Genomic DNA, 72,089 nt, shown 5'->3' with positions numbered 1-72,089 from the left:
TAATTTAACTTAATGGTTATTATTTGAACTTAGAAAATAATATTTAGTATGGAAAATAAAAAAGTTGATGTTGGAAAAACACGTAAGACAAGTGGGTCAAGAATTTTCAGAAAACGACGTTTTCATGGGAAAAGTTTATAGTCTCTTTCGTAAGAATCCAAAATTGTCTCTGTAAATAGTCTTGTAAATAACACAACTTTGACAAGTAATTTTAATGCTTCAACTTAATCAAATAAACTTACCTTAGAAAATTAGCATCAACTTCAACAAAACTAACTTCATTACCTAATCTTATCTAATTTTCCACAGTGTTACATCATGTTTAATAGTTTTTCTTTTTAAAGATATCTTATACAAAACTTCTATGTGTCCTCAATATAAATCAAGAGATAATAAATTTTTTATAGATTTGTTAAGGAAGTAAGTACTGTCTGTTTTATTTGAGTTGACATGTACAGCCTCTATCTGCTCATGGAGTAAAAAAGGTTTACTCCAGCAAAGAAATTAGTAATAGATCTGGTGGCAATATCAATTGGATGTAATATAAGATCCATTATTACCATGAGAGAAATAGGAAAGAGACATGCTGCTGCAACAAACTTTTGTGGATTTATAAATTTACCTCCACCAATTCATAAAAAAACATTTCATGATATTCAAAGAAACATTAATTGTTTACAAGCAAGTTACTCTAAAATATTTGAATAAAGAAGCTAATGAGATTAAACAAGGTCTCGGTGAGAACAAGGCAAATGTTACAGTTTCATGTGATAGTACCTGGCAAAAGTGAAAATTTTCTTCTTTGAATGGTGTCATAACTATAATTTCTAGTCGCACTGGAAAATATATTGACTAGCGCATTCCATTTAATGATTCATTAAATGGAATTATTTTGAAAAGAAAAAAAAGAATAAATTTGTTGGAGAAGACACTTTAGAAATTGGTGTCTCAACTGCAATCATAAATTTTAATGAGGGATTAAATAGAGTGTTAAATGTATTTGATATGTTATATATGTATAATGGAAAATTTACCAAAGAATTTTGGACAAACAAAGATTGTGCGAAAGTCGTTCGTGAATCACAAGTCTACTCCAAAAGTCGAGCTAAAACAAAAAAATGATAAAAGACCCCAGCATAAAGGTTTTGCGGATGTCATTGAAGAAACCAAAAGAGTAGTATATGAAACTGTTTTTTTTTTAATTTTTTTTGTACATTTTTGTTAAATCTAGCATTTGACAGTTACTTATTAATTGGTTTGTGTATTTTTTTTTAAGTGGTTTATATAATTTTAATTCCTTAAAAAAAAATATTTCTAAAGCCAATATAAATTTGAAACAGTCTGTTTTGCAAAAATAATGCTTTGTTAATGCGATTTGTGAATAATTGGCATAAATTAGATTGAAGCAATTGGTTTTTATTTTTATTTTCTGTTTTTTTTCGAAATGTGATTTTTGGAAACGGTGCATTAAATGAATTTTTTCAAATAAATGCCATAGACCTGAAATTTAGGTCACTGGTTCTATTATATATAATCTATTGGCTGAATTAACACTTTCATTTTTACTTTTTCGGTTCTTTAGTAAATTGGGCTCAAAATCTGTGTTTTGGGTCAAAATTTTGCTGCCATTTTGAATTATCATTTAAACAATAACTTTTTTATAATTTTTTTCTTTTAATTCAGCAAATTCAAACTTCTTTTTAGATGATGTACAAAAAAATCAAGCTCTATATCTCTAACCCTTCTTGAGTTATTTATAGCAGCGTAGATGCCCCTTTTTAGCTCTGCGGACCAAAACCATTGTTATAAAACCAAATTTGAAAATTTAAATGAAAATTCTTTAATTTTATAAGGTTTTTTATATTGTGGCCAAATACTGAGTTTTTTAATAAAGGATTTAGTCTGCAAGGGGCACCACGACGAGCTTCTACAAATTTTTTGCAATTACTAAATTACTGCAACTGCATGAGCGACCTAAGCAACGGGTTGTTTATGTCAAAAAATTGGTGATTTAGAGTTTTGCGCCATATACACTAAATCATTTTTTGATAACGGTTTCATGTTTATTAAAATTAATAAACCATAATTTCTAAGAACAATTATTATATTTAGATTTGTAACTTGTAGAAAAACTATAATCCTTGTGTTTTACTTTATTTGCTAGCCTCGTTCATCAGTGCATTTTTTATTATGAGTAAAAGAAAATATGATTCAAATCTAAGAAGGAAATCATGTGGTTGCAGGATATTAAAAAAATATATTTTAGAGGAAATCAGTTTTCTCCAGTACCATCATTATGAAATACAAATAGTTTGGCTTCTCAATTGAAAATCGCTAATTTTACTAACACAAAATCTTAAATCTTGATGTCAATATCTTCAAAAAAAGTAACACAATGCAGTATTAATAGTAATGTACAAATTAATAATTCAAATGAATTACCTTCCTATATGTTTTTTTTTCCACTCCTTCATGTTTTATTTTTATTGACACAGACATTACATTTTAAAATCAATTACTATTTTAATTGGACATTGCCCACAATGCCATAATAATTCACTTGAAATCTCAATTGATTTATCAAAAAAGAAAAGATTGGCTATTTTTTTAAAACTTTTTTGTATAACACCTTCTTGAAATTGGATGCAGTCTTTTTATTCCAGCAAAAGAATTTGGAAAGCAAGGTTCAGGAAAGTCACAATTTAAAATAAATTATAGAACTATCGTTACATGAATTTACCTCCTCCAATGAACTTAACATCATTTAATGGTATTCAAGATAAAATTCATAGCATATACCAAAGAGTAGCTGATGTGAAAATGAAAAACGCAGCAGATGAATTTTGATATCTTAACATACCGATACAACAAAATGGTTATGAAATTAATGCAGTAGTTAATGTTAATGTTTCCGATGATAAATTTTTGTTTTGAAGTTGTTATTTGGAAGCGTTGCCCTTCATCTTATGTAGCAGGAGTGTTTTAGATTAAACATTTTTTTGTTATTTTTTTATAAAATTTAAATTTTATGTTATTGTAATTATACTGAATCATATATTAAATACTTTTTAATATTGAATAATTCTGAATAACTTGAATAATTAGAATAATTCTGTTTTGGTTAAATACTTTTCAAATTATCTTTGAGTTTTTAAATTGTTATTTTTTCTGTATTTTCAACAATATTCAAGTTTTATTGTTTTGCTATAATTTTCTGTATATATATTTTATTTTTCTCATGTAAATTTTTTATTTGTGTTTTTCTCAAAATATGAGTTTTTTGCACGCTGCGATAAATATCTTGTGATTGATTTGCCTGATTGTATTGAAATTTTCAGGTGTTGTTTATTACATATATGTAACTTTACCCTACTAAAATAATTCATGTTAGTTATCCGGTTCCAAAAATTCAGCGTCCATTCGAAACCTTTTTGGGGGTTTTATTTTAGCCCTTAAACCGATTTCCTTCTAAAATCATAAATAATTTGTTATATTTTTTTATTTTGGTAGGGTGAGTGCAACCATCTGTTATTAAAAAGCTGTAAAAATTTCATGATCATACCATTATTATTTTACAAGCTGTTTATCGCAGCTCATTGTTCATATTTAGAGCTCATGGACCCAAAATCTTGACCAAAAAAATTTTTTTTAATTTTTTTTTCTTTACTGTATTTTAAATATGAAATATGCTATATTCTATCATAAAATCATAAAATATGAATGCATTTTGAAAATTTTGTGTTTATTAGTATAGGACTATCCTAAAATGTAAGTGTTATCTCAATTTTTCCAAATTGTAACCAAGTTATCTTAAAATTAAAATAAGTTCAAAATAAATAATGAAGCATCAACAATTAAGTGGGGCACAGAAACGAAAATAAGCACAAGAAATTAAACATAAGACTGAAGCTGTTGTGCAAAAAATGCCAAAACTGACTTCATTCTTTCAAGGAAATTTGAAATCTACAATTGTCGCCAAATACGGACAATAATGCTGCACATTCTGATAATTTTGTAACAGTAGGCGCAGCAGGCAATGACTCTGTTACTGCTGATGCAATAACAATAACAGGTCAAAGTGAAGTTAATAAGTCAACGTCTGCAGAACTTATGTGAAGAAGTTTGTAAATGTGTGAGGAGGTGATGACAATTACATGATCTGGCGACTACTTGCACATTAGTGACATCACAGAAATTCAGTAGTAACTGCAATAGAGGTTATGATTCTGGTACATGGCAGGATTTTGACAACGATGATGTGACATATTGGATAGGTAAAGGATCATCAGACTGTTAACATCATTGAGGACCATTTCATAAATCAGTTCGTGCATTCCCTAATGAACGCTAGAAGACAAGATTTTGCTTAAAATCTATGTTTTATTACACGATGTCTAATGGTAAGACAAACATTCATGAATGACTTATTTACTCTCCGTCAACATCTCTGATACTTATCTCTGTACTGTTTTGCTGCACAAGGGTTCGATGACTGAAGAAATCCTGTTATCATAAAACAACATAGGAAAAGTCTTGTTTATACAGAAGCAATGCTTACGTATTTGATCATCAAGAAAGCATACAGATTTGACTCAAAGTTTTGATGAACAGGAGCAAAGAGAACAAGATTACTGGCGTAATGTTTTAAATTTCTTAAAGTGTAGAGGACAGTTGTACGACAATGCTGCAAATATGTTTGGTTGCTACAAAGGCATGCAGCAGAAACTTTTAGAAAAGAACAAGTTTGCAGTTTTCTTTTCGTGTGCAGCTCATTCCTTTAATCTTGTCGCTGTGCTGTTGATTGCTGCCTGAATGCTGTGAATTTTTTTATCTACATCTACGTACAGGTGGGATGTCTTGAAATTTCATGTACAAGGTAAGAAGGTTTTTTAAAACCCGTTTCATATACTCAATGGGAAGCACGGTCCGCTGCAACTAGTGCTATTCTGACATCGTTTTCAGAAATAGTTGAGGCACTGGAGAGCATTGCTGATGATCTGTCACAGAAAGGTGACACTGTGCGAGAATGTTCTTCTATTAGCTCCCTACTTATTGATTTAGCAAATAAAAATAATGTTACTCTTCTACGCACTCCTGCTCATCATACCCATTTTCTTCTACCTTTAGATACATCTATTTTTCGACCCGTAAAGGGTGAATGGCAAAGTTTACTTTTAAAATATGAAAGAACACATAATGGACCAGGCTCAAAGAAACATTTTCCAGAACTGCTATGCACCTTTTTCAGATTTCCATTACTGTGGAGCAAATCAAAAATGGTTTTAAAGGAACTGACATTTTCCCTCTAAACAAGGATGCTATTGACACACGTTTGTTTAATCGATGTTTTCAGTTACCAGTAAAGACACCTACATTCACCACTAATCACCTCACATAATCTTGTTCAATGCCTAACCTTCAAAGCATTTCTGTTAATGATGTTTGCCTTTCAACATCAATATTATCTGCTTCATCGTTACCCATTTCTACACCATCTTCAGAAGGCTCATCTATTAAAGGTTTTTTTCTAAAAAAAATTTAAGCCAAAATGTGCAGATACCTCTTATCCTAGAAGATCTGCTCGGGTTATAAGGTTTCGCTATGGTGAAAGTTTAACATCAGAAGCATGTTTAAAACGAACAAGAGAAGAGCTTCAAAAAAACAAGAAATAAAAAACATACATAAAAAAAAATTCCTACAGATAAAAATGAGAGTGTTTATGATGACAACGATGACACTGTATGTCCTAATTGTGGTGCCCATGGAGATAGAGGTGATCATTGGGTGTGCTGCAATGCTTGTGACATTTGGTATTATGTAAAATTTACTGTAATAACTGAATTGAACGATGTTGAAGTTATGGAATGGAAGTGAGGTAATTGCTCTAAGCCTATGTAAAAAATCAAGCTTAAAAGTTTTTATTGTTAATTTATTTTTTTTATTTTTTTGATGCAACTTCTACTGCTACTACTAGTTACTTGATGTAACTAGTAGTAGCAGTAGAATCTATTGGTGTCAGCATGATTTTCTGAAGTTTCAGATATGACACTTTAAGGCTACTCTAAGGCTCCAAACTTAAGTATGTTCATACTTATGTAAAAAAAGAATATTTTTGCAAAATATTGCACTGACTAGAGCCTGGGAACGAAAATACCCCATCATGTTTGGCCCTTACCCCTTATTGTAAGGGTAATTTGCCAATAAAATATTTTTGTACTACTTTATAATATATTTAGATTGACATGGTTACTGACAGGTTTTTAATTTCATTTTCAAACTGACAGGTTTTTAATTTCATATAATAATCATTTAGTGTTTGTAAGTTATGATCAAATAAAATATACAACCCCCTCATTTTGTGGAGGGTGAAAATCTCGCATCATCATAACTAAAAGTTTATTTGATCAAATTTAAAACCAGTTGAAAAATTTAAATATATTATAAGATAAAAAAAATATTTTTATTAGCTCATTGCCCCCACCCATTGGGGCAATGGCGTCAATATTTTAGGGTATTTTAGTTCCCAGGCTCAAGTCACCACAATGTTTTGAAACACATTCTCATTTAACATTTGGATAAGTATACTAAAGTTCAAAATTATTACACAATGCCTAAAAGTGTACTATCTGAAACATTAAAAAAATCCTGTTTCCCCTACTTGCCAGTGTTTGCTACTATATAGCTGTTAATTCTGTATAAAAAGTTGTTCACCTTTATACAAAAATGTTTTTTTTTTTTTATTTAAAGGATTTTTGTTTGAGATTTTCTAATATTAGTTTATTTCTTAGAAAGTAACTGAAACAAAATAAGAAATTTCTATTAATAGGTAGTGATCATAATGATAGTAGTAATAGTAGTGATAGCAGTGATCATTTAAGTAGAGATAAAAGGAATAATTGAAACTTATTGCATATTTGAAATTTTATACAATGATAAAGGCACTTTAAGGTGGTCACCCTAGAAAAAATTTATTTTTTGAGTTTAAGCTATTTATTGATATTTTGTAGTAAAACTTGATTCTATATCAAAAAATGTAAAAAAAAATCATTCAAAATTTTTTTTTGCCTTGATTATCCAAAAATAAATTAGTTAAACCTCAAACAATGGGGTATATTTGAAAACATAATATCTCACTATATAATAACTCTACAGCTTTGACATTTCGCAGAAATGCTTGTTACATATAATATTTTCATATGTCATAGAATTTTTTTATTTGTCTCGATAACTCCAAAGTTATGCAAAATGTTTCAGAGTTTATTTATTTAGTCACTCAAATAAATACTAAATTTCTTATAAATCTGAAATTTGCTCCTAATATTACAAAATCCTATGAGAAATGATTTATCAATGTCTTATAAAAATGTTTTGAAAAATTCAGTTCATAAATCCATACCATTTTTAAATAACCATGTTTTAAAATGTGTAATGTCTCGAAAATTAATAAACCTGGGAAACAAGACTTTTAATAAAGTATTTCAAAAATAATGTTTAAAAAACACCAGGTATATATAAAGTTTGTTTTTCATTTGAAACCTCAACATCCACTATGCCTTTTTTAATTTTTCTTAGTTTTGCATCGTTTGCATTTTGCGTTTGTCCATGGAGGCATTTGGTCAACAATTTATCATCAGATAAATCTTGAAAAATTGGTTTCAGCTTTAAATAGATCCATATTGGTAAATTAATTTTATGTTATGAAACTTAGTACCATTTAGTTGGTCAAGTTGCCACTTACACCAAGAATTTTTATCTGTGGGACACATAGCATGGCAACCTGCAGGATCATTAAGTGCAGTGCAATGGTAGAGAATGGCTCCTATAGCTTTCTTCAATGCGTATACATTATCAGAGTTTCTACAAATAGCCAGACCATAGTAGTTTTGCATGGAACTAATAATAATAGTATCAGTAAGTTTCCCTTTATCATGTATTGGAAATTTTGTCCCTTTAAAATTTTTCACTAAATTTTGAACTCTAGTACCAAGCCGCTTTTGTACATGGCCAATACACTCTAACTTCTCAATGTTAATTCCGTTCTCCTTGTAAGGATTAGGTTCAACATCTTCTTTAAAAGAAGAAGTATCTCCATCTCCTAAATATTGGGAATAAATTATATTGTTTTTCTGGATGGAACGTGCAAAAATTTGAATAGCACCAGCAGCTTCCATGGTACCAGAGGATTTAGTATGGTTTGTATGACAATTATGATTTACTTTCCATCTATCATCTTCAGGTGTACCTTTCTTGGATCTCCACATTGTACAACCTTTACAGTGTTTTGGAAAAGCCTGATAATCTAAAACTTTATCACCAACAACAGCTGTAACTACACCATTCAATGATGCATGACCTCTCTTCTGCCTAGAACCATCTATTGTAACGCGTTTGCAGACTGGCTGATTACTCGCTTGAAAAAATTCACTGGCAGCTTATTTCATTGTTACTTCAGCTAATTTAGCATATGCAGTTGAAATACAATGTCATTCAAGTTGTCAAAAGCTGATTCACCAATACCATACATGTTAAAACAGTTAGTAAACATTTTCAATGCTGCCTTCCCCCGACCAATCTCACGAAAACTAATGACTGCTCGAACATTTGACTCATACAATTTGTGACCACGTTTAGTTTTTCGATGAGAATCATCGCACTCTTTACTTGTGAAACAGGAACTAATCTAACCACAGGTCATACATTTCAATTCTAATAAATAAGCAAATCCCATTCTTCTTTTCAGGTTATCAATAAATTCTATCGGTTGTTTGTTATCACATTTAGGACAGTACATAATTGGTAAAATTAACTTTTTCATTTGCTCAATATCCATAAACATAAAATATTTACTATCATCACTATTATTAGATTCAGTAACAAAACTTGCAGTTTTAAGTTTCCTGGAGCTTGCACATTCAGTTTCTAAATCTGCTTTAGTTTTGTTGTTGTTAAAGTTTTTTCTTTGGTTTTAACCATGTGGCGATTCTTTGGTGGTATTTTTTTTTATTTTTCTTTGCAAATTTTGTTTTGTTGAAATCATTTTTACTAACTAAAATCTAAAAAACAAAAAATTCAAATAACTTGACTTCAAAACAAAAAAGAAATTTGCCTTTGATAGATTTGCCTTCATGCTAATCCTTTTAACTTTAACTTTAAGTGTTTTAGTTTTTAAAGTATAGCTTATAATCACTATATAGTTTTAAAGTATAGCCATAAAAATGTTCCAAAAATAGTATTCTGCAGCATTTTTTAGGGCATTTGCATGTTGCTAGGGCGTTGCTAGGGAAAAGTAACAGGAACCAATTCACAATTATATCAATATATTGACAATAATATTAAAAAAACCTATTCATGTCATACATTTTTGAAAAGGAATTAAAATTCTTAATTAAATATAATAGAAGCATTTTTTTTTATAATTTCATTAAAAATCAACTTTTATTTCTAGGGTTACCACCACAATATAAAGATATTTAAGTTATCAAATGGAAGTTTAGCATTCGCGCTAAGGGTTGAATGCAAAAAGCGAGCTTGTGTGAAGTTCGACTTGAACTTTGAAGTCTGATTTGTCAAGTTACACATCAAAAAAAAAAAAAAAAAAACTTGAGCAAATGCGTAAACGAAACTTGAAAATTTTAAGATCTTGAGAAAGTCAAACTTGAAAAAACTTAAAAGGCGTTGATATGAAGGCGCAATCGGAAAAAAACACTTTGCAACCATTAGCGGCAGAGTTTTTGAGAAGGAAAAGCCTTTTAAATAAAGCAAATTAACTGTATATTTTTAAATTATATTTCTCACTTTTACTTTCAATTATTAACTTACAAAAATAAATTAAAAAATAATAAAATTATTTTTGTATCAGCTTGTCTTACCACCGAGCCCCAACCGTATGTAATTAAAATAACAGTTTAATATAATTTTACTTTACAAATTATTTATTGAAAGTTATAAATGAAAAAATAAATAACAATTAGTTTAAGAAATACTTCAAGAACATTATTCAACAATATTCATGTTAAAAGTAATAATCAAGTAAACTAGAAAAATTGAAAGAAAAGAAGAAAAGAAAAACAAAAAATAAATAAAATAAATGAATTAAAGCACGTATTTACTAGAGTCATATAATATACGTATGCTATTCAAAGCATTTATTGAAAAATATAAAAATAAAATATATAACAGTTTGTAATAAAGGAATATTTAAATAATAATATTTAAAAATTAAAATAAAAAATAAAAGAGAACTTAATTTACAAAAACTGTAATATTTATGAATATTTTAAAACCGATTTGAATAAAAGTAAAATAAATAGTTGATTTTATAAACGTTTAATGCGCCTAGTATACGCAGAAGAGGCTCGCATGGTACAATTTTATCAGCTCCAAATAATATACCGCTTTTGTTTACTGTACAATTTTTTAAATTTTGTATGATTTTTACTTGCCGATGCAATATTAGAATCAAATAACAATGTATGGAAAGAAAAAAATAAACTTTTTAAAGATTTATTATTTAGAAATGATTTAGCCCTATATATTATGGCAATATTTTTTGATATTTTTTTCTCAATGCTTTTTATATGATTACAACGTAAATGTTCATCTAATATTATGCCCAAAAAGTTTACTGAAGTTTCTCTTTTAATGTTAGCTTTATAGGTTGTTAGATTTGGCAGTTTAATGGGAATATTTTCTAATTTATTTACTTTATGGAACAAAATAAATTTGGTTTTATCCACATTTATTACGTATAAACAAACTCAACCTTAACCAACTGTTCGTTAGCTGTTTAAAAAAGTGTTTTAATACCTCTGTAGGAATAAAAAAGGTTGGAGTCATCTGCAAAAAGAACACAATTTAAGAAGTGTGTTGCTAAATTTAAATCATTTATATATACTAAGAATAATAAGGTTCCTAAAATAGAGCCTTGGGGGACACCACAAGTTACAGCATAAGGACACCACAAGTTACAGCACATGGAATTGTTTGTTTTTGCTCATGTTGTATAAATTGTTTTTTATTGGTCAAATAACTTTTGAACTAAGTAAGTTATTATTATTTACTCCATAATATTCAAGTTTTTTTTATTAGTATATCATGGTTTAAAGCATCAAAAGCCTTTGACAGATTAATGAAAACTCCTATTATAAAGTAGTTAGCACATAATGCGTTTGTTTTTTGATTGACTATTTCAACCACTGCAAGTTCTGAGAAACATTTTTTGAAACCAAACTGTTTTGAATACAGCGATTTAAAGGTCAGTAAACAATTATACACAGCCGCATCAGCTTTCAACCGTATGGTTGGCATGCTAAAGAGTGCTTTTTGAGGCCGTAGTCTTCTATGGCGAGCATTGTATATTTCATGCGTTCGCCCACGCTTGTTATTTGCAGTACAACTTTGGTAACTTTCTCTAGCTCAAGATATATTCAAACTCGAGCAAGTTCAACACCAAGCCACAAAACACATTTTAACCATAAAGCACTTAAATCTTACACTCAGAGATTATCAATATTAAACTGACAATGCTAGCCGATCAACGAGCAAGAGTATATCTTATTGAACTATGCAAATTCAACGGAAAAATTAACATAGTTAATTTCGCAGTCCCTCAGCGTCAACCAAACACAACGTCATTAAAGTACAATTTTTGAGCTCGCAGACACATCAAACAACTCAAAGCGCAACATTTTAAAACTGTGAGGAAAGAAACAACTTCTTTAGCGACCGTGTGGTCAAATCATAGAACACATTAGTTCAAAGCGCCGTTAAAGCATTAAGTATAAGTAAATTCAAAAATATAAGGTGGACACGGAAAAATCTATATATACATATAACTTTAAATTGAGATTTCTCTAAAAGCATAAGTGCTTTTTATTTCAATTTTTTTAAATATTAAATGTGTTTATATCAATTAGGGCTTCGACTCAGTTTGAAGGGGTTTGATGGGCATTTTAGCAAGAGATCGAATTGTATAGCGGGTTGATTTTTTCATTTCCACTTTACTCGTAGCATTTCCCATTTCCCATAATCCCATTTTTTTGGAACTCCTTTATTTTTTGTTGCTCCATCTGTTTTATTAAGAATTCCTTTAACTATTGAAAAATCTTCAATCTTGCTCTCTTCAGGGCGATTTGGAGGATTCGCATCTTTAGGAACAATTTTCACATTATCATCTTTACACCACTGTAGAAATTTTTGAGAAAAGTGAGAAGCAGCAAGACCTGGCCAAAAGAGACATCGGTATTTGTGTTTTTTCATAAATGGCAAAAATCTTTTATAGAGGCATTCTTTGATATAGATATCCGCAGTCAAGGTCTGCATAATGACAAAACAAGAGAATTGTTATCACAGCTACAAGTTGTTTGTTACTCAAGCAAATTTGATGCAAGTTATTTTTGTCGAATATATTTAAACTGATCATTGACAGGTTTATCTTTGTTCTCATAGTAAAATTGTTTACAAGGAAGTTGTGGAAAATCCGCCTTGCAATATGCTTCGTCGTATTCGATTATAGGCATACTTTTATCCGCCATTATTTTAACCAGCTTCTTTGCATGTCGATTTCTTTTAATTTCAGCATTTAAGCTTTTCTAAAGTGTATTTTTCTGATGAAATGCTTTAACTTCAGCATATAAGAACTCAAAGACTTGAATTTTCTTTCTAGATCTTGCTGTGAATGGTTCGGATTTTCTGCTATTGAACTAAGAATCGACTTTACCTTTTTGAATTTATAGAAAGTTTTCTTTTTTTTACTTTTTGGTTTTCTTTTAAAGCTTTGAATAGTCTTAAACTTGTTTATAATATCTATGACTGTAGATTAGAGGACATTTGTACGTTTAGCAATCAAGCGATATAAGGTGATGCATTTTTGCAAAAGTTTGTTTCCGAAACATTTTTCAAATCAATAGTTAGTAAACAAAATTTTATCAACACAATTAAAGATAAGGAAGTAATATTTAAGAGGTAGCCCAAGAAATATTTAAAACTATAGTAAAAGTTAATTTTTTAAACCTGAATATATCATTAAATTGTTTTCTAAAATATTTTCTTACTTGAAATTTTTTTTTTGCCTCGATCACCCAATTAAAACAAGCAAATTTTTGTGAAATGATTACTCAAAAATTACCAGCCATTTTAACATGATATTTGTAACATATTATAAACATAATACCAAGCGATGTTACGGAAAGAAAACTGATTTGGTCAACATAATGCCAAATTATTAATACTTTGTTTTAAAACTTTAATTTGTAAACAAAAAAATAATAATCCAAATTTATTCATTTTTTCAAAGTTTTGAAAATAAAAATTTAATAAATTTGGTTTTTGGTTATTTTTTGTGTCTTGATTATTTAAAATAAAAAAATAAAAGAAATAAAAAGCCTTTTTGGTTTTAGAGAAATCTCAACTTAAAGTTGATTTTTCCGTGCCCACCCAATAAACTATTATTATTAAAGCACTTAGCTAAACTTGAAATCTAAGGACTATTTTCATTTGAAAACCAGACTGAATTTTCATCACATAATGGCCTGACGTGTCACTCTTTCTCAACAATTTGTAAACTTTATTGATTGTGAATTAAATTAAGTTAAAACGCAAACACTTTTATAAAAGACTGCTCCGATCTTAACCATCCTTGGATTGTATTAGCCATTTGCGTATAGTTATTTTTTTTGTTAGAATCCAAGATGTTAATGTTTGGATTAAAGAAATGCTTCAAATTGCACTGCCATAAAAAGTTCATCGTTTTAGATAAAAAATCGTAAACAGTTTTGCCAATACTTCTTTCGTCTGGCCACGATCCTTTATTTAAATGGAACGCAACTGTTTTAATGTGATAAGAAGTAAACTGTTTAAACAATCCATTTGTTTCCAACTTAAACAAAGTTTTAACGATTCTAATACACATTTTTGCATTAGCATGAAGTTTATTAGCCTCCGGAGTCTCATTTTGAGAGTAAGATATCCTCCATTGATCTTTGTTTTCGTCAATTGGTTTTGGCACGCACCAAACTATTTTGTCTCTATTTCCTAAACAAAACAATATACTATAGAATGAATAAGTTTTTTTTTTATTAAAATTAAAATTTAATTTTTTTTATAAAAAAAGTTGATATAATTTTGGTAATAGTATATTAAGAGACTTATATTAAAAATAACATCACAAAAAATACATGCGAGTGAACGTGGAAACCTAAAACGACATGGCAAGTTAATAACACTTTGTATTTTAATTTTGGTTTGGAAATGATCTTTATAAAATTAGTAATTCAAAAATTTGCGTAAAAATGACGTAGATGTGCAGACTTCTATTGTTGTCGGGAGCTGAGCAACGTAGTACCGACTTAACGAAATCTAAACGCCAATTGCAGCCACAGCTTTTAGGTACAAAATGTTGATAATGCGCATGCGTGAGCTCAGGGTAATACCCTAGTCGCGTTTTAAAGTTCTGGGTGCGGATTCACAACACTTTCGTAAGTCCAAAATTTGCGTAAAGTTTGCATAAGTTTTGCTTAAATTCAAAGTCACGCTAAGTGGTATTCACAAACCTTGCGTAAACAAAAACTTACGAAATTCCTAAGTTTTTACGTAAGTTATTACTAACCATGTGCGAGATCTCGTCTCGTTCTCGTTTCTCGTGAGAAATGGGACTTCTCGTGAGAAATGAGAAATAGAAAATTCTCGCGAGAAGTAGAACGAGACTTAAATATTATATTATTTTCCATATTAAAAATTATTATAATTTACAAAATGCTTAATAATTTGTTTTTTTAATTAATTAATATTTTGACTCCGTGATTTTAATAAATCTAATTACAAATTTAATTTGTTTTTGACAAAAACAAATTAAATTTTTAATTAGACTTTTAATTAGATTTTAAATATTTTTAATTAGATTTTAAATACAAAAACTTTTCGTATAAAATGGTGCACTTTCGACTTAATTTCATTAGTTTACCAGTGGAATTCAACTTGACACATATTGTTCATATTGAAAAGAAATATTCTTGCCTCATTTCAACGATCAAAAATGTCACCAAGAAAAAACGAAATCTGGAGATATTTTCAAAAAGCAAGTGACGGTGCTGAATGCAAGGCGTGCAAAAAGTCTTTGAAAACAAAAGATGGAAACACAAGCGGACTTCATCGTTGCCTCGAAAAAAACACAGCCAAGATTACGTTGAGTATTCTGAAAAAACTGACGACTCTCATCTTCCTCCTCCTAAGAAGAAACAACGAATCATGGTCGAAATGCTTGAAACAAAATCCAAATATGACAAAGACAATTCCATTCAAAAACAGTTTGACTAGTAGAAGTAGAACAAATCATCTTAATCAGAGAAAACATTGTCTTGTTGGAAAATTTTGGCAAAAAAATTCTAAATTAATACTTGAAAAAGTTGTTTACATTTGATAAATGTCATTTGTGTCTATTTGTCAAAACAATGTTTACATTTTTTTTTTTTTACTTGGATTTTAATAAATTAGTTTTCAAAAATTATTAAATTTCTTGTCTCGTCTCGTTCTCGGTCTCACGAGAAGTACTATCTCGGTTTGAAAAAACCTAGTCTCGCTCATGGTTAGTTATTACTTACGCAAAAAGTCTAAAAAATGGTATTGACAACATTTTCCTAAAAAGAAAAGTTACGTCTCCTATTTTCTGACTTAAGTTTGGCGTAACTTTAAATCATCTAATAATATTTAAAAATGGCGTTTTTATTGTTATGAAAGATTTCAGATTTTGTTTGTTATTGCCAATAAAATATAACTTTATCTTAATTTTATACTGCTATACGTAAAGTTATTTATTTAAATAATACAACTATAGTTTTTTTAACAACAACAACAATAACAGTATATTTAACAAAAATTTAGATGTACTAAATATAAATTTTATAAAACTTGTTTTTACTCTATATAATGGTTTTAACAGCTCAAGATGGTTCACTCTCTCATAGCCTAGCTATAACAAGGAGAGCGACCATAGTACGGATATATCATATAGTCTTGTAGTATGCCAATAACTTATTAAATAAGTTAAGTTAATAACTAGTCATTGTCATACATCAAAACTATATGATGCATCCATATTATATTAACTTATGGTTGTATCTATACTATACTATCTATACTATATTATACAAAAATATATACAATAGTATTAGAGAAGTATATACTTTAACTTGCAGAACTAGCATAAAGAGAGAGAGCCAGCCTCTCTTTCTCACTTTGTCTGTGTGTGAGCAGAGGCGTAGAAAGAATTTTTTGGTGTTCGAGATAGGTAACTTCCAGACATGGAGCAAACTCCAAACATATATACGTTTATACTTATGTCAAATAATGAGGGTTTGCAAAAAATTGCGATGATTGGAGGCTGGGAACAAAAAAGCCCCAAAATTTTCGCCCCCCTGCCCCAAACGTGAGAGCAACAAGTTGATGAAATATTTTTTGTACTATTCTTAACTAGACTTATATTCATCGATAAATTTTAAGTTTCATAGTATTATCTATTAGCGTTTAAAAATTATTAACATATAAAATTTGCAACCCCCTCAAATTGAGGGGGGTTTAAACTTTATATGGTCATAATTTTTAAACGCTAAAATATTTTAAAATGAAATCTAAAATTTATCAGGAATATAAGCCTAGTTAAGAATAGTACAAAAAATATTTTATCAACTTGTTGCTCTTACGTTTGGGCCAGGGGGGACAAAATTTTGGGGCTTTTTTGTTCCCAGCCTCCAATCATCGCAATTTTTTGTAAATCCTCATTATTTGATATAGGTATAAACATATAAATGTTTGAAGTTTGCTCCATGTCTGGAAGTTACCTATCTTGAACATCAAAAAATTCTTTCTACGCCTCTGTGTGTGAGAGAAAATATTTGTGCTAATATAGATACAATATTCGCTAAAATATGTAATCAATTCATTAGTTTTTCAAATATCTATTTTATTTTATTTATGAATGAGAAAAAGACTATTTCAAAATACAATATGCTAAAATTATCTCTGAGTAATCAGGCTATTGAAGTAAAAAAGTATTATAACCAAAATATCAAACTTAATTTGAATAATGATTCTATGTTTTTCGATGATTTCAATTATTCAAAGGTATTAATAATATATTAAAATTATTTTGAATAATAATGCTATGTTTTTAGTTATTTCAATTATCAGGAGATATTATTAATATCTATGGATAATTTAAATTATTAAAAAAAAGAGCATTGTTTTTAAAGCCTAATTTCTTGGTAAATAATATTGTTGTTTGTAAATAATAAACATATTCTGTAATAGTTTAAATTGTTTTGGTAGATCTTTGTTTTTTGTATTTCTATATGAAATCTCATTGTTGTAGTTTGTTATTGCAAAGAGCAGAAAGTCCATAAAAAGTTCCTTGATCCACCAGTTAGCACCAATAGCTATTAGATTGTACTGTATTTGGTGTCTTGAAAACCTACTACAATACTTGTTGTTGTGATTTAATCAATACTTGCTCTGTTAAAGAGTCAAACTTTTTTATACTGTACGTACCTGATTCACAGAATTAACTTTACGCTATTCATCAAATATAAAAATCATGTTTTTAATCGTGCAAATATGGTGCCATAAATTCTCAATCTGAAATATCACTGAAAAAAAACTTACAAAAAACAAGTGGGTTTTAATTCAAACTCAACTTTTATTAGTTAATACAATTGAAACATTTTCCATAACATATTATGAAAAATACAATGTATTTTTCATATATGTTATGGAAAAGTTGTTAAACTTTTGCTTATGTTTTTAAAATGTTCCTTATATTTCTGACAATAGAAATTTTGTTTATAAATAGTTTTAAATATACTAGAATGCAATCAAATGTATTTCTTGAGTTTATTGAAGCAATTTCTTTATTTAATGAAACTGTCATTCCCTATTGCAAATAAAAGTGTTTTTGATTCAAGTCAATTATATGATAAAACAAGACCACTGAGAAGAAAATTTAACTATTATCATGATGTTTTCTTATACCCTAGGGTATGAGAAGTAAGAATGAAAACAAGAAGTTAAAAAAAACACTTTGGTTTAGCACTTCCATTATTTTATGAACGTGAAATTTTATGCTAAACTAAAGTATTTTGTTTTAACTTCCTGATGCAATGCAAGATAAGTTGCATGATCTGATCAGGGGTGAACCCAGATTTTTTGGTACTTTAGGACCGATATGGGCGCCAAAAAAATGCCTTAAAATATTAATTTCATGTTGTTTTTCTTTTTATATTAAAAATAGAAAAACAATTTTGTTCGAATGCTAGTTTTCTGTATATTTTGGCTAGTTTATTTAGCCAGTAATGTTTACTAATAAGGTTCGCGGCAGGTTTAGAGTTATAGTTAAATAAAACCAATGGGCATTCACTGATGGCATCTTACAGGAAGCCGAATAGTTATTTTATATAAACCCAGGATAATACAATTTATATTACCCATTTAGAATTGAACAAGTATGCCCGAATTATTTCTTAATGAGTGCTTGTAATGTTTATATTTAAAATAATAGATGTGTAGCATTTTGTTAATAATTGATATCTCATTTAAAAACCAACCGACTTTCTTTTCTTTGTATAGGGTGGGGTGGGGTAATATGGATAGAATTTTATATATATATATTTTTAATATAATTTTTTTTTTGTAGTTAATTACCACTATAAAACTTTTGTTATTTTTCTTTACATTCAGGGTGTATACAATAACTTCACAATGAGTAGAACATAAATATATTTGCAATAACTAACTTACTAATCCTTTTTAACAACACCTTTCATATATCCATATTGCCCCACTGGTGGGGTAATACGGATACTCATAATATATTTGATAGATATATCACACTTATTGCTTTTCATGAATTTAAAAGTTCAAACTGTATTGGTTATGACTAGCAGTTTTCTTTTTCTGACTGATACAGTCTTCTTTTTAGTTTTGTTCTTCTCTTTTTCTTGCAACATTGCGACAACATCTTGAGCTGTTAAAACTCTGCCCTTTTTGGCCAGAAAACTTTGATACATTGTATACTTACTCTTCTTCCTTAACAAGCTGAATGGCAGACATTAATTTGCTGTGATTGTATGTACCAATAGTCTTGCACTGATATTTTATTTCAGACATGATAGTTTATGTAAAATATAAAATCAATTATAAAGCAAAATATGGTAATAAAATAAAATGAGGAATACAAAAATAAAATATGAAATGTTTATATGGGAGCTAAAGTTTTACCCTAGCCATTCAAAGAAAACAAATTTGAACTATGATCTTAATGTAAATAGTTCAGTAACATTATATAAAACTATTATATGTTACTATATAAGTATGTATAATACTATATTTAAAAGCAAAAGTGAGCTTAAGTATATAAATAAATGTCATGCAGCTTATGATTTTGTAACAAAATTCTATAATGTTAATAGGATTTATTATATTTTATATATATCCATTTTACTCCATTATCATTTTACCTGTATATCCATTTTAACCCATTTTAGATTTCTGTTTATTTTTCAATATGGGTTAGAGAACTTATTAATTAAATTTTACATGTTGTTACATGATGGTCCAACTAATAAATTTACATCATTATTCTTGGATAAATAATATTACTGAAGTCTGCAGACAAAAGTTATGAAATGTAATGTTTTTTTTATTTTTTTCAAAACAAAATGTTTTACATTTTAACTATTTATGTAAATCAAATATAAACATTGTTAATGCTAAAAAAAGAAGCTAGTTATGTGTATAAACTGTTGGTAATTTTCAGGTTTCAACATTATGTATAGATAACTTACTCCATGCATACTTATTGAATATATCCATATTATCCCAACAATCCATATTACCCCACCCTATCCTATGTAACATTTTAAACAATTTCTCCTCGCTCTATTTGTAATGTGACATTATTTTTAAACAAATATATCTTTGAGTTTGTACTTTTATGCTAAAGGTTTACTATTCCGCTGTGATTAAAATTTAAAATTTAAAAATTTTGTCATGTCACACTGTGGCTAACCACCCCCTATCCCATGTGATATTTGGTGACACTTTCAAACACCTCGACCTTATATAAGAATGTCACGTATTATTTGAATAGACCCTATATGGTTTTGCTAAATTTTTAAACATAGCAACAACAACAACAACAAAATAATTGTAAGTAAATTTAAGCCCTGTCTTTAAAAAATAAACATTCACTGTTTGGTCACATTGCCCTGTGTGTCTTAAAAATAAAAAAAGAATTAGTAATACTAACTACTTCCTTTAAACAAATAGTTATAAAATATTTGCCTTAAATTTTGGGTAAGTTTTTGCGTAAGTTTTTGCCAAGTTTTGCGTAACTCATGCGCAACCTTAACTTTACGCAAATGCTGCGAAAAAGTTGTGAATACCAAATAGTTACGCAAAAAATATTTTGCGTAAGTTTTTCGTAACTTTTGCTCAGCTACGCAAAAGTTACGCAAAAGTTATGAATCTGCACCCTAGGCCGTACGTAAAAATTAAAGTTTTAGCGTTGTGTTGAAAGTGTGAAATAGTTATGAAAACGTCACAAAGTTTTTTATATGTGTGTGAGGTTTTTAAATTTATATCGTTAAATCGGATAATTGCTTTTATTTTAAATCTGAATTACTAATTTTATATTATATTTATACATAAAAAATTATAAAAAGACTTTTATAAATAATGTATGTATATGAATATAACATATACGAATTGATAAAGCAAAGTTAAGTTATTAGATTTATAAACGTCGTAAAGTAATAAAATATGTTATCAGAATGAGAAATTACGATCTGATTACGAACATGGGATAGTTTTATCATATTTATTTAAAAAATTTTTTACTTCAAAACAATAAGGATTTTTATACAAAAAAAAAATCATACAGAAAAATATACAGAAGTATACAAAATTACATGAAGTGACGTTTTCGTAGTAATTTTCGTAATCTATTTCGTGTCAAGTAGTAAGACCTACAAAAAGTTTGACCTACAAAGATGTTCTGCAAAAAGAACATTTACTAAAGAGTAGAACTAATTTTCAGATAACCTTCTGAGGCCTAAACTGTTTTTAACCAATTCTAGACCCTTTTTTTTTCAACCGATTTATTTTTCGACCTATCTTATAGATTTTCATTTTCAACCGATTTGAGATAAATTAATCTTCAACCGGCTATTTGGTCTGTATTTTTAACGTCGTTTCTTTTTTAACTATGAAGAATCTTTTTTTTAAATTAACAATCAATAAGTTTTCTAAGCATTCATCGAACTTTATACCTCCCGTTTCTAAAGACAGCTATATTTTCAATTTTATAACTACGCTGGAAAGGCGTAGTTATATATCTTATACTGCTGATTTAGGTGAGCAATGTGACGTCATGCTGAAATAGCCTGCTGCCGGGGGCTTCAGTACATACATCGACTGACAAATAGCCTGACTCACAGTGGAGTGCTGCTACATTGACTGGGGGTTTGGGATGGGACAGCAACCTTTTCGATCATTATTCTTCGTTTTCTTCTTTTTCTAAAAAAGCCGTATCGATTTAGATAAGCAAAAAAAATCAGCAAATGCTCACATAAATGCTATAGTAGATATATATAAAATTGAAAATACATTAGGTTGAATATTTAGTAGGTTGAAAATTCAGTAGGTCAAAAATACAGTAGGTCAAAGATTTAGTAGATCAAAGATTTAATAGGTTGGAAAATTAGTAGTACATGTTTTAATTGGGTGTAAATATAAAAATCAAATGTTTTTAATTGAAAATCAAAAACATCATAATCTACAACTTACGAAGTTTAACTTAAAACGGCTACGACAACGACGATTTATAAAATTATAGTTTCTACGTTCTCGATGCAGTAGACGTTTTGATTTCATAAAGTCGCTAATATTAAAACACGACTTCTTTAACGCCTAAACAATTACCCAAGTTACTGTTACTAAACTATTACCTAGATAACAGTTACTAAACTGTTTCCTTAATAGAAGTTGACACAGTTTTTAAGTAATTCTTGCCTAAAGAAAAAGTTTTTCAGCAGGAAGTAACAGGTTTTTTTTGAGATTACCCTAAGAGCATTTTTTTTAAAAATTACGTTCTAAATGTCTTAAAATGTTTTTGAATGTTTAAACTACGTTTAAAAGACGTTTAAAAGATATTTAGAACGTAACTTTTAAAAACTTATGTCTGTAAGGTCCAAGCGGGCATTTGTTTTCAAAAGTTACGTTTTAAATGTATTTTAAATGTCTTTTAAACTTCTGCTAAACATTCTTCTGTAAAGAACGTTTAAAAGACATATAGAATTTAATTTTTAAAAACAAATGCCCGTAGGGATATTGAATAAAAAGTTTCAAAATTTTTAACTTCAAAATTGAAAAAAAAAAATTTTATATATTATTTTAGAATTAACTTTTAATTCTAAATTAATATACAAAAAAAAAGAAATTATTTTTTAGTTATTTTTTATTCATATATATACTAATAACACAAGTTATTAGTATATATATATGAGTGTATATATATATATACATGTTAAAACACATAAACACAAAAAAGAAACTTGCCTAAACTGTTAACTTCAAAACATGGAACTAAATCAACATGATACCACAAGTTACCATTTCGTGAAACATCAATTTGTGTTGCTACGCCATGTTCTACTACACAAATTTCTTTTTTCATTTCTTTAGTCATAATGTTCACCCATTTTTGCACAATTCCTTTAAAATCATGTCGAAATCTATTCGCAACAAGATTACCATTTTTATCAACAGGATAGCATACCATCTTATTGGTGCACTTGATAGTACAAAATCCATTAGACTCGTTAATTATTTCAAGATACTGTTTTTTTTTAATGACTAGCATGACGTCAAACTCGGGTACTTCTTCGGCAATGTTTAAAGATTCAAATGCGCTACCTAAAATTTACAAATGAATTTCAAACTGGTGTAAAGGGTGTTAAAAAACACGCGTTTATTATTGAGGGTTTTAAAATTAAATCTTGCGGGTTCCTTGAATAATCGCTTTTTAATTTTTCCAACAAATTAGTTTTACTCGCTATTATAACTTAAAGTTGTGTTATTTACAAAAAAAGAAGACTGGAATTTATATTTTGATCATGATTAATCAAAGACTTTCACGTGCGGTTTCAGTGAATGACTTTTTCATTGGGGATAAATAAACAAAATAGCAACTTTGTTTGGGTTGTTTATAGGCATTTTTAATAAATATAGATTTTTAAAATAATTCAGCCGATTATTTGATATTTTTTAACAAAATTATATTATATTGTTTAATACATACATACATATATATATATATATATATATATATATATATATATATATATATATATATATATATATATATATATATATATATATATATATATATATATATATATATATATATAATATATATATATCACAGAAGAGGTAACATTATTCAGACAAAGGAAGAACATGAAATTACATTACAAGTATTTGATCAATATTTATCAAAACAATAAAGATCAATACTATAAAACGAAAAAAGTAACATCCTAATTATTTATACTTTATTGTTGACCTTGCACATATACTTTAAAGAAGAAGAAGAAGAAGAAAGTAGAAGAAGAAGAAGAAGAAGAAGAAGAAGAAGAAGAAGAAGAAGAGGTAGAAGAAGAAGAGGTAGAAGAAGAAGGAAGACGAAGAAGAAGAAGAAGAAGAAGAAGAAGAAGAAGAAGAAGAAGAAGAAGAAGAAGAAGAAGAAGAAGAAGAAGAAGAAGAAGAAGAAGAAGAAGAAGAAGAAGAAGAAGAAGAAGAAGAAGAAGAAGAAGAAGAAGAAGAAGAAGAAGAAGAAGAAGAAGAAGAAGAAGAAGAAGAAGAAGAGAAGAAGAAGAAGAAGAAGAAGAAGAAGAAGAAGAAGAAGAAGAAGAAGAAGAAGAAGAAGAAGAAGAAGAAGAAGAAGAAGAAGAAGAAGAAGAAGAAGAAGAAGAAGAAGAAGAAGAAGAAGAAGAAGAAGAAGAAGAAGAAGAAGAAGAAGAAGAAGAAGAAGAAGAGGAAAAAGAAGAAAGAAAAATGCAATACATGGAGAAATTAGTCGTAAATATAGAAAACGGATTAGAAAAACTCAATTTAAATATCAAATAATGACCATGGAATAAAGATTACTTGACCATATGTTTTGATTTTGAGAAAATGGAATTTATCTAAAAATCATAGACAAAAGTCGCTTAAGTCATTTGGAAGGCTATATAATTTCGTTGCAAGCAGCTTTAACGAAGCAACTTAAAACTGTAACGAAAGAAATGTCTAAGTTTAAATCGCGGTTCTCTGTGACAAGACCTTAAGGTCTTAGAGTGTCCGCGTTCTTTATATTTATCCTTAACTTTTTCAAGTGTAATTTTTCTCTTTTATATTGGTATCTTAAACGTTTGTATTTTAAATCATGTAGTAAAGAACAAAAACATAAAAAACAAAAAAAACAAAAATATATATATATTCTTTTAAAGAAAAAAAAAATCCAGTGTGTAATCAAGGTTCATGGTGGGCGACCTTGTATATGTTATATATTTAATTTTATGTTCTTTATTACAATCTTTGAAATACAATTATATATAACAAAATTACAAGTAAAAATAAAAACGCTATAAAGTTAAAGGTTAAGATAAAAAACTCTGAAACCCAAAGAAGAACATAAGTTCTTGTCACAGAGAACCGCTGAAAATAGAGCCACGACTTTGCTTTGTTTACTTCGATATTATCCCTCTATTAAAATATTTTTAAATTACTCGCCACTTATCATTATTAGGTTGAAGGCCATGTATAAAATAGCTGGATTTTTCGAAATTGGAAGATATAGCCAAGTAGTTTTTTGGTATTAGAATGTATTTTTTCAATGTTTATAATCTTCCAATCTATTTATTTATTCAAAATAAGCTTCTTTATAAAAGCATATTTAATATTACTGGTCTATCAAATCAACTTTATCTAAATTTATAACTTTATTTAAATAATCTTCTTCATTAGATGCAGTACTTGGTTATTATAGTGTTTATTTCATTCTTCATTTAAGAAAATTCTTCATGAATTTGAAATATAATGAATATAACATATTTAGTGCTCATAGAAAGTTTTTCAAATATATATATATATATATATATATATATATATATATATATATATATATATATATATATATATATATATATATATATATATATATATATATATACATATATACAGAGCCGGTCCGTAGGGGTGGTGCGAAGGTTGCCACACATTTTCCCAATTTTTTGAAGCCCCATCATTTTTGCAGGATAATAAATAATAAAACTATTCTTTAATTAAGAATTTGAAAGTCAAATTTTTTATTTGCGATATTAAATATTATATTGCAATATTAACTTTTTTTATCCTAATCTCAAACCGATTTTATGGTTTTCGAGCATAACTATAAATTAACATTTCCGATAATAAACCAAAGTTTAGTGCAAGCTGTGTGGCCACACTTATTTCAAAGTTTTAAACCCTCGCTGGATTTGCAATAATGGCGGTTTGTTGATGTTTTATTAGGGTTTTGCAGAATACGGGAATAATTAAAGTTAACTTGTAAATAAACTCGTGAGAGAAAGTTCGAATAGTGGTTGGAATGGCCAGTCACGGGAGTCGAAAGTATGAATCTGGTGCTCTAAAAAGAAAAAATATATTAAAACAAACAGTATTTCTTAAACAGACAGTTGCTTTAACTAGTATTTTAAAATTTCCTGTGATACTAATAATTTTACTGATGGAGAAATTCCAAGTGGATCTTTATATCCATTAGGCAGCAAAGTTGTCCCTCAATCTCTAGAAAGTGAGCATAACACATTATTCACTCAGGTTGTTGCTAATGAGAGAATTGTCTCTACTGGAATTACTATTATTGATGTAGAATATAAAGATACAGATGAAAAACAGTAGTCGGAAAGAGATATTCTAACAACTGATGAAGTAAATTTGCGTGACGTTGTCGGAAAAAAAAAATAACAATGATAATAATGTAACTTCTGATATTGTTGCTCAAAGTAATTAAAAACAAATTGTTCAACAGCCATTAGGCAATGACCCTGGACTGTGGCCTGAATACTTTAACAAACTCATTTTATGTTTTGTCAAACAAGGTCCTGTGCGCATTGAAAGCATTTCTTGTCCTTGAGATGAAAAAGATTCTCGAACTTTCAGTGGGTGACAGGAATAATGTCGAAAAATGAATTTCGGAATAGTGTCAAATATATTAAATAGGCTTAATGTCGCAAAAAAAAGGAATAGTGCTGCAAAAGAATTCAATGAATATTGTCGAAAACAAAAAAAAAGAATAATGTCACAAACAGTAAAATCGGAATTGTGTTGAAAATAGAAAAAAGGAATAGTGTCGCAAATAAATTTAATGAATAGTGTCGAAAACACAAAAAAGGAATAGTGTCTCAAACAGTAAAAAGAGAATAGTGACACAAATAGTGAAAACGGAATTGTAATCAATCGGAGAGAATAAGCAAAAAATAGGGTCAAGTTCAGACAAAAATAGTATAATGTTGAAATTTGGCAGAGAGAAAATACACAGTCTTTGGGTGGGGGTAAAAAAAAACACAGTTGATTGCGCTACTGTAATATCCCTTTTAGACAATTTTAAGGGCAAAAAAGGGTCTATTTTGACACCTCTGAAATCTTATAAACTTTATACTGTTGGATAGAAAATTTTATCTTGATCAATATTCATATAAGAACTATGATTTATAAGCAATTAATTGAAAAGTTATCAACTTTTAAAAGTGTAAAAGTTCCATTGGACGTTTTTGCTACGATAAACGTTTTGTCATGATGTTATCAAAATGTTGTCAACATCTAGTTTGAAAATTTAACCATTTACATGTAAATTCTTTACCATTTTCCATAACCATTACATGTAAATTCTTGTGGTATATAGTTTTCTAATCATTTTTTATAATTAGCTCTTCAAAAGGAGATTGATAGTCTAGATATGCAGTTCTAAGGGTTCTTTCGTGTATTCTGTTAATACGATTGTTAAGTTTTCCGCTATGAAATAAGCAAACTAATGGACAATAAGAAAAAAAAGATAAAAGCGTAATATAAGCGTTAAGTATAAGTTTTCTTTGATTCGGAGAAATAAGCGAGTCTGGAGTGCGTTAACTTTTTGACTTGCTGATTTACATAAATTGTTAACAAAGGAAAGTTTACTATCAAACATTATACTACGTAATTTTTCATTATCAGATGAGACTATTTATCTATCACAGATGTTAAATTTAAGAGAGCTTTTTTTACTAATAATAATTGATATGCAGCGTTACGCATGTTCCTCACAACAGAATTTAAGTCATTTTTTTGCACTGAAAATTATTATCAGCATATCCTGCAATATCAACATTGGGTAAAAATAGAAATAGATCATTTATGAAGATATTAAATAGTAATGGACCTAAAATTGAGCCTTGTGGAACGCGAAACAAAATATTAGAGTAAAGGCTGTATCGATCATTTATTTTCACACTCTATTTCTAATACTAAGGTAAGATTAAATGAGCTTTAATGCGTTTCAGCTGAGACCATATGCATTTAACTTAGCAGTATACAAAGCATGTGGAATGCAATCAAAAGTTTTTGAAAGGTCTGTAAGCAAAGCCCCAAAATGTTATTTTTATCTAGACATTTTCTCCATTTCTCAGTCATAGTTATAGAATAAGATCGAAATAGCTCAAAAGAGAATAATCTCGAAAAGGGACTTTCAAGAATAATTTTGAAATAGAAAATAAACCAATATTGTGAAAATAGGAATATTCAAAAAAATGCCAAAAGCAGAATATACTAAAGGTCTTGCGTTTTCTTCAACATACTGGTTCCCAATACTCAAATCTGCAACAAATTTTGTGGGTTGGTACTGATAAACTTAACCAACGTCGGTCATTATCAACTTTGCAGACTTTGAAAAAGTTATGTAAATTGTTATTGCTTCAGATTCTTTTTTTATGAAAATTTATGTTTCATTAAAATTTTACTATGTACTCAAAATATTTCAATGTATATTCTGATTTAAAAAGAAAGTTTCAGCATTATGAGTATTTGCGTGCATGCTTTTTAAAAATTTATATCTTTGCTATACTAAGTATTTTACTATGGTATTAAAATTTTGGTAATTTGTAATATTTTTTTTTCGAATTGCAATTGCAAATACTGAACTTTTAAAAGTTTTATTTATTAGGTCTGTAATATTGGTTTTGAAAGGTCTGTAATATTGGTTTTGAAAGGTCTGTAATATTGGTTTGCATTTCTTTTACATTACATATTAAATAGGTTTTTTTTTTTTTTAAAGTGGATTATCCTATTGAAAGTCGGACGTTCAGGACCCAACTTTTATCATTTTTTTTTTTTTTTTATATAAATTCTATATAAAAACGTTTTATATGCTTTGGTTCTACGACTTCTATTTTTTATTATTTTGTATTACGGTATATATTTAGAGGTTTGGCGATAAGACAATTTGGCGATAAACCAATTTGTCTTCTTCTTGCCCCTGCTATTTGTAGTTACTTATGTTTACGGTATGATTAAATGCGTACGGCAAAAAATAAAATAAATAAATAAAAAAGCACATGGTAGTTTAAGAACAATAACAATATTGAGACTGGAAACTATATTATTGTATGATAACTCAATGAAAAGTACATCTTGTTGTTTTATTAATTATATACATACCGTAAACCGATGTTACTTTGGACAGCGGAGTAACTTTGGACATTTAAAAAAAATTTAATTAAACATCTGTAACTTTTAAACTTTAAAAGTTACAGATGTTCAATTAAATTTTTTAAAAATGGCCAAGGTAACCCCGATTTACGGTACCTTTACTAATATCATTCGCTAAAGACGGGTTGTTATTTGCATCTGAATCATCACAATCGGCAACTTTTACAAAATTAAAAAAGTATTTTTCTATTAAAGTAAATATGATTATAGGTAGCAGCAGTGCCGGCTTTAGTGGTTGGATTAGATAGCAGCATTAAATAGATGGGTTTTGGGGTTTGGTACTTTTTCCACAACAAACTACATACCCAATATATTATTGGCAGTGATTATCCAGAAAATGCTTAAAATTGGGTTAAACCACTTTTCCACTGAACCCCTCGATAAATAAAAACTGATTCAATACTACAGGAAAAACAGGTCGTTATCAAACGCTTTACACAAATGATACAAATGTTTTATCATTTAAGGAACATTTATTTGAAGTTAATGATAAAAACTTCCCAAAATGTAACTTTCATAAACAAACAAAAGTCTAGAATAACCATGGGTAACAAAAGGTCTTAAAAAATCCTCAAAAATTATTTAATACCTTAAAACAAAAAAAATGTCAAACTATTTGAAAATCAAAGATATTACCTTTAATTCATTTGCGACACTATTCCGCTTTTTTGTTTTCGACACTATTCATTAAACTCCTTTGCGACATTATTCCATTTTCTATTTTCGACACTACTCATTAAATTCATTTGCGACATTATTCCTATTCTGTTATTCGACAATCAATCATGCGACAATTTGCAACACTATTCCTTTTTCATATTTTCGACAATCAAATTTGTGACAATCTAAATTTCGCGACACTACTCCGCCACACCAATTCAGTGCTTCTTATTACACTAAGATTCTTCCTAATTTTAAAAAAGTGGCTAGACGTTGATTGGTTTATTCAAAATCTAAAAATGCTGTGTTATGTTTCTGTTGCAAGTTGTTTTCAACATCTAAAAACAGATTTTCAGATGCTGGTGGTGGTGTATGTTACTGATGTAAACTGTCAGAAGAGTTAAAAATTCACGAAAACGGTGTCTCTTATGGAGGCTATACAGAAATGGATTACTACAAATAATGCAATTAAAAAAAATAAAACGATTGATTTTGAGCAGGAAAAAATTATAGATTAGGAAGGTAAACGATGGGCAGCTGTGATAGAAAAGATTTCTTTCAGTTACACATTTCTTAGCTGAAAGAAACTTTTTGTGGGTAAATTAAAAAGCTAGAGTATAGATATTTATATTATATTTATAGTATATATATATATATATATATATATATATATATATATATATATATATATATATATATATATATATATATATATATTTATATATATATATATATTTATATATATATATATATATATATATATATTTATATGTATATATATATATATATATATATATATATATATATATATATATATAGAGAGTATATGTTTTTTTATGATATTTTTTGGGACTAGTTGAATTTCTGGCTAATACAATTTTGCAGGAGCACATCAGACGAATCAAAGCAGAAGAAATTTTTGTTAGTGTCCTTGGTAAAAACATTCAAAATGAAATGATTAATCTTCTGGCTTATTTAATTAAAGATGAAATTACTATGCAGTGCAAGAAAGCAAAATACGTTTTGTTTATTATAGAAGGTACACGAGACCTTTCTCACACTGAGCAAATGTCGTTGACTATTCGTTTTGTTCAGATGGAACCAGAAGTTGCCATTGAAGAACATTTCAATTCGTTTTATATGTTGACAATCAAACAGGTGCTCACTTAACAGATGTTATTTTTAAATGAGGTAAAACAAAATAGGATTAGAGATGCAGCACTTTTGAGTACAAGGTTTTGATAACCGAGCAAACATGAAAGCTCGTCATTCTGGTGTTCAAGCAAGAATTTCAAGTCTAACCCTTTAGCTTTTTTTGTTTCCTGTGCATGTCATAATTTGAATTTAATTTTATCTGATGCTGCAAAATCTACAGTTAGCTTAGTTTCTTTTTTTGGTTTTATTCAGAGTTTGAACACCTTCTTTTCTGCGTCTACAAAGTGATTCTTAAAAACCACCTTCAAAAAGAAGGTTTAACTCTAAAGTCACTTTTAGACACTCGGTAGAAAGCACTCATAAAAAATGTTAAAGCATTACTTTACCAGTTAGGAGAAATATACGACGCATTATATGAAATAATTAGTAGCAATTTTTATCCTGCTGATTGCCGAAACGAAGCTGAAACGCTTGGAAATCAATTGAAAAGATTTTCTTTCCTAGTTTCACTATTTGTTTGGTATGAGATCCTCTTTCGTATTATTAAATTAGCAAAATGATGCAACCAAAAGATTCAGATCTAAAAATGACGAGTGAATTAACAAAGAAAACACTAATATTCTTTGCAGATTTTTGTGATAACGGCTTCTGCAGTTGCAAGTGAACTAGAAGTGGAACCAAAGTTTATAAATACCCATTCCTCAAAAGTGCGTAAAAAAATGTTTATTTTTTTACAAAAGTAATGATACAAGATTCTAAAGAACGTTATCAAATTGAATTCTTGAATTTTCTTATTGAAAATGTTATTGTTTCAAATAAATGATTATGTAACAGTGTTTGGTTTTTTATTTAATGTACACTTACAAAAAGTAAGTTCTTTACAACTTAAAAACGACTGCCTTGATTTACAAAATAAACTAACTTTTGAGGGATATTCTGACATTGATGGAAAAGAATTAGAAAAAAGAATTAAAAAAAAAAAAATTCCTAGCTACAAATGGTTTTAACTGTACTTGCATCAAATGTGACACCATTAAAATATTTAAAAAGTAGCTAACTGATGGATGTATTTCCAAATCTATGTGTGACTCTGCAAAATATAGAAATTATGCCAAATACTATAGTCTCAGGGCAGCGAAGCTTCTCTAAACTTAGGCTGATTAAAACTTATTTAAGAATCACAATAAATCAAGATTGACTGTGCAAACTGTCTTTAACTTCTATTAAAAATTGCCGGTAAAATTAATTTAATGGAGATGATAAAAAGTTTGCCGAACCCAAAGCATGGAGAGTTCCTACTTTTCCTGAAAAGTGTTTTTGTAAACAATAATAGTATTATTTTTAATACTTTTCAGTTTCTCTTAAAACAAATACAAAACTGTTTCACAGTTTTGTATTTTTTTATTAATCGGTTATTTCTTTATTTATATGAATACTGCTCATTAAAATTACACAATTGACTAGGATTTAAAGTGTATTAGTAAAAAATATCTCCCTTTAGGTTACATATTTTTAAAGGGTCTCAAATACATCGTAGTCAAAAGAGCCTTTTATGTTAAAAAAAGCCATTAAAAAAATTATAAAAAAAATTCATAAAAAAAAGTCTTAAAGTTCGACAACATTTAAGCGACTTCAACAATTAAGCAACATTTTAATGTTGCTTAAAAGTTAAAACAATTAAAACATTGCGGAAGTACATGAAATTTTATCGTTCTTTAAAATACCACAATAGTAATGAATAAAAAGTCTTTTTTAAAATTAAAAGTGTTTTTGTTTTTTTATTGTTTAATAATGCTTCTAAAATATGTGCGGAGAGTTGCTACATCGACTATCTTATAGCTTGTGTTCAAGGGAATGTTGCTACCTAAGAAAAATGAAAGCGAGCTTGAAACAAAAAAGTTTGATTTTTTAATGTTTTGAAATTTTACGAGACGGTCTTGATTTTGTATGTACATAGGGGGGTAATAAAAAAAACTGCTTTGTACCAAGGAGTTAAAATAGAATAGAGGAAGAACGAAGCCAAAAATTCTTTAAAATCGTACAATCTTTGTTGCATAATTATTCCAGCGGCAAGTCAAAATAGGGCCTTTGCGTTGAAAAAGGAAAATTTTGAAATGAAGTTTGTAACCTTTGTAAGCTGTAATCAAAATGGATTACTCACTTAATAGTTGACTGGACAAGTTTTAAACAACTGTTCCAACTATCAAGTAGAAACTACAACCAAAATCAAGATCTACGTAAAGTTATTGATTTTTGAATATACTATGTATACTAGGTAGAAGCATCAAAGTTTTCGACAATCACTACTACTTGGTTGAACCTTATCTTTTGCTTCTCCTTTTAGCTCTAAGTTTGTTACGTTTTTTAAGAACGTTTTTTTGGCGAGGAAATAATTATATCTCTCCTTGATATTATTTTGTGTTGTAGTATTTTTTCTGGATTTATAAACAAATTGTTAATTTCTAAATTAGGTTCTTCGATTGAGGCTTTTTATTTATACGTTTTTAACTTGATTTTTAATCGTTTTTTTAGCGAGTGGTAACGTGTTTTTTTTTTCAATGCTTGTCGATGATTCCTTTCTACTAACATACTTTGTGCAAAGATAATTTTATAGAACAATCATTCTCTGCATAAAAATATACTGATTCACGCTGCACTTTTAGTTTTTCTTTAAGTTTGTCGATGCAGAAGTTAACTATATCATAAAAAATTAACGCTATTAATAAGGTAAGTTTAAAATGTTATAACATTTTAACTAGATCAGGTTTTTCTAAAATAACAAAAAATACAAATATTAAATTGTATTAGTTATGAACTGTAGCGAAATGTTTCAGAATTTTTTTTTGGATTTTAGTAAATATGCTAGGTACTGTGAGACGACTATTTTTAGAAATTAATTTTTGTTTTATTTTTAAAGACAAAAGTGTTGGTACCGGCTATCACTTTTTCAAGTCAAGTTTAAACTTTGTGCCGCACTTTAGTGAAATCCAATCTAATATTAAATCACCTTTTAATAATATTACGACTACCCTTTTGCTTAGCTAGCATATACAATATTTTGCTAATTGGTTTTGTTTATAAAAGATATTATATTATGTATAAATATATTTAATAATAAAATATGGTGATCATATTTTGTTATTAAATACCATGAGCATTTATATTATGTATAAATAAATATAATATGATATTATATAATGTTATATTATATTTATAATATAAAATAGTTTGTGCAATCAATAAAATATCCGAGTAAATACAAGACGTGTTTAATAAGTTTATAATACGTTTTAAAACGTATTAATACGCATATTGAACTTTTAAAACACGTTTTATGTTTACTTGGATGAAAATTTAAATGTAAATAACTTGCCAGGACATTGTACTCTTATTTTGATTCCTATATCTAAGTGATCCCCATAGCGTGGGCTATCATTCCACCAAATGGTTTTCCCAGGTCAGAAAGTTAAGGTTAGAATCTGTTTTATAACACTGTGTTAAGATGTTTTTCTTCATTTCAAGTTTTTAGTCCCATTTTGAAAGCATGCTTTTCAAAAAATAAGCTAACGATTTTTTTTAACGTTGTGTTTAGAAGCGCATTTTTTCTTTACTTTTATATCATTAACGACTTTTATTTGGGTTCTTTAAATTTAAATAATAAAGTTTTCTTTTTACGATATAATTATAATAAAGGCATTTTTAGAAAGATAATATTAGGCACTATTTATCTAAGTAGTTTTTTTTAGCATTAAGTCAAGTTTGAAGTTTTGATCGAAGTGCCTATTTAAATATAGAGATATAAAGTACATTTTTATAAATCCGGCAAAAATACTACCAACTCTTATCTAGACATTTGTTATTTCAATTCTAATCTAGAAATTTATTTTTAGTCGTTTATAAAACACAACATAAAATTGAGCCAATAAACTAACTAAATATTGTTTACGAATTTTTTAAACTTTCATCTTTATTTGCAATGCACAGTGGGCCAGTAGGTGGACAAAATGGGAAAAATTTTAGTTGTCTAATCTTGAAAACCTATTTAATTTTAGTATCTACATATATTAGGAGAAATCTATTGATAATTTATTTATATCAAATCCCTTAGTTACCAGGACTCTAAGCATTTGAATATTGAGATAAAATAAAAAAATTATAAATAAGTAATTAACGGTGACATCAACGTTGTGTTATATTTCAATTACATCTACGTTTTTGAAACAAAAAATTAGTACATGTTATTCTAGAGTATTTAGAGATAAGAAAAACCAATGTGTGAAATAAATTTGTCATAGCATGTTATCTCAGTTATACTTTGAAAATCACAGATTAAAAAAAAAAATTTCTTAAGAAACTTATTTTTTGCCGCACAATAACTAATAATTACCACAATTTGCCATGTGTTGTCTTATATTTATTTGAGCTATATGATGCTTCAATCGAGTTTTAATTGATTGCTCGTCCCCTTAAATCCCCGTTCAGATTTTATGTATGTTTTAACTTGGTTGCTATGGTGCTAAATTTTGCATAGCAACAACTCATTTTTACATTAACGTTGTTTTAACAGTATTTTACTTGCGCTAAATACACAATATTGGGGGTATGTATTAAAATGAGATTCAGAATTCTTATGAGGTTAACTTTTTTTGGTTACTATGGATACCTTACTTTGCATAACATAGCAACAACATATTTTCGGTAGTTGTTAGTAATTTAATTACTAACACTGACAGTAATTTAATTACTTTTAATTTTAATTACTAACACTTGTAGTAACTTAATTACTAACAAGTATTAGTAGTCCAGGCGGCATATATATTATAACATTTTACTTTTAAATACAAAATACTTGTTACAATAATTATTTAGATATGGTTTTGTTAAACTTAGACATTCATAATTTTCTCCAAAAAAACAATCTTAGTATTTCAAAACAAAATATTACTGAAGATATATTAAAATTTATTCAGCCAAAATTTGCTGATTTTAAAGACGTTGATTTTAGACATGCTGTTCAACGATTTGTTTACTTGTATAAAAAAAAGTGGAAATCTGCAAACTATACTGTGAAAAATTTTTAAAGAAAAGTTTGTGAACTGGCTTAATGAATATTTAATTGTCAGAAAAAAAGACAATGAACCAACTGCAAGTAGACGTGGTCGAAAACCAGTTGCATTTGATAATAGTTCTAATAAAACTAAAAAACGGCGTGTATCTTGTTTAATTGAATCTCATTCATCCAATGAATTATTTTTTGCTGCTAATAAAAAATTTAGAGATGAATCTGTTGTTATTGCTGCCAAGAATGTTTTAAATATATCAAATACAGATAAAGCAACTAAATATTCAGCAGACGAAGCACTGGCTTTAATAATTGATGCAAGTCTGACAAAAGCTTCCTATCAATTGATTAGAAGCGGAGCCTTGGAGAAAGAATATAACATCTACCCCGCTTACAATGATGTCAGAGATGCAAAATTGAAATGTTATCCTGCAAACATAACAGTGGAGGACTATTCAGCTTCAGTTCCTTTAAAAGATTTAATGACTCATACTTTGCAAAGAATCTGTGCAGTTCAGGAACCTGTGCTAAGGCACTTGATATTGAACGACAAAGCAATAAAAACAATGACACTAACGTGTAAGGCTGGTTTTGATGGTGCTACTGGCCAAAGCATTTATAAACAAGTTTTATCAGAACCCGACATTAACAGAGATTTAAAGCGTGAAGAATCATTATTTATTACTTGTCTTGTCCCATTGGATTTGACTGGATTTAACAACAGCAACGAAAAGGTGCCTATTTGGAGAAATCAAAAGTCGTCCTCCACAGCCTATTGTAGACCCATAAGCTTTGCATACAAAATGGAATCCAAGGAATCTGTGATTGAAGAAGATCAGTACATTAAAAGTGAGATAGAAAGCTTGGATATGATTTTATTAGAGGTTTGCGGATCTTCTATTGAAGTGAATTGTATTATTGAACTTACAATGATTGATGGGAAGGTTCAAACAATATTATCTGAAAAAAATAACTCATACCAATGCTGTTCAGTGTGTGGTGTCTCTCCAAAAAATATGAATAGTCTTGATATCCTTAATATAGATTATACTAACAGAGAGTTCAAATATGGTCTTTCCAGTCTTCATGCATGGATTCGATTTTTTGAGATGTTATTGCACATTGCATATAAAAAAGAAACAATAAAGTGGCAAGCAAGATCTAAAGAACACAAAGAAAAGGCATCTGTAGCTAAACAAAAGACTCAGACTGATTTTATGAACTAAATGGGACTTGTTGTTGATTTCCCTAAAAGTGGTGGTTCTGGAACAAGTAATGATGGCAATACCTCAAGACGTGCTTTTGCAGCATATGAACAAACAGCTGAAATTTTGGGTATTGACCAAAACCTTATATTCAGATTTTACATTATCTTGGTAACGCTCTCTTCAGGATATGAAATAGACTGCTTAAAGTTCAAGGATTATTGTTTTGACACTTTTAGACTATATGTGTCCCTTTATCCATGGTATTACATGGCTCAATCACTTCACAAAGTATTGATACATGGACATGACATAATTAAAAGCCTTACATTACCCATCGGACTTATGTCAGAGGAAGCTCAAGAGGCTAGAAATAAAGACTTTAAATCTTATCGCGAAAATTTCAGCCGAAAAACATCCAGAAAAGCAACAAATACTGATCTTATCAATAGACTCCTAGTTTCCAGTGATCCTGTTATTTCATCATTGCGTAAATCAACATCACACCAAACAAATCATAAAGCATTTCCTTCTGATGTTTTACAATTACTTAAACAATCTTCAAACGATTTTATTGTTTTATAATTTTTTGATGTAATTTAAAATTGATAACGTTTTCTTGCACTATTTTTTGCTTTTATTATTCCTAAAACATTATTTACCTAAATACTCAATTTTTATTCAATATAGGTGGGTCAAAAATCCGATAAGATATTCAAATATCAATTTACCACTTTGTAACTAAGGAAAGTATCCGGTAACTAAGCAATATAAGTATCCATAACAACTAAATTTAAAAGATTATCACTTTTGTAAGAAGTGTGATCTCATATTGGTACTCATGCCAAATTTAGTGAATATAGCACTTATAAAATATCTGCAGATAACAAAAGTAGGTTGTTGCTAAGCAAAATAAAGGTATCCATAGCAACGAAATAAAAAAATATTACCTTCATAAAAAGCGCAGACATCATATTAGTACTCATACTAATTTTAGTGAATATAGGTCTAATATTAAATTAGTTATGAATTTTGTCCAGTAAAAGTGCATTCTGGCCCACTGTGCAATGCTTCAATTGCTTATAACGTTTTAAAACAATATCATTGGATAATTTTTGTTAAAAGTAGAATGTGATTGGTTAACTTTAAATTATCATAATTACGCGGTGTTTACGCGAAATATAAGGGTTTATGCGAAATATAAAACATTTGTTAAGAAAATGTAAAACATTTTTCAAGAAAATATTTTTTAAGAATTTATAAACATTTTTTTAGAAAATACTAAACAAATTATAAGAAAATAAAAATCAAATTTATATAATTATAAAGCATTAAAAATATATATATAAAACAATTTTTAAGAAAATATAAAACATTTTAGTTCTTTAAGAGTGCATTTATAACGAATAAAGTTATTCATAAATTTTTTGAAGAAAAAAGTGTATTTTTTTAATATAACTATAACTCATTATATTTAAAGATATAATATAAATAACAAAGTATCCACTTTAATAAAATTCTTGCCTTGCTATGCCTTTCAAAACCCATTTTCTCATATTACAATACTTACCACAAAAATCAATGCCAATTGTCGGTATAAGCGAATTTAAAGTAGCCTTAACTTCATTGCTAGTTTTTGGAAACGGCCTTATAGATGTCTTAAATTGTTGGTTCTAAAATCACAAAAAATATCGCCATTATAGGCACCATCCACAATCTTAAAGCTTAGAATACCATTAACTGTTATAACGGCCATTAGATTTACATTATTTCCACGATTTGCTGGCACTGAAACAAAACATTTTGTATTCTTTATAGAATAGCCATATTGCTTAGAAGTATGTAAGTTAAAGCCTGTTTCATCAAGAAATGCTAAGTTGTTGTCAGGAATCGAACTAATAGTCCTGAAAAAACTTTGGCTTAAATCAACGTTTTGCGGCGAGTTCCTTTCTTTTGGTACTAATGTAAGCCGTTTTCTAGCGAACTTCAAATACTTAGATATTGTTGGTATAGATGCATTAATATTCCTTTCAATGAGAATGTTTCTCAATGATGCTAAAGTATGAGATATATCATGCTCAATTAACAATCGAATTTCAGATTTCTCGAAAATTGTCTCGTCATAATAGCTGCACCTTCCTTTTTTTACTGATGTGATTTCATCATCACTAAGTCCTTTACTGATTATATCAGAAATAGAACGTGTTGCAGATACTGATAATTCAACTTCTTCCGCTATTTCTTTTAACTTTATTTCTTTTAGAATTGACTTTCTTATGGTTCTTACGATATCCTTTGTAATAAGTGTTCTTTTTTTCCTTTCTCTTTCATTTTCCATTTATCAAATAAAACAACAAAATAAAACTTGAATAAAATATTTTAATTATAAGCATAATTAATTATAAGCATAGTAAGGCATGATTACATATGTATCGCATTTAAAAAGTTTTCTCTGAATAAAAAAAAGCATTTGTTTAATATGGATATAGTAATTTTTTTATTTTTCATTGTATATCTTATAAGTTTTCTCAAGTTTTATATCTTATAAATATAAAACTTTTATTCCGTGCTTAAAATCTGATTCTAAATTTAAGGTATGATAAAAAGTTTGATATAAGACTCAAAAAATTATACTTTTAAGGCACTTACAACTAACAACTAATTTACTACCGCCGTCCTTTTTTTTTATTTTTTATAGTTCTCTTCTTTGTCATGAATAAACCTCATAAATTACAAAGTGTTATGGAGCAATTACGTAGATAAACGTTTTATATTTTTTTAAAAACTGTTTTATATTTTCTTAAAAACTGTTTTATATTTTCTTAAAAAATGTTTTATATTTTCTTAAAAAATGTTTTATATTTTCTTAAAAAATGTTTTATATTTTCTTAAAAAATGTTTTATATTTTCCTAAAAAATGTTTTATATTTTCTTAAAAAATGTTTTATATTTTCTTAAAAAATGTTTTATATTTTCTTAAAAAATGTTTTATATTTCGCATAAACCCTGTAATAAAAAAATTATGTAAGTACCAAGACTGTTCCTTGAAAAATGACGTATTTTAACTTCATTCTCCCTCCTCCAAAAATAGTGGTTTAGTGCGTACTTGCTTTATGGAAGTCCTCTACTATAATATAGTATACTTATATATTATAGTATAGTTTCCTTTTTTAAAACAAAGTTTTTAAATATAAACTTTTTTTTTTAAGGCGAAGCAAATAAAATATATTTATACTATTTTATATCCATTATGCAAAATTGGATATCCACTTTGCAAAAAACTTTTTAAAACCACCAAAATTGATTTTTTTTTTCCTTTATAGTGTTTATGTACTACGTAAAAAAAATATTTTTACAACTTTTAATAAACATTTTTAGATAAATGTCATTTACTTAGTAGTAAAAACAGTTTTTTTAATTAATATTAAGGATCTGTTACCTTGTTTAAGGGCAATGAGGGGACTATAGAATAGCTACTAAAAAAATTTGTTTACTTCAGTAAAAAAAAATTTTTACATTGTACACAAACACTAAAATGGAAAAAAAAAAAATTTGGGTGGTTCAAAATTTTTTTTACATAGGGCACCCCTTATACTATTTATAGAGTGCTACTTTTTTTTTGTTAAAAGACTAAAATATATAAACTTTTTTAAATTTTTAACGTCGTACTAAAATTTACTCCAGGAATTTTAAATACCAATATATTAATATGGATGCGTAGTGGTTTAATCCCAGCCGGCATTTGGTCCTAAAAAGACGTCTTTAGAACGTTTAAAAGACGTTCAGAACGTTTTTTGAACGTTCATAATACGCCTAATGTTGACTAACAGCTATTTAGTTTTACTGAAAATTTTTTCTAATTTAATAGGAAGTTTAATAGGATCAGTAGGGTACATGTTCTGAACGTTAATATTGATTTCTGCAATTTTTCCTCTATTGAATACTATTGTTTTTATTGCTTGCAGATATATTGTTATTTTTTATATTTGTTTTATGAACATTATTTTCTTTAATACTAGTTAATAATAATTGAGATGAATTTTTTTTTTTTAAGTACTTGTTGAATCACGATCTAATATATATTTTTAGGAATAGCATAAATCTTTTTTTCCATTAATTATTATACATTATTAATATTATACTTTATTGTGGTTAACGTTTTAAGATCAGGAGAAACATGGTCAGCATTGTAAGTTCTTTTTTTCTTTGATATAATGCTGATCTACCAAGCAACAAGCAGCCATTTGTGTAAAGCCATAGCTGAGGTCAAAATAATTATGAAGATTTTACACTTGACTTAAATAAAACTTTGTAACAATGTGGCTCAAATGGAATTTTCGTATCTTGTTTTAGACTTTATATTGCTTTTTATTTTTAGAATATCTCTTGAATTTTGAATTTTCTGGGTCTGCTACAACAATTGTTTCTATGTGCTAATTTTTATCTATTTTTTTTTGCAGTACATGAAAGCGATAACATTTTTTCCTTAATTTTATAAAAGTTTTTTAGAAATAATGCAAGAGCATGGCAACATAGCCCACTTATACTAACTGGACATTCACAATAAGATTTCTGTGGAATTTTATTTTTAAATAATATTACAGCAGGATGAAATTGTTCTCCGTGAGATTTTTTATAAGTACTCTTACAAACAATGTATTAGGTGAACTAAAATCAGTTAAAGCTGTGACACTCACAATTTTTCTGCTCAACAAAGTAAATAATCCTATTTTGTTGTTGTCCTAAAGTGCCTTCTCCTTTTTTTAAAACACTTTTTGAATATAGTATTTAAAACATACTTTCTGCTTTTCTTTTTAGTTTTTGAGTTAAAAAAGGATACAGTTCATTCTGAAACATAACTCATGTAAATCTTTTTTTTATTTGGAGTATCAACACAGAGTAACACAGTAAACACAGAGTTCAGAGTTGGCTAATATTTAGTCGAAATTGGTCAAAAAATAGATAAAACGTTTAGCGACCTATTATTGACTAAAAATCGAGGCTTGATTTGAAATGTATATTTCAAATATTTTTGTATAAACGTTTACTAAACGTCGATCTAACGTTTAGAATACCGACTATGTTAGTCAATATTGTAAACCTATAATCAACCTTAACTAAACGTAAACATTTATAGATTTAAAATCTACGCTTTAAATTAATTTATACGTTTATTAAAGGTCAATCAAACGTTTGCAATATTGACTACTATAAGCTGTTATTCTAAACGTTTGATCGCCGTTTAATAAACGTTTATTATATTATAATATAGTAATATAGCAATTGGTCAGAAGACTCACATAACAGCTTAAGTCACGTGGTCTAAATAGGCATAATTAAAACGAAATAAAAAAAAATTATTAAAAAATTACTTTTTATTGGCTTAATAATTAATTTAGATGCGTTTTCACGATTCACTTCCTTACAACAACTGAAAGCAAAACGACTGATTAATAAATAATAAACGAGTGTTGGGAGCGCCATTCTAATTCATGGAAGTTAAAAATCTCTCATCGCGACAATTTACCTTCCTAAATGCCAACAAATTAATGGACTCAGATATTTTAGAAATTATTGATCGCAACATTGACACAGTTAAAAAATATGAGTTGCTGGGCTCTCGTTATGCAAGTCCTGCTGCAAAAACTTTTTTTGTAAGTTTTATAAACAGTTTAAATTCATTTTGTAAGCGCTAGTATGATAGTCTAACAGTAGGTATTCATCTTTGCATTAATCAAGAGGTTTGATAAATAAATTTTTTATTTTTTTATTTTAGATGCATTTTAGCTTAATTTAGTTACATTTGCTAAAGAAAATTGGTAGAACAGAGCTGGTAAAAGCCACTGTATATAAAATGGCACAATGTTGCGAAATTTTTAATGTCGAAAATAAACATGGATGGTACAGGAAATTTCGGAAAAATTCCATTCAGAAAATCCTCTATATGTAAAGTTGTTCTGTGTAACTCCAATTTTAATTTATGAATGTACATTTAAAATGCTAACAATTTACCCTAGTTTTTTGCGGTTACAAATCAGGTTACGAAATCAAACGATCAGGATACGAATGTTGAAGATGATGTTGCACAAACAGGTGCATGATAAACAAGTGATAGATGGTATTCTAGGAAGATTTTTGATAATGCATAAACCAGTGATCCAAAATATTTGTTTATGGGTTTATTAATTTTAAAAGTAATCTTTGACTTAATCTTAATGTAAAATTTTTTTTTTCTGCTAATGAGATTAAGTTTAAAAACTATTTGATAGAAATTTTTTAATATAATATTTCCACTGCGAAAAGCTTGATCATTTAATTTTTTTAATTATCGAAACATAAACAAGTATAGTGCACAAACATTTTTTCTTTAAATCCTTACAATATGAAAACGTTGTATATAAGTCTATAACTTTATAAATAGTTTTGTAAAATTATAAAACTATTTATAAAGTTTTAAACTTTATAAATAGTATATATTATAAAGTTTATAAAATTTATTATGAAAGTTTATAAACATATTATAATAGTTATAAAAAATATAAAAAATAAGACCAGATCTTTTATAACTAAATCCTATTTATAAATTTCACGACCTACATAGCTCTTATTACTTATAAAAAGTGAAAAAGTTATAACGTAATTTTAACTTAAATTAGTTTTAAAACTTAAATAAAATAAACTTACGTTAACTAAATCAAAGAAACTAATAGACAAGTTTAATATACGTTTACTTAGACTAAATCTAAACGCTTTATATACGTATAATAATCCTATAATAGACGTTTAAAATACGTTCGAATATAGATGTTTTATGGACGTTTGTTCTAAACGTTAATCTGGATTTCATTCTAAACGGATAATTGACCAAATCTGAAAGTTATATTGAAACGTTGTTTTGACGTTTAGTAGACGTTTGTGTGTTTACTGGGTATTGTCTTTTATTAAAATAGATAGAGTTTATATACTATTTTGTTATAACATCTTGATTCATTTATTCCCTATAAAGATGGCACCAAAATCTCATACGCAAAACCCACCCCATTTGAGAAAATCCCTAATTGTGTTTGGTTAAGAAATATTCCTTCACACAGTTTTCTAGATTGATCAATGTTTCTAATAGGCTCGGTTTATGTTTATGTGTCACGCACACTTATACAAGATTGCATAAAGAAAAAATACTTTCTAATTTGTGTTTGCAAACGTACAAATCAATATCAGTTTTACCTGTGGCGTAGGGAGGGTAATAATTTCAGATATGACATTTTCAGACGCAGCGCTAAAATAATACCCAAAAAGTTTACAGATGTTTGTCTAGTAATATTTATATCATTAATTTTAAAATCGGGAATAAACTTAGTTTTGTTAACGTTAAGTGAGAATCTTTTACAAATAAACCATTCATTTAGTTTACTTCATCATTAACTACTTTAAAGAGAGTTTTAATATGAGATTAAAACAGATTGGAGGCACCCTTAGCTAAATACAAAAATCTTAAATTACCTTACACGTTTATTTTTACTATTTTAAATATTTCAAATTTTTATAGGAAGAAAGAAAAAGGGCTGGAGAAGAAAGCCTTTTGTTTTTGTAATAAATACATTAACCGCTTGTTAAGGTTTAACCATAATTAGCTTTTGCACTTAAACTTTAGTATAATCATGATCAGTTTGCGCCTAAAATTGCGTTCAGTTGACGTTCAATTGTGGCAGGTTTTTCTCTAAAATCTTGTTTAATTTTTGATTAGTTTTGGCTAATTAACAATGAAAACAAATTTGATGATTACCCTAAAAATCTTCATTCAAAAATAAATTATTATTAGAAATGCAGACAATAATAAAGAGTAAATAAAAAATAAAAAGCTGACCTGCGTAACAAATTTTGTCACATAAATTGTAGTTTTCCTTCAAAAAGTCTCCAAGTAAATTCATAATTTCTTTAAGATCTTCTTTTGGTCTATTAATGTCTGGCACAGTTGCTTTAGACCTATGAAAGCGCTCAATGGCGTTGCATACTGTTTTTTCTCTACACCATTCCAAATTATTTAAAGCCATATTTATATATACACTTTTTTTAGTTTAATTATATTCACGACTCAGGGTTTTATCTAAATATATAAATTTAAATCTTTAAATATGTACTAACATTTGTTTATTTAAAAGTTTCAGTTTTATATACTTTCCAACTCTTATTTACGTTGCTTGTAGTATTATGATAAAATTTAAAAACCACTACAATGTAGTTTTTATGGGGATTAGTATCTCCATAAAATAAGGATTAGTATCTCTCTACTATTAAAGAGAAATTAATCCTCAGCAAATATCTACAACTTAGGTAACTATAAATATAACTCTCTTCTTTTGTATAACTTTGATACTCTTCGACGCATCTTTTTGCGTATTATCCGTTTCTAAAGACAAATATTATTTTAAATGTTAATATATCTTTCCGTTTTAGAACACGGAAATAGATTTAATATTTAAGAAAGAAACTTTTCCACAGTCATTGAAACGGGAGAAGATAAACTTTTATGTCACTAAAATTTTCCAATATACGAAATTTTTAATATTTTTATTATTGTGATATAAGGGTACGTCAAAAGAAATAATCTACTTGCAAGACAGTTGTGTTGCAACGACACGTTTAAAGATGTAATATACTTGCAAGGCAGTTGTAATGTAAAAATTAAACTCGAGTACATTTCTGTAAAAATTAAATATTCCGTGCAATGCTTTTGATGCAACTCAACATGACGCTAGAAACTGAATCACTTCCAAAAGCACAAATAAACTTTTTACCACCCAACGATCTTATATGTTATTTATACGTAAGTATAACAATGCCATTATAGTGTTCAGTATAATCAGAGGCGATCCTACGAATAAAATGAGTGAGGTGAATCCTTAAAAAGCACCCGACTGATTTCTTAAATATATATATATATATATATATATATATATATATATATATATATATATATATATACATATACATATACATATATAGATATATATATATATATATATATATATATATATATATATATATATATATATATATATATATATATATATATATATATATATATATATATATTCGTCAAATAACTGACTATAACTTGAAAATTACTTTCTTTGCATAATGTACATTAGGGCGGGTCAAAACCATACTTTTTTTTAAATTTTGACAAGCATCACTATGTGGAGTTTTTTAATTGGTATAAAAACTATGTAGACTAATTTTATTTTATTTTACACCCCCTCCCCTTAGGGTTGCACCACACACCCTAATTTTTGCCCCCCAATTTTTTTTTTTGGGGTATACATTCTATTTACATAAAAACTTAAGGTAAAAAAAAATTTTCAATTTCAAAATTTTTAACTTCATCATCTTTCAAAATATGATATCATGTCAGCAAAATATGATATCATGTCAGCAAAATATGATATCATGTCAGCAAAAGAGCTTTTGCTATGCTACTATGTAATTTTTTGGTTTATTCTATTTGTTGCATTTTAGTCTCTATACATAGTATATTTATTGTTTGTATATATATTTGCCTACTTTTTATTTTCAGTAATTGAAAATAAAATATAACTAATAATAAGCAACACATTGTATCATAGCAACATTTCATACTCGCAGTAAAACTGACAACTTAACATTTGGACAAGGTTCTAAATTTCCGACTGCAATGATTCCTACAAAAAGAGATGTTGTGAAATATTGCTATTATGTTCGTAGAAATGAAGATGCTAAAGGCAAAGGATCAATTTCTGCTCATGAATGTTACAGATTAGTTACCACTGAAATTGAAAATATTTGGCATAAATTCAGTATTCCAAAAATCGAAACAGAGGGAGTATTCTCAAAAGTATGTAGATTAATGGAAAAAGAATCCAATTTAAATAAAACTTCAAGACTTAGAAGAAACGCTAATTTTTATGACAAATTGAAAGCTTTTGACAACATGTTTGACATATGTTCATGCAACTGTTATGACTTAGGAGTAGAAAGAGAAAAATGCAGATGTACTTTTAAAGTTCCAATAAAAAAATGGGATGCGTTTGTTGGGCAAAAGAAACGCACAAATCAACTTGGACTACTTGATCGTGCCTACACATCTACTTTAAAGAAAACTGAAAAAAGAAAAAAAAACAGTTAAATATACATACAAATGTTGAGAAAGATACTGATAGACAAATTACCAATGACAATTTTTATGAATCTGAGGATAATATCATATTAGATGAATCTAATAATGAATATGACAAGCTATACGAATCTAATGTCTTAAAAAAATGTAATCAAAATAGGTTTCATTACAATGAACTAGCAATCATAGCAGATCGTGTCAGTTGCAGAGCAACTGCTGCTATTGTCAATGCTGCTCTAAAAGACATGGGTATACAAAATGAATCAAATAAGCTTGATAGGAAAAAAGTAGAAAGAGAAAGACTTCGTGTTGGACAAAAAAATGTAAATGAGAGAAATGCGAAAATTTGAAATTACAATGTATTGGTTTTGATGGAAGAAAAGACAATACAATAACAACTGCAGGGATAATTAAAGATGAACATATTACAATTGTTAGAGAACCAAGCAGAAGCTATATAGATCATCTAACATCTGATAATGGAACTTCTCGCTGCATTGCTAATGAAATTCTCCATTTAATATTTGAAGCTGGCCGCAGCGGTTCTTTAAATGCTGTCTTATGTGATGTAACTGTAGTAAATACTGGAAAATTTGGAGGAGTGATAAAATTAATTGAAACAGAATTCGATAGACCAATGAAGTGGCTCGTTTGTCAACTACATTTAAATGAACTTCCCTTTAAACATGTATTTGAGTTGATTGATGGAAAAACTTCTGGCCCTGGATCATTTAAAGGAGAAATTGGTAAAAACATAACAGAAGACTTAACTAATTTAGAAGTAGTTTCTTTCAAAAAAATCAATGGTTTTTTTCATTTAATTCCAGATAATATCTTTAGTGAATTAAGTTCAGATCAAAAATATCTTTACAGTATCTGTTTATCTATTCAATCAGGAGATGTTTCAAATGAAATCTCTAAAACCTCTCCCGGAAACATTCATCATGCTCGGTGGCTCACAAGAGCAAATCGTATTCTACGCTTATAAATTTCTACAGAAAAGCCAACAAAAGAACTTATTGACTTGGTTACAATAATTATGCAATGCTATGCACCAGGATAGTTCCAAATCAAATCAAATTATTTGGCATTCAATGGTGCTCAAAATTTTTGATATATTGCTCAACTAGTTAAAAATGCAATTATTGATGTAAAATATGAGGTAAGGGAGCAAGTTTTGAAGCAAAACTCATATTTCGCTAACCCAGAGAACATTTTATTGGCAATGATAAGTGATGAAAGTTAGAACTACAGCCATTCAAAAGATACTTGAATCCAGGTTTACTAGCGAATCCAATAGACATTTCAAACTTCTTACAACATTAAATCTTGGAGTCATAGATTACTGTGAATTAATAAATTGGAACATTGAGGAAACTCATTAACCACCTTTACTGAATTAAAACTATTCAAATGAAGATATTTTGAAAGCCAATGACACTCCATTAAGTATCCCAAAGTATCCTTGTCATAGTCAGAATATGAAAAGAATAGTTTGAGTACAAAGGCATCAGAAAATATATATGGCTATGAAAAAAGTCACAAATGTGTAATAACCTGTTGGAGTCGAGGGGGAAAATGCCTAAATTTGATTGGAAAGCGCAATGGAAATGCATTTTACAGAAAGCATTTTAAAGCTTATATCCTTTTTAAACATCTTGAATCCCCTATTCTAATAAAATACCTAAACAGAATTTTAGTAGAACATTTTTGTAGTATATTTAATTCATTACAATGATATAAAATAAAATAAAACAATTATAAAATAGTTAAATATAAAAGTTTCTTATACCCCTTTTTCTTTAAAATGCTTAAAAATCAGATTTTGTGTGCGACCCCTACGGAGACTAGCACAGACCTAAAAATTGGTATACATCCTATACACATATACAGGAACCCCCCACAATATGCTGCTTCTTAAAAAAAAAAATTTGACCCGCACTAATGTACATTAAGTCACTAGCCTCCAACTCAAAAAAATTTGCTTTACATGTACAATTGTGTAATCGGTAAAGCAAGGGAATCAAAAAATTCAAGACAAGTAACCTGAAGTTGAAAATTTCAGTTACACCAAAAGCTTATGCAACCTTTTCCCATGTGCAACAACTCATCAAAAAGAACCATGGCACTTGGGCTCTTCAGTGAATAGGCAACTGAGACAATGGCTCTTACTTTAAAACCCATCGGGAGAGATATAAGCGTGATATCTCTCACCCAGATTACCCCAAACAACTTTTGAACTCTATTTTGGATTACAACAGCAAAAAGTTTTAAAGTTATTGGCACAGAATTTTTGTAAATCAATATGATTATTAAAAATTCTTTTGAATTGGCTTATATGAAGTTTAGAATAATAAAATTTAATTTTATGTTTAAAGGATAACATTTTGAATCTGTTCTTGGATTGTTTGAAGTTTGTAATTTGGAGAATTTTTTATATAAAATACTTATTTAAAAAAAAAGGTTTTTCTAGGACTTACAATGTGGTTTTTAAAAAGTGAATATCTCTTCAAGATTTTAATTCTAGATTTTAAAATTAGGCATTTTGGCTTAGCATGTACTTTCTAGGGTTCAAATAGTTTTGATGGAAAGTATTTGGTATTATGACCCAAACTTTACAAGGTGTGTGAAGTAAGATTCTTTTAGAAACCGTTTTAAAATTTTCTAGTAAGTAGTGTTCTTTATTGAACTTTTTAATAAACTATCCATAATATAGGTCCTCGATGTTGAATTCGATAAGAATTCATTTTAAAATTAATTCTCGAAACAACAAAGTTATTCATCAAAAACTCTGTCGGATGATGAGATATTTTACAAAAGTATGATAGAAATAAAAGTGGAGATAATCAATGTGATAATCAAGTGGAGATAATCAATGTGGAGATAATCAAGTTGATCAATGATTTTAAACATGAAAAGTAATAGTAATAATATTAATAATAATAATTATAACAATAACAACAACAAAAGTTTAGTTTATAAATATTTAAGCCCTTAAAACGATTTAATAGTGGTTCGCAATACACAGTTCTGTTTACCCCAAATACAATCCTATAAGCATGCTTTTGTTTACTATAAAGCTTTTTGAGGTTTCCGTAATTTGTACTTCCCCATGCATTGCTGCAGTTGGAAAGATAGCCGTGAATAAATGAAAAATAAATTTTCATTAGAGCCCCAGTATTTAAAAATGGTTTGAATGAAATGCCTAAGAATGGATTGAATGAAACTTTCATGGCAAGTTTTCATCAAGAATTACTCCTAAAAAATTAACAGTAGATTCCCTTTTTACTTCTGTTTTATTGTATAAAAGATTTGGCAATTTAAGTGGAATATTATCAACTTTATTTGGTTTGTGGAACAAGACGAATTTTGTTTTTCCTACATTTAGTGAAAGGCGGTTACTTACAAACAATTCATTTACTTTAGATAATTCTTCATTAAAACTTTTAAACAGAACTTTTATATCTTTGTGTGAATAAAACAGATTGGAATTGTCAGCGTCGTCATTATTAGTTTTTTTTTTTTTGTTTCACTTGTTTCATAGGTTATGCATTGTTTCCTGTTAGTCAAGTAGTCTCTAAACCAAAGTAAGTTTAAGTTGTTTGCTCCGTAAAGTTCTAATTTTTTTATCAGGATTTTGTAATTGACAGTGTCAAATGCTTTGGATAAATCAATGAAAACTCCTAAGATAAAAAAATCTTTATTAAAAGTATACAAAGTTTACAAGTTCAATTACCGCGTGATCCGTAGAATGATTTTTTTAAACACAAATTTTTTGTTGTGCAGAATATTATTTGATACTAAATGATTATAAAGCCTATTGAACATAATGCGTTCTTGCAATTTAGAGAAACAAGGTAAGGCAGAAATAGGTCTGTAGTTTGAAACATTTGTTATTTCACCAGAGTTAAAAAATCGTTGTGATTTTATCTATTTTAAGTTTATCTGATACAATACCAGGCGTTAATGAGAGAATAAAAATGTGAAACGATAAGGGTATAATAATATCAAAGACTAATTTAACTAAATTGACGCTATTTTTATCTATGTCTGCACTTTTGTTATTTTTCAGAGTGGAAAAAGCACTACGCAACTCTCTTATATTTAAATTTAGTTCTGTCATAATATTATTTGCTGTTTCGAGGTAAGTTTCAAATAAGGTGAGTTTATGGTACTTGATGGAATTTTAGTCGCCAGATTTAGACCAGTCTCAAGAAAAACTGTTTAGTTTTTCAGCTATGGTTTTTTTATAATAAACAAGTTTTTCATCAATTAACAGTTTTGTGGCAAGTTGTTTTTAATCAACATATTTTTAGCAATTATTTCTTTGATTATAGCTTTTTTTTTTTTTCATTAGTTTTTTCCAATAGCTTTTCATAATATGATTTTTTTTAAAAACTTCAAACAACTTTTTGTAGTTTTCGTATATTATTTCATTAAGATACGTTTTATGTCTTAGTATGTCTTATGTAGTATGTCTTATGTCTTATGTATTTTTCATATAGTTTTTGTTTTATCTTTGATGATTTGATTAAACCTTTTGTCATCCACGGATTGAAAATAGTCCTAGAATTTAAATTTTGTTCGATTAAATGGAATGCCTTACGATATTGTTTACTGAAAAACGCGAGAAATAATTCGTAAGCATTATTTGCATTTTGTATTTTATACAATAAGTACCAATCAACCGAGTTTTTGAATAGATGGCGAAAATGTGCTAGGAAATTTTCATTGATTTTACGCACCAATATTTTTATTTAAGGAAATTATTTTTTAATGTTTTGTTTTTCGTGGTTAGAAAAATAGGGAAATGATCACTTACATCGGTTTTAATTATGCCTAATCTAACGCAGCAATTGTGAAAATCGTTTGTTATTAAATTATCTACTGATGTTGACGATGTCTTTGTTATTCTTGTTGCCTTATTTATTGTTGGAATAAAACTATATGGCGAAATGGTGTCAATAAAGCATTTAGCATCATTTTTCGATGCATAATTTAAAATATTTATGTTAAAGTCTCCAGTCTCCAACTAAGTATACATGTTTCCGATTTTTACGGGTTTTAGTCAGAAAATTATTAATGTGAGCTTTGAAACTTTTCAAGTTTCCACCTAGTTGTCTATAAATAGAGTTTACAAAAATGTTTCAACCCTTTTTTATTTATTATTTCAATGCATAACGGAATCACAAACTATTTCGTTCACGCAAAAATCATTACTCAATAAAATTTAAAGAGTAGCAAATAAAAATACTCACTCCACTACCAGCATGATTTTGACGCGATTGATGAACTGATGCATAATTGGCTAATTCAAAACGAGCGTTTTTTTCATTATTTTTTAAGCCACGTTTCTGTAAGGCAGAAAACTTTGAAATCGTGGGAAGTTATGAAGTAAAATATTTTACTCATACTTCGAATGAGAAAGAAAATGAGTAGATTCAGAGATTGATAATACTCAGTTGAAAAGCTTTTTCACACAAAAAAATTCCATTGTCAATATCACAATTCTACAAAGCTTTAAAGCTTCGTAGTTGAATTTTGTAGAAAAGTTGTTCTCCATTTTAAAATATAAAATTTAAAATCAAAAAAAAAAAAAAATTGAAATAAGACAAAATAATATATATCCAGAACAAAAAAGATTTAAAATATAGCGAACCTAAATACGTACTTCGATTGGTGCCTCTTGTTCGAGTGTTTTTAAATCGATTTTGGAACTTTTTTTTTTGCGAGCGGTAACGTTGTTTTTTTAATGTTTGTCGATGATTCATTCTACAAACATACTTTGTGAACAAATACTTTTCTAGAACAATCACCCTCAGCATAAAAATATACTAATTCACGCTGTTCTTTTAATTTTTCTTCAAGTTCTTTTAATTTTTCTTATTGATTTAAAAGTTCAACTACCTTATAAGAAATAAGCGTTTTTATAAGGAAAGTTTTGAAATGTTATATCATTTTTACTAGATCAGGTTTTTCTAAAGTATTAAAAGGTTCAAATATTAGGCTGTATTAGTTATAAACTGTAACAAAATGGTTCACAATTTGAAATTATTGAAATAAAATATTAGGAAAAACCAAAGAAATTGAATTTCTTTGGTTTTGCGTAAATATGCCAAGTACTGTGAGACTATTGTTTGAAATTGCTCAATGTTTTTAAAAGAACAGAGCAATTATAAATTAGTAAATTATAATTGATGAGTCTTTATTGATGAAACACAGTGTTTAATGAGATAAATTTTTCTTAAGTGATTTTTTACTAATTTATATATATATATATATATATATATATATATATATATATATATATATATATATATATATATATATGTATATATATATATATATATGTATATATATATATATATATATATATATATATATATATATATATATATATATATATATATATATATATAAACAACTTTTAAAGTGTATTATACAAAATAGAGTCCTCAATGTTCTATAAAGAACAGTGCAATTAAAAATAGCGCCTGCATATAACAATATTTTCAAAACATGCATACTACGCCTACAAGAAAAATTTGAAATAATTACTCATGCAAACCAAGAATGCTTATTGAGCAAAAAAATCCGAATTAATTTCTAAATGATGGCACAAAAATAAGTTTTTCCTAAAAAACTATAAAAATAAATAAGCACAAATAATAGTTACATTAAATCCCCCTTTTGAAAAATATTTTTTTTTAAATTGCATAAGTAATCATTTCTAAAGAATTCTTTTTATAATAGTGTCAGCAAATTCCACAAATGTGTGAAAATTTACAGTACCTAAGACATTTGCGACTTCCTATAATTTAATTTTTGGTACAAATTGAAGTTTTATTATTTTGATCACTCATTTATATATATATATATATATATATATATATATATATATATATATATATATATATATATATATATATATATATATATATATATATATATATATATATATATATATATATATATAAAATGGCGGATCCAGCATTTTTTGATCTTTGAGATAGTTAACTTCCAGACATGGAGCTAACTCCAAACATTTACATGTTTATACTTATGTCAAATAATAAGGGTTTGCAAAAAATTGCGATGATTGGAGGCTGGGAACAAAAAAGCCCCAAAATTTTTGCTACATCTGCCCCAAACATGAGAGCAACAAGTTGATGAAATATTTTTTGAACCGTTTTTAACTAAACTAGTATTCATCGATAAATTTTAAATTTCATAGTAAAATATTTTAGCTTTCAAAAATTATGACCATATAAAGTTCAAACCCCCCTCAATTTGAGGGGGTTGTAATTTTTATATGGTCATAATTTTTGAACGCTGAAAGATAATACGATGAAACTTAAAAATTGTCGATAAATATAAGACTAGTTGAGAATATGCCCGGAAGTTAGCTCAAAGATCAAAAAATGCTGGATCCGCCACTGATATATATATATATATGTATATATATATATATATATATATATATATATATATATATATATATATATATATATATATATATATATATATATATATATATATATATATATATATATATATATATATATATATATATATATATATATGTATATATGTATATATATATATATTTATATTTAGCTTTTTTTTTAATTTATAATAGTCATATATGTATGCATGTATGTCTGTTATATACATAATATATACAAGGATGTATTCAGATTATATGAATCATATTATAAAATCTGAATACATTCTATAATAATCATCTAAATCATATTATGATATCTAAATACATCTCTGGATATATTTGTTATATACTTTTATTATACTTTATTTAACAATGAGCGAGATCTCGTCTCGTTCTCGTTTCTCGTGAGAAATGGGACTTCTCGTGAGAAACGAGAAATAGAAAATTCTCGCGAGAAGTAGAACGAGACTTAAATATTATATTATTGAACTATTAAATATTATATTACTGAATCCTATTTTGAGCGAAATGTGCCAGTATGAATATCTCCCTGATGCCAAAAAAGACTTTACGATTCTTGATTGGTGGAAATTGCATTCAAATACATTGCCAGAACTCTCTTTATTAGCTAGACAAATTTTAGCTATTCCTGCAAGTTCAACTAAATCAGAGAGAGTTTTTAGCTCAGGTGGAAATATCGTCCGATCATCCAGACACAACTTACACCCAGAAAAAGTAGAACAAATCATCTTAATCAGAGAAAACATTGTCTTGTTGGAAAAGTTTGGCAAAAAAATTCTGAATTAATATTTGAAAAAGTTGTTTACATTTAACAAATGTCATTTGTGTCTATTTGTCAAAACCATGTTTACATCTTTTTTTTTTTTACTTTGATTTTAATAAATTTGTTTTCAAAAATTGTTAAATTTCTCGTCTCGTTCTCGGTCTCACAAGAAGTACTAACTTCTCGTCTCGGTCTCGTCTTGGTTTGAGAAAACCTAGTCTCGCTCATAGTTAACTTTATTATATGGTATATGATTATTACTATAATGTTTGTAATTAATTTTAAAACCTCATTATTTTGTACCAGTTTGTTATATTTCTGTGATTTTTTAGAATTATTTAGAGGAACAGTATATTCAAAATTTGGTTATAAAAATGGATACTTTTGAAACAGCTAAGACTTTATATGAGTTTTACAATTATATTGGCTCCTTTAAAGCTGATAATACCACTGTTCCATTTAAAAATGGTTTTGCTATCTATGCATTTTTTTCAGAGAGCAAAAAATTATTTATCATTGCCAAAAAGCTGCATAAAATCATGATATTAGAAAATGGTCATTGCACAGTTCGAACTGTTCTAAACAAGTTAAATAGGCTTTATAAAGACGTCCAGACTCTTAAAAAAAGGTTAACCATTAATTGGATTCCATATTTAAAGTATTGGAGGAAAAGTTTATTTTTATTCCAGCTAGGCGCAAAACAAACACTTTTTTTGTTAACATCAACGATAATACTGATAGAAAAAAATTTAAGACATTTGATCAACAGAAATGAAAATGAAGTGTAAAAAATGCGAGAAAGTTGATACTCATCTCAGACAACATATGAGATTACTTAAAATTTTAAATTAAAAAGAAAACTAGGAAAGCATGAAAATTTTCAATTAAAAAGAAAACAAAATTAAAAAAATGTAGAAAAGTTAACTGTCTATCAGCAAACTTGATATTAGAAAAAAATAAAATAATTTATCACACTGTAGGGTATCCAAACAAAAACTAAAAAAAAATGGAGTTAAGAAAAATAATAAGTTAAAATGCAGAAATATCTTGTTTGCAGTTGTTAGTTAATGAGTTGAAAGTCACGGTGCATAGGAACATACTCTAAGACCTTGCAACACATCCCCAGAGATTTTATTTTTGATTATCAGTAGAAAACATTTCCTCATTCAAAAAATGTAAACGACAACTTTTTTTAGTGGGGGCCTGGGGAGAAAACACACATTTTAGGGCAGTGCCCAGTAATTTTGTCGTTCAAGATAGGTAGCTAATAAGCATGGGGCATACTCAAATTTTTAGTATGTTGATACTGGTAGCAAATGAGGATGACTTGCAAAAAATTAAGGTAATTGAAGCTAAACCAACCCCGCCCCGATCCCTAACTGCCCCCTTCCTAGAACTACGTCTCCTTTAATCGTAAATTTTTTTTTTGTTCTATCATAAAGTAGATCAAAATTCATCGACAGATTTCAAATTTCATCAAAAAATCTTTTTCCGTTTAAGATTTATAACAATGCAAAGCCTAAAACTACCCCCTGAAATAACCTTAAATGGTCTCAACTTTTAAACGAAAAATTTTTTTTTGATGTAACTTGAAATCTGTCGATGAACTTTGATCTAGTTTAATATAAAACAAGCAAAAAGTTGAAAAGTGTTTTTTGGAACCATACCCTAGGGGGGATTTGGGGAATTTTCTCGAACACCACAAAATCATGCCCATGCCCCATATTTAAATTTTCAGAAATATTTGTGATAGATTTATCAATTTTATTTTTTAAAGTTTTTAAAAATTTTTGTTTAACATTAAAATTTACAGACGGATAAGTAATTTTTATTACTTTCTATTTACATTTTTATTGAAATAAAAACAAAGCAAAGCAACCTTTAATTATTAACAATTAGTAAAAGTTAGCAGTTGCTAATTGTTAACAGTTGCATAATAACTCTTTGCACGCGTTGATATACGAACTGAAAGCATGTTTTTAGCCATTATATTGACATGTGTTTATACGCATTATATTGACATTTGATTGATATAACCGATATATCATGCCAATATTATCAATCCATATCAGAAGTTTTTATTTGAAGCATTCATTTAAAATGCCTAAACATGCAAAAGAACATAGTGATTTTGTAAAAAAATTTTGCATTTGCTGCTTCAGGAAAGGCACGGATTTAAGACCAATAAATAACCCTGAAACAACTTATTTAAATCTAAATAAAAAGAAAAATGACTACTCAAACCTTATCAAAACTATATTCTGGAAAGATTATTCAGCGGATAATCCTGACCTTCCTACCATGCTTTGCTCAAAATGTAGAAAAAAGCTTGCAGGGACTGATCCTTACTTCATTATGCGGCCGTATTATGAAGGTAATTATAACTATATTGATGTTTAATTTACTTCATTTAAAATTTAGTTTCGCTATTTTAGTTATTATAGTTGTCATACAAGTGCTATAAAATTTAGACCTGAATACCAGAGTTATTAGAGGGAAAAAATGTGAATGTTTTATTTGTGAAAATGGGCGCAAATCAAAAATGGAAAAAATATTGGCCCCAATGGTTGATTGTGTTTCGGGAAAGCTCGTTTATCAAGGCGCTGAAGATGTTTCAAATAAACCTGCAGAAAGACTAGTTTGTCAACATTGTTATGCCCAAGTGGGACAGGGAATTCCACATCCCTGTACGAAATTAGAAAGACAAAAGAATTTGACTGCCATTGTAAAATCAACATCCCCAACAACGCAAGGAAAAGTTCTGTCCAGCTCTATCAAAGATTTCAGCACAAATGACTCAGAGAACACCTTAGTTTTGAAAACCTTTGGTCCGAAGCAACTCACTGTCTCTTTCGGAAAGACTGAGGTTAAGAAACCTTTCTTTTCTTTAGATAAATTGAACAAACTTCAATTAAAACTACATTCCAGGTAAATTTTTGTTGCTTAAAAATACTTTTAAAAATAAATTTGTCATGAGTTTAAAGCCAATTTTATTAATAACTTTATTATGATTTATAAGTAATCGCAACATGATTGAAGTTGCACGATTTCTGAGAAGTGAGGCAGGACGAAAAAGTGTGGAATCCGGTTTCAATATTAAACTGATTGAGAACAACGAAATAATTGGAAATTTATTCAATTGTGATAAACTCCCATTGCTATTAAAATTAAAAGAAAGCGAAGAGGTAAGTAAACTATTTCCAAAAAAATTGTTTTATAGCTAGATTGCAATTTGTATTATTCATTTTGATTTTTTATGAATGTATAGTTGGTAGAAAAAGATACTCCTATTGTGTATTGCAATGACATTGAAGAACTCGTAGCAATGGTACTTCATCACAGAAGTCAAGAAACAAATGATGTTGATATCAAATTAGGTGTAGATGGAGGGCAGGGATTCCTAAAAGTTACACTGTCAATAACCCTAAAACCAGAGTTAAAAAATAATAAAATTCCAGAGAAACTGAGCAAGAGTGACGGATATGCGTGCAAAGATTTTAAAGATTCAAGCGTCCACAAAACTATTATATTGGCCTTTTTGCCTTCATTGAACGAAAAATACCATAACTTGCGGTTAATATTGGATAAGCTAAACATTTCATCCTTAGATTACACAGTATTTGAAGATCTAAAGATTTTGCTTCAAATGGTTGGAAAACAAACTGCAACATCAAAACACCCTTGTCCGTATTGCATGACGTCATCTCCTGACTTTCAAAAAGCTGATCATTATACTCTAGAGTCTTTGTGTACATTGTACGACCAATGGATGGCTGATGGTGCAAATTTAAAAAAAGCTAAAAATTACACTAATGTTGTTAACTCCCCTTTATTAACAGGCAACAAAAACAAAAAAATACTAGAACTTGTAAATATTCCTGGACTACATATACTGCTAGGTGTTGTAGACAAAATTTTAAAAGAGATTGAAAAAAATTTATTTGAAAACAAGGAGTGTGGGTTACAGTTTGTTAATCAATATCTGTCTAAAATAAACATCTGCAGAGTGTCCTACCAAGGGCAGCATCGTTTGGAAGGCAATGCTTGTCATAAATTGCTTAAAAACATAGACAGCTTTGAACTGTTTTTTCAAGAGTTTAGTCTTGGAGTTTCCGCTGCCAAATATATTAAGGTACTTAGAGATTTTGAAAAAATAGTCCATGGTTGTTTTGGAAAATCATTAAGCTCCACGTATGTTAAAGATCTAGAGGAGTTCTCTACGAGCTATAAAAATCTAAGGGCTACAATTCCTTTGAAGGTACACATAATTGAGCAACATGTTATTGAATTTATCAACATGAAAGGTGGAGTCTTTGGTATGATAAATAACTTTTAAATTTGATTAAAAATAATTTATAATCTTAGTAATTAAATACTCTATTTCAACAGTTGAATCGTAAAATTTGCATAATTTACGACGAATATTTATTAAATAAACTTGCATTTCTTTTGCACTTTTACTGTTCTATAGGCTTAGGTTACTGGACTGAACAAGCTCTCGAATCCATTCATCAGGATTTCAATCAGTTTTGGCGAATGAGAAAAGTTGGAGAGCACAGCCCAAACTATATAGAGGCGCTGAAAAACGCGGTTGTTGCTTACAACTACAAGCACTTTTAAAGTAGCTTTCTGTTTGCAGGAATGTAGTTGTAAAAAGTAAAGTGTTAAATCTCCTATGAACAAACGTTTAGTATGACTTTGAAATGTAAAATATCAATCATAATGTAAGCATAAAAATCAGAGTTTTTTTTTTACTGTAATAAATAATTGTAGCAAACCCTTCTCGACCCCTTATAGCCCTCCCCAGGGTATGGTTCCAAAAAACACTTTTCAACTTTTTGCTTGTTTTATATTAAACTAGATCAAAGTTCATCGACAGATTTCAAGTTACATCAAAAAAAAATTTTTCGTTTAAAAGTTGAGACCATTTAAGGTTATTTCAGGGGGTAATTTTAGGCTTTGCATTGTTATAAATCTTAAACGAAAAAAGATTTTTTGATGAAATTTGAAATCTGTCGATGAATTTTGATCTCCTTTATGATAGAACAAAAAAAAAAATTTACGATTAAAGGAGACGTAGTTCTAGGAAGGGGGCAGTTAGGGATCGGGGCGGGGTTGGTTTAGCTTCAATTACCTTAATTTTTTGCAAGTCATCCTCATTTGCTACCAGTATCAACATACTAAAAACTTGAGTATGCCCCATGCTTATTAGCTACCTATCTTGAACGACAAAATTCCTGGGCACTGCCCTAAAATGTGTGTTTTCTCCCCAGGCCCCCACTAAAAAAAGTTGTCGTTTACATTTTTTGAATGAGGAAATGTTTTCTAATGATAATCAAAAATAAAATCTCTGGGGATTTGTTGCAAGGTCTTAGAGTATGTTCCTATGCACCGTGAAGTAAAGCTTGATTTAGCGCATTTCTCGTACAGAAATATTACCAATAAAAACCACGGAATCAAAATTCATTTGTTATGATGCACGTATTCAAAAATGTGTCTATATGTGCTTACTAAACCATGTTCCAATAGAAAATATTGGATGACCTAATTTTATAAAAGCAGGATAGTCGTAGGAATAAATAATAATATAAAAATTACTTATTTTAGATTAATCAAACTTTGTATTATATATAATATATATATATATATATATATATATATATATATATATATATATATATATATATATATATATATATATATATAACATAATAAAAGATTGTATTGCAAAAAATATTTTATAAAATATTTGTTTAGTAATACTTAAAAATTACAGATCTCGGACTTGTAAGAGATGACCCATTTTTAGTTTTTTCATAAGAAATTGACTGTTTTTGAACTAAAGTATTATCATCAGATGTGGTTCTTGCTACCCAGAGTGAAAGAAATCTTGATAGATTTTTTATAAATATTACAAAATCATTAGCATCAGAATTTCTTTCTGTGTTTGGCAACTGCAACAATATTTAATAGGTAATCTTAGTAATGCTACTACTGAAGTTTTGAAGACTCCTTCTTCAGCACCACACAACCATACCTAAAACTCTCTATTGAGAGAGTTTTGGGTATAGTTGATGCTCATATATCTCTATATATGTACATATAGCTCTATCCGTTCTTTCAGAGGAAATGGAAAATTTTACCTTAACTGTTCAAAATAAAGACACTAACATTTTAGGGGTAAATATCAGTCACATTTGGGAGGTGGATGGAAACGGTATTAGATTTTTTGGTTTTATTATGTATTTTTCTTTTAAAAAAAGATTAGATTTTGTAAATATTTTGTACATTGATGATAGTGGTATAACAAACTTATTAACCAGAGAATTTCTCACTGACCTTGTTCTTAGATTTGTGAGTTTTCCAGCTGTGTTATAGTTTACCACTAAGCATTTTTATAAAATGATTTTTAACATCGTTTCAAACTATATGGTCACTGATTCAGAAAAAGGGTGTTTGTGTTTCTTAACCTTTTAAAAAGTATCAGTTTTATTAGTTTGTTTTATGTTTACCTGTGTTTATGTGTTTCATGTCTAGCAATTTCATGTTATTTGTTGAAACTTTTTCATCTAATATTTTAACCATCTATAGAAATGGTTTCCATCTATAGAAATATTACTTCTTTTATTTGTTATTTATTTTTATTTTGTTTACTTTCTTAATTCTCTAAAAAAAATTTTTACGCATTTTTTTATTGCTAATTCTTTTCAATCAACTGTTTATCAATTAGCCAGAGATCCATTTTATGAGCATCAATGCTAGCCGGTTCATGATACTGTTTGATGGTGTATTGTTTAAACGTTAATAAGCATAATGAAAATGGCAAAATGAGCAGTTTAAAGAAGGAGTGCAAAGTCCTATGGCTTACCTTCTCGGCAGTGCACTTCGTTAACACAATTATTTGTCTTATTTATGAATTGAATAGCCGGGGCAAATTTACTGTCAGTTTTAGTATTTATTCCTGTATATATATATGCTTGTGTGTGTGTGTAAAAAATATGAATAATTTAAACTAATAAATATATATATATATATATATATATATATATATATATATATATATATATATATATATATATATATATATATATATATATATATATATATATATATATATTTCGGATTCCTCGGAATTCCACCATCACGCTTTGCATGCGTGATTGGCTAAGTATCAGCCAATCAAAACAGTTTTGTCATTGTTATATATACCATTGCATGCGTGGCTGTGAATTACTATTTGCATTTGACTATGGCGACAACATCACCTGGAAAACGTCTTAAATCCAAACTTATGATGGAAGACGAGAAGTCTGAACGTGCGATTGCCGCACGTTTACAAATGACAACTGTTCACGACGTCATTCAGCAAATCAAGTCAACAGGCACCAGCGCTGCATTGATGTTTGTGATGAATCATTAAAAACGTTATTATAAGAAAGCCTTTATTTAACCTTATTGAAATTAATAAAATTTACTTAATAAAATCTAATAAAATAAATAAGCTAATAAATTTTTTACTTAATAAAATATTTCTTTTTACTTAATTAATTACTTAGTAAAATTTTTCGTTATCATTTACAATAACCCTGATTTAATAACTATTTTACGGTAGGCATTTTTTCAAATATAGGAATACAGGCTCAGAATTAGTGTTGTTACGACTATTGAATAACTCGACTAATATATCTCTTAAGTCGACTAAAATCGACTAATATATTATTAAAATCAACTAAGTCGATTTAGTCGAAATATGGTAATAATTTATTTTTTTGAAAGTAAAGTAATTTATTTTCGCTTTCTATTTTAACATTATATCATTTAAAGTTAAGGTAGCTCATATAAAAAAAATACTCAATTTAAAAAAAATTCTAATTTTTTTTTTAATATACAAAATTTATAATTCTTTCAGAAAATATATACATTTTGCATAAAATACCTACTAACATTACCTTATTAAACTTTTTATTGGTTAGTTTCATTTTTTTTGCTAATAATTTTTATTTATCGGAAAACTTTGGCCATTGTTTTCATAACTTTTTAACTTTATTCTTTTTTTGAACTTCAAAACATGATACCTCGAGATTAAGAAAAGCTATTTGGCTGAAATTTTAAGTGTATGTTCCTTAATCATTAAGATTTTAGACGCACTAATATGGTCAACTAAAAATATTTTTTTCAATTTTTATAACACAACACATTTTTTTTTATTATGTATAAATTGGTGATTTTTTTAAGTACTGTGTCCCGTTTTTGATATTTTAATTATTTTTTCATTCTTCTCGTAGAAATGAATGAAAATAATGTAATGATGCTATAACCAAAACGTTTTTGAATTAAACCAAAATTTATCAAGAAACATCGTTTTGAAATTGGCCCTTTTTACCTCTGATTTTGTTGAAAGCTGCCTTAAATATAATTTATTTACAGTTTTTTTTAATGAAATTTGAGTTTCTTATATCATCAAAAATACAATAAAATTTATATGAACCGTTGCAATTTGTTGTATTAAATATTTTTTTTTTAATGTGAGCCATCTAAGGGAGCAAAACAATATGAGAGAACGACCGCTCCAACAACGGGACAATTTATTCGCAGACCCCAATAATTTAAGGACTGCCTTAAATACTTGTTATATATCAAAATTTTTACAATCATATTTACAATGTGATTGTATAGAAAACATTTTGGTTTCGGAGCTTCACAAGTAAATTTCGCCCCAGGGCCCCGAGCCAGCTTGAAGCGGAACGTTGTATGAAAATATTTATGAAAATCGAAAGCTTTGAGATAGCAGAAGAAAGAAAAAAAATTAATGAAATGCACAATCAGTTGTTTAACTTGATATGTTTTCTTTTTTTTATGTAGTTATTAAGGTGCTCCCAGAAGCCCTTACGGTCCTGTTACAATGCACCGGAAAGAGCCTAAATAATGGTAAATATGAAATAGATAAAAATTTATAAGAGTAAACAAAAAATAAGTAATGGTTATAATTAGAAATATCATACTTACTAAAACAGCCATTCACAATGTATACTGCCAACAGCAAATAATACATTTTTTAAAGCAAATATTGTCAGAATAATGTTTTGCAAATTTTACAATAACTTTGACAAGATCATGTACAAAAGTAATGCAGAAAAGTAAAACTTAAAGTCACTAACATTTAGTTAGCTGCAAGATTGGATTTACGAGGGTTTTAGGTAACTCTTCCCTGTAAAGTTTGAAAATATAAATAATAGGTTTCTGCCCATGATTAAAACCTTTTAAATGAACTTATTAAACTCAAACTTCCGAAAAACACACGATCATCATTTCTAATGACAATTTTTTAATGAATTTAATATGCAAGGATATTTAGGTGCTTCGCAATAAGACTATTTTTGTCTTCTTCTCGCCCCCGCCATTTGTATATTTTACAAAAGAAGAGTAATAATTTGTAACAGCAAATTTATCAAAATTCAAAATCAACCAATGCATTAAAGAATGCCTTTATGTGAGAAAAAAAAAATCAATGACGAAATTAAATTTGAAAAAAATAATTTGATAGCTATCATTTTATTAAAAATAAAAATAAGAATAATTTGAACAATATTATAATATTGTTTGATAAATGCAAATGATGTTGTAGACGAAAGTCTAAATAAAAAAAAAATTAACTTCTTTGTTATTCTTCGACAAATTTTAAATTTGATTACTTATCAAGGGGCGAATTAAGTGATCGCAAATTGAAAGTTCCGTAAAAAATTCTGGTCTTTAAATTTTTAGTTTCTTAACAAACCGTTTCTCAGTTTTTATGGATCTTAAAAATCAGCTATAACTAATTTCATTAAGACTCTCATAACTCATAACAGCCGTTGATCTAGATAGATTAACCACTGTATTATGTATTTACATAGCAAGGTAAATACAAATACAGGATTCAAAAACTTAATGTTATATGACAAAAATTTAAGGAAATATGAATAAGTTAAATAAAGTCCATTAAATATCAACTATATTAAAATTTGAAGTAGTTGATAATTATGTATGTAGCTTGGATGATAAGATAATAAAATACAAAGTTCAGCTTCAGCACAAAGCATTTGCAATTGGCATTGTATATAATAATGTGGAAATTGATCTAGTGATTGAAGGGGTCCATTACAGTTCTCTGCCCTTGTTTTAACCTCTAGAAGGAAGCCACTAGCAGCAAGAGCATCTGGGATTGCCCCGAAGCGTATTTTGTAGGGTGTGTAAAGAAACATTTAATTATTGATTGAGAAACTTTTTTAAAATAAGAAATAGCAGTTTTTTCAAACTTAACTCCTATTTAATTATTTTAATGGCCAAAGGTTTGTCATCTTCCCCTTTACCAGTTTTTACAGTACTCCAGCATTCCATAAATTTATTTTTTCCCTGAACTCCAAGTAAAAGAGGCAATCGAGTTCCAGTAATTTTAAATCTACGTAACTAATACCACTCTTTAGTATTTTGGGTTACATCTATATAACTGGCTACCTGTGGTTTTGATGAGTTTAAAAGTTTTATGTCTATATAAACTTTTGCTTCTGGATTAATTAGTAATTGTTTCTTTGTACTGTTCTTAATATTTAGTGTGTTATTATCTTTTTTAGTATAAGTACACTTTATTACTTCAATAGGTAAAATATATCTTGTGTCAAAACCTTTTCAGAGCTTGCAATACTAATTTGTCTATTTGAAGAAGAATTGTTGAAATTTGTTATTATCGTGTTAATTCTATGTAACTTTATTGTATCGTCAAATAATATTGTTTTATCAAATAAAATTGCTTTGGTATAATCATGATCAGCAAGGCAAATTGCTTTTTTTTTCAAAGATAAAAGTTAAATGCTCTTCTAAAAAAGATTGTCTGCCACTATCATATTTAGAAAGAACTGAATAAAAATATTCAGTTACAGGTTTCTCATTTTTGAGCTTTGCCTTTAGCACACGAGATATGTTAGAAAAATCATTTTTAAAATATGAAGCGTGAGGGTCAGCAGCAGAACATAAAACAGTGCTATTTTTTATTTTTATTTTTGCTGATTTTACTTTAATGTCTTTAAGAGGCACCATAGGAAGAGAACCTTTCGCAATTCTTTTGTGCCATTTTTGAAGTGTTTGTGTTCAAGTAAGCTCAAGTATTTTTTCTTTTGTAGATGTGTAATGTTGTAAAAACAAAAGTAAACATAAAAGTGGAAATATAAACAACCTGAACCAACTGGACAAGGACAATGTGATTTAAATGGCACTCCATTAACGAATAAAATAACAGCAGGTCTGGCATTTTGTTCATATGATTTTTCACCATTGCTTTTACAAAAGTGTTACTCAACTTAGTTTGAAAAACCTTAACATTTACTATTTTTCTGCTTTGAAGCATACTTGCAGTTTTTTCTTGTTGGCCAATTCTTTCCTCGTTTTTATTCAACAAATATTTTTTAAATATCTTTTGGTCTACAAACGGCATTTTAGAATCTTCTATTTCTAATTTTGCAGAATTTGGTGGTATTATAAAAGGATCTAAACTGAATTCAAATTTGAAATTTCGATCAGCCTTGCCCTTAATTTTGTTGAGCAAATTCGGATATTGATTAAACTTTTTAATTCGATTTAGAAGTACATCCTTTGTGCCTGAAGTTGGCAGTTGCAGTTTCTTTAACCACGCTAGCTTCTTCTAATGTGAACTGATCAATTTTACAAGCTTTTTCCATTATAAAAGAAAGTTATTATCAGTTGTTCGATATATGTTGTTTATATAGTTGTTTGAACATAAAATGCGCTTGAAAAAAATGTCCCCTCAAGTAAATAAAAGTTACCAGGTTTGAAAACGTGGTTTGAAAAAGGCTAATTGGTTAATTTTAAAATTTAGGAGCTTTTTTTTTAGAAACGTGAAACTTTACAATTTAGATTGGAAAAACTTAGTTAGAATGCTATCTCTGATTTTATATTCTTTTCTATAATAAAAGAAAGAAAGGTTTAAAAAAAATATATATTTTATGTTAAAACTTTTTTATCATAGAAATATAAAGGAATTTTTCCTTCAAAACATCCCTCTTCTTTTAATCAGTGCCGTAGCATAGGAGGCAGAGCACTACCTCAAATCTGTCATTAAGGCCCCAAAATTTTAAAAACCTTCAATTACTACGTATTACTAAAAAAAAAGATCCTCAAATTTAGTAAAGGGCCCTCTAAAGTTAGAAAAAGGGTCCCTAATTTTGCTGCCTTCCTCCTCCCTTTATTTATTTATTTTATTTCGTCATTAAAAAAAGAATGTCGTTTATATAAATAAAATCTACATCACCGGGGCCAAAAGAAGATAATATTTGCCTTATCACTACGTCCCGAAACCGGATTAATTACTCCCCCCCCCCCTACTGGAATAAAGGAGCCGTGAGGGCAGCTTAGTAATAGCTCTGCTTTTAAGAAATTTCTTCAATTAAAACATTCCAACGTCTTCAGGTAATTATTTTTATAAATAGTATAGACTTAATAACGTCTTAGGTAATTATTTTTAAATGTGTCACTTGTTTTTGCCACTGTCCGACTCTTTTAGCAACATTTAACTTTAGCTTTCAAAATCGGCTAAGAATAAAAAATAAATACTCTAAAAAATATATAGTTATTCTACGAATATTTTATATTCTATGAATATTTTATATTCGACGAATATTTTATATTCGACGAATATTTTATATTCGACGAATATTTTATATTCTACAAATATTTTATATTCTACAAATATTTTATATTCTACGAATATTTTATATTCTACGAATATAAACCATGGCTCCCCGCGCCCATGTGTAATATTTAACACATGGGCGACGGGGGGCATAATGACTCAAAAAGTAGGGGGGGGGAGGCATGGGCATTTTTTCGCGGGCCCTATTTTGGCTGAAAATACGCTCCATGTAATGTCAAATTAGCTCAAATTTTTTTCTCCCTCTTTTTTTATACGGCCCTTAAACATAACCGGGTCCCGGGACAATGTACCCTGACCCCCCCCCCCCCTTCCTCCAATCTGAACGGCCATGGGCATGGGGGCCATGTTGCATACTTACACTAGTAAGTATAATATAATTAAAAATATTAATAGTAATAAAAATATATATTTAAAAAAATAATAATTGGAATGAAAAAATCGATACCAAAAAACAAGATACATTAAAAAAAACAAAATATAATATTGTTTGTAAGGCTTATAATTATAAGCTGGAACTTTCTGGCAGTGTTAAGTATTAATACATAACACTGCCAGAAAGTTCCAGCGTGGTATTATTTGTTATTGTCAGTGGCGGTTAGTTATTATAAGTCTGCAAAAATTTTATGATGGTAATAAAGGGTTGAAGAATAAAAGAGACTATTTCATAACTATGGCTTTGAGACTTTAATGGCTTTAATTTGCAAAATGACGTTCCAATATACAATCATTTTGAGCAAATTGAAAAGGTTTAAAAGTTTTTAAAACTAAAGGTTTAAAACATATTAAATTGAAAGCGTAGTAGATCAAGTGAACTAAATATTTAAAAATATGGCTTCATTTTTCTTACCAAAAACTAAAGATAACCATTGTAATTTAGTTACTGTTTTGAAGTGGAAAAACTAAAGATAACCATTGTAAATTAAATACTGCTTTGAAATGGGAAAAAGAATTTAAGTTAAGTTAAGAAATAAAGTTTGTTAATTTAAGTTAAGAAATAAAGTTTGAGTATGACATCGAGGGAAATGATGTTGTAAGATTACGCTGCTTGCTTTGCAAGCAACATGAACTTCGTATTAGAAACATTAAAAAAAATTCCATTTCGTGGATTTGCCGTGGAACTCCGTCAATTAAAAAAAGAAGCCATTGCAACAGTAAACAACATAAGAAAGCAGACCTCATCACTTATCGGAGTAAATCGGGTGCGGAAGGTTTTAAAGAAAATATATATAAAAGCATTGACGTTTGAAAAAGATATGAGAAATGGGTGAAAAAGATCGTGACTCACTTAAAAAGAAATTCATTGCAGTTATACTATATACAATACTACTTGGCAAAAAATGAACGTCCATTTTCCGATTTCCCTGATTTGCTAAAGCTAATTTAAAAAACGGTGTTGATCTTGGTATTAGATAGCTAATCGAGCTGCTGGTATTTTTGTAGATTACATCGGTAAAATTGCTAAAGATTTTTTCAGGATTTTATAAACCATTTTAACAAACTACAAAAAATTAATTGAAAGTATAGTCGAAAAAGATAATTTTATTTACCAAATGGTATTTTTATTTACCAAAACATTCCTTTAGAAAATTTTAATAAAACTAATGCATCAGTGCAACACATTTATACTGACATAACAAGTTTTTAAGTTTAATAACAAGTATGGATTTATGTTTCAAAGATATTAAGGTATCTTCTTTATTCTGTAATTTAATTTTTCTTTTGGACATTTCTTTTTCGCCAATGAACCCTGTGATTACATTTGGTGATAAAGAAATAGCAGAAGTGGTTTCACATTTTAAAGACTATCTTTTCATACCAAGTTATAGATATTTGAATAAGAATATAAATTACAGATACAAATATTTATATATATATATATATATGTATGTATGTATATATATATATATATATATATATATATATATATATATATATATATATATATATATATATATATATAAATATATATATATATAAATATATATATATATATATATAAATTAGTAAAAACACTTAACTAATTTTAGGTGTGCGGTAAATTTTTTAAGCGTAAAATTTCAAATTAGATCATTGTATGTTTGAAGAACATTGTGTGAAAAAATCATTTCTCCCAAATACATAGTTTAAAAATTAAATGAAAAATATTACAAAAAAAGCAAATATAGTATATTTCGCTTATCGTAGTATTCAAAATAAATAAAAATGATGCATACTTGAATTGATATACAATTTTTTATAATATATCCATTAAAAATTTATTGATTTACAAATATATACTTATTAATTTTGTAAAAATCTTTTTTTAAAAGTTCATATTTGTCTGATATTATTGTTGGTGCACTTAATAATGTTATTACATTGGTGATTGGTATCCAACGATAATCATCCTTTTTCAGCCAGAAAAAGTATTCAGATGGACCGTGTGGATGCATAAACTTTATTTTTATATCATTATATTCTTCATCTTTTTCTTCGACTACTGCAATCCACCAAAACTATTCATATGTAGATGCTTGATTTTTTAGTTACATTTTTGGATTTTGGATTTGTATTGTTACTAGTTTTTTTAAATAACATAGATGTTTTCGAAACTGGTATGCAATGGTGAAATCCACGAGTTCCTGGTATTGTTTTTCCCTTCTCAAATCGTTTATTTTGCGTAGCTCTAACATTAACCATAGTTTCTTTATCAATTTTAAAGAACTTTATTGTGAGCATTTTTTGAGTGCAAAATTCAAACATTGCATCGATTGTTAGTATTTTATTTTTCTTTGGACGTTGCAAACTTTCTCTTGCTATTGTTCGTTTTACTGTACCGCCTATTGCATCTCAAGAAGATTTGCCGTGACTAGTTCCAAAAAATATCCATTCAGCTTCCAATAAAAAATCTTCTGAGTGATGGCATGGATTTAGAAAATTTTTATAACTTTTATACTGTCCTCCACATCCATCAGAAAAGTTATGCAATTTGAAAATTAAAGGAAGGGTTTCTTTGATATAATTACATAAAATAGTCTGAATTTGATAGACAAAACAGGTATTGTGTATCGCATCATCAGACATAAAACAAAATGATTCGTGTAAAATAATGCCATTTACTTTATAGGATAAAACAACTGGGTGAAGGGTGCATCCAGATTTACACCAATGATAACTTTGGATCTTATCTTGCACAACAAATTCATAATTTTCAATTTGAATTTTAAATCTTTAAGAAACTTTGTTTGGCATTTAGAAATATACGAGTGAGCTGTTAGTTCATCAATACACTTCACTACTAACTTTATATAAGTTTCAACAGTTTCAGTTTGTGTGACGAGTTGGGTCCTGTCAGTACCTTGCCATTGATTAAAACTTAACTCGTCATCAAAATCAAGTTCTTCAAGCTCTTCAAGAAGAAATAGCTGTAAGACATCTGTTCCTGGACAACTCAAACATCTATGAACCATACACTAATTTTTTGAAATGTCACAAACCACCTAAAAAACAAGTTTATTTACTATAATTTATTATTAAATTTTCTATAATAATCATTAAATAATCATAATAATAACTAAAGTCATGATAATAATAATTAAAAGTATAAGTAATATCAAATTTAATTTCCGTATAAACTGATATCTTTTTTTAGATTTCCTAACTTATAACGTACATTAAACAGACTTATAACTGAAAACAAATCTTTTTCATTAATTGTTTATAAGTTATATCCCATTTCATTGCATATAAAAGAAGAACTGCATTTTGATGATAAACACATACACACATCACTTATGACGCAGACTGCAAAATTTAGAAATTCCAAGATTAATCCCTGGATTTATAACTTTAAATTATCTGTACAATTCTTTCAGGTTACACAATAGCAATCGTTTTTGTACTTGTATTCTGTTATTTTTTCCTTTTCCAACACTTACATAATCTTTTTTATAAGACATTATTTGTGAGTATTCATCATCTTCATAAAAACTTTGAACAATGGAGACAATATTTTCTCCAATTTTGTCCAATGGGAGTAAAAGTATGCCACTCTCCTGTTTCATACAACGTGCTGTTCGAATAGCATTCACACTAACTTCAAAGTAGTTAGAAGCAT

At 28.1% G+C, this 72,089-nt stretch overlaps 1 protein-coding gene across 1 annotated transcript; it reads right to left on the bottom strand.

Annotated features, from left to right (window-relative positions):
* Positions 1–13,465: 13,465 nt before the first annotated feature.
* Positions 13,466–52,815, bottom strand: LOC105846279 (cyclic GMP-AMP synthase-like receptor). Its single transcript, XM_065788937.1, has 4 exons — positions 52,731–52,815; positions 44,771–45,010; positions 22,603–22,959; positions 13,466–14,031 (listed from the first exon to the last, which is right to left on the bottom strand). The coding sequence occupies exons 2-4, from the start codon at positions 44,955–44,957 to the stop codon at positions 13,589–13,591; spliced, it is 987 nt and encodes a 328-aa protein (XP_065645009.1). The 5' UTR covers positions 44,958–45,010; positions 52,731–52,815; the 3' UTR covers positions 13,466–13,588.
* Between the last annotated feature and the right edge of the window lie 19,274 nt (positions 52,816–72,089).

Source organism: Hydra vulgaris, chromosome 01 (genome assembly GCF_038396675.1).
Source record: "Hydra vulgaris chromosome 01, alternate assembly HydraT2T_AEP".
Lineage (NCBI taxonomy): Eukaryota > Metazoa > Cnidaria > Hydrozoa > Anthoathecata > Hydridae > Hydra > Hydra vulgaris.
Note: the sequence above shows the minus strand (reverse complement) of the source record. Positions and strands in the feature narration are given on the sequence as shown.

What these genes read in the sequence shown, in the direction of transcription:
- LOC105846279 (XM_065788937.1), bottom strand. Translation starts at nt 44,957, where the DNA reads ATGGCTTTAAATAATTTGGAATGGTGTAGAGAAAAAACAGTATGCAAC. An exon ending in TGACAAAATTTGTTACGCAG is followed by an intron (nt 22,960 to 44,770) that starts GTCAGCTTTTTA and finishes TGTAAATTTTAG; the next exon opens with GTAGCGCATTTGAATCTTTA. An exon ending in TTTTGAAGTTAACAGTTTAG is followed by an intron (nt 14,032 to 22,602) that starts GCAAGTTTCTTT and finishes TGTTTTGTTTAG; the next exon opens with GAAATAGAGACAAAATAGTT.